The sequence below is a fragment of the Protomyctophum bolini genome (genome assembly GCF_963924005.1).
Source record: "Protomyctophum bolini genome assembly, contig: SCAFFOLD_156, whole genome shotgun sequence".
Taxonomy (NCBI): domain Eukaryota; kingdom Metazoa; phylum Chordata; class Actinopteri; order Myctophiformes; family Myctophidae; genus Protomyctophum; species Protomyctophum bolini.
Genome location: NW_027665802.1, coordinates 80777 through 152865, shown reverse-complemented (window position 1 = coordinate 152865; position 72089 = coordinate 80777). Strand labels below are relative to the sequence as shown.

At 40.9% G+C, this 72089-nt stretch overlaps 1 protein-coding gene across 2 annotated transcripts; it reads left to right on the top strand.

The window, feature by feature from the left end:
• Nucleotides 1-28204: 28204 nt before the first annotated feature.
• Nucleotides 28205-48630, top strand: LOC308312156 (rab11 family-interacting protein 2-like). Of its 2 annotated transcripts, XM_080794552.1 has the most exons (6): nucleotides 28205-28951; nucleotides 38214-38662; nucleotides 39572-39932; nucleotides 42385-42448; nucleotides 48075-48125; nucleotides 48335-48630. In XM_080794552.1, exons 1-6 carry the CDS (start codon nucleotides 28599-28601, stop codon nucleotides 48506-48508), a joined length of 1452 nt encoding a protein of 483 aa, XP_080650678.1. In that variant the 5' UTR covers nucleotides 28205-28598; the 3' UTR covers nucleotides 48509-48630. The 2 variants fall into 2 exon arrangements, with proteins under 2 accessions (XP_080650678.1, XP_080650677.1); XM_080794551.1 differs by lacking the exon at nucleotides 48075-48125 and having other exon boundaries at nucleotides 48284-48630.
• Nucleotides 48631-72089: the final 23459 nt, after the last annotated feature.

Sequence of the window (72089 nt, the reverse complement as noted above, 5' to 3'; positions counted from 1 at the left end):
GTTTCAGAACACCTCTTACAGTAGACTGTAACAAGCTGATCTAGAGTCAGTGTTTCAGAACACCTCCTACAATAGCTGTAACAAGCTGATCTAGAGTCAGTGTTTCAGAACACCTCTTACAGTAGCTGTAACAAGCTGATCTAGAGTCAGTGTTTCAGAACACCTCTTACAGTAGACTGTAACAAGCTGATCTAGAGTCAGTGTTTCAGAACACCTCTTACAGTAGACTGTAACAAGCTGATCTAGAGTCAGTGTTTCAGAACACCTCTTACAGTAGCTGTAACAAGCTGATCTAGAGTCAGTGTTTCAGAACACCTCTTACAGTAGCTGTAACAAGCTGATCTAGAGTCAGTGTTTCAGAACACCTCCTACAGTAGCTGTAACAAGCTGATCTAGAGTCAGTGTTTCAGAACACCTCCTACAATAGCTGTAACAAGCTGATCTAGAGTCAGTGTTTCAGAACACCTCTTACAGTAGCTGTAACAAGCTGATCTAGAGTCAGTGTTTCAGAACACCTCCTACAGTAGCTGTAACAAGCTGATCTAGAGTCAGTGTTTCAGAACACCTCTTACAGTAGCTGTAACAAGCTGATCTAGAGTCAGTGTTTCAGAACACCTCTTACAGTAGACTGTAACAAGCTGATCTAGAGTCAGTGTTTCAGAACACCTCTTACAGTAGCTGTAACAAGCTGATCTAGAGTCAGTGTTTCAGAACACCTCTTACAGTAGACTGTAACAAGCTGATCTAGAGTCAGTGTTTCAGAACACCTCTTACAGTAGACTGTAACAAGCTGATCTAGAGTCAGTGTTTCAGAACACCTCTTACAGTAGCTGTAACAAGCTGATCTAGAGTCAGTGTTTCAGAACACCTCTTACAGTAGCTGTAACAAGCTGATCTAGAGTCAGTGTTTCAGAACACCTCTTACAGTAGCTGTAACAAGCTGATCTAGAGTCAGTGTTTCAGAACACCTCTTACAGTAGCTGTAACAAGCTGATCTAGAGTCAGTGTTTCAGAACACCTCTTACAGTAGCTGTAACAAGCTGATCTAGAGTCAGTGTTTCAGAACACCTCTTACAGTAGCTGTAACAAGCTGATCTAGAGTCAGTGTTTCAGAACACCTCTTACAGTAGCTGTAACAAGCTGATCTAGAGTCAGTGTTTCAGAACACCTCTTACAGTAGCTGTAACAAGCTGATCTAGAGTCAGTGTTTCAGAACACCTCCTACAGTAGCTGTAACAAGCTGATCTAGAGTCAGTGTTTCAGAACACCTCTTACAGTAGCTGTAACAAGCTGATCTAGAGTCAGTGTTTCAGAACACCTCTTACAGTAGCTGTAACAAGCTGATCTAGAGTCAGTGTTTCAGAACACCTCTTACAGTAGCTGTAACAAGCTGATCTAGAGTCAGTGTTTCAGAACACCTCTTACAGTAGCTGTAACAAGCTGATCTAGAGTCAGTGTTTCAGAACACCTCTTACAGTAGCTGTAACAAGCTGATCTAGAGTCAGTGTTTCAGAACACCTCTTACAGTAGCTGTAACAAGCTGATCTAGAGTCAGTGTTTCAGAACACCTCTTACAGTAGACTGTAACAAGCTGATCTAGAGTCAGTGTTTCAGAACACCTCTTACAGTAGCTGTAACAAGCTGATCTAGAGTCAGTGTTTCAGAACACCTCCTACAGTAGACTGTAACAAGCTGATCTAGAGTCAGTGTTTCAGAACACCTCTTACAGTAGCTGTAACAAGCTGATCTAGAGTCAGTGTTTCAGAACACCTCTTACAGTAGCTGTAACAAGCTGATCTAGAGTCAGTGTTTCAGAACACCTCTTACAGTAGCTGTAACAAGCTGATCTAGAGTCAGTGTTTCAGAACACCTCTTACAGTAGACTGTAACAAGCTGATCTAGAGTCAGTGTTTCAGAACACCTCTTACAGTAGCTGTAACAAGCTGATCTAGAGTCAGTGTTTCAGAACACCTCTTACAGTAGACTGTAACAAGCTGATCTAGAGTCAGTGTTTCAGAACACCTCTTACAGTAGACTGTAACAAGCTGATCTAGAGTCAGTGTTTCATAACACCTCTTACAGTAGCTGTAACAAGCTGATCTAGAGTCAGTGTTTCAGAACACCTCTTACAGTAGCTGTAACAAGCTGATCTAGAGTCAGTGTTTCAGAACACCTCCTACAGTAGCTGTAACAAGCTGATCTAGAGTCAGTGTTTCAGAACACCTCTTACAGTAGCTGTAACAAGCTGATCTAGAGTCAGTGTTTCAGAACACCTCTTACAGTAGACTGTAACAAGCTGATCTAGAGTCAGTGTTTCAGAACACCTCTTACAGTAGCTGTAACAAGCTGATCTAGAGTCAGTGTTTCAGAACACCTCTTACAGTAGCTGTAACAAGCTGATCTAGAGTCAGTGTTTCAGAACACCTCTTACAGTAGCTGTAACAAGCTGATCTAGAGTCAGTGTTTCAGAACACCTCTTACGGTAGCTGTATAACAAGCTGATCTAGAGTCAGTGTTTCAGAACACCTCTTACAGTAGCTGTAACAAGCTGATCTGGAATCAGTGTTTCAGAACACCTCTTACGGTAGCTGTAACAAGCTGATCTAGAGTCAGTGTTTCAGAACACCACAGTAGCTGGATGTAACAAGCGCTGCCGCCCCATGGGAGAGCCAGAGGGAGCAACCAGAGCCCAGGGGGGGAGGAGCCTTCACAATCACTCTGGCGACATTAAAAAGCTAATTATCCCAGGGAACAAAACTGCACTTTATTTTCACTTAACCCATTTTGACCTGCAGTTCGATTCTACAAAATAATGCCTTCTATAAATGCTGACAGTTTTATGAAAGTTCTATTATGTCAAAGAGATGTTTTCATGTCAAGGACCCCCACAAATATATGTTAATTGGCCGCGTACTGCTATCTGAAAATATGTTGTTCCAGCCATGGGACCCCCCAGAAGCAAAGATTTGACTTAAAACGTTGCACCAAATTTTCACGATTTTTCTAAAAATAGCAGACTTACAAGCTCGTAGCACGGGACTCGCGCTATGACCTTGTAGATCTGCTATTTTCCAATCGCTAAAGCATAAGCCCACAATGCTTTAAAACACCAAAAGGGGTTTCCCGTTCAGTATGCGTTAACACAATTAGTCATAAACTGCATTTCTGAGTTCCTTAGTTAAATCTATGCATAGGGCTCTCCGCATTCTCATGCCAATTATTCATAGTTTTGTGTTCCGTGTCGCATTCAGAGTTTCAAAGCAAACATATTTCCAGTGTGCCGGAGCCGGTGTTAATCATCCCACCCACACACTTCATGGATTAGACTTTTTCACATTGCGTGAAATATGAACCCGAGAGCAGGCTCTGCCAACTGTACACGCATATGTATTATCCTCCGTATTTCTATTGGGTAGTTTTGAAAGGGTTACAGTATATGGCACTATACACACACACACACACACACACACACACACACACACACACACACACACACACACACTGGAGGAAGAGAGAGAATCAATGATCCCCATAATCCAGTCAACAAGCGGGTGAGATAATTATGCATTTCATATAAATGATTAGCAAAATACAGGAATATTTAATCCTCCTTTTGCATTGATGTTCTGTAAACTGCACTTAGGTACACCATGAGGGCACGATTTGATGAGCATCAAATTGGCCTTTCTGCTGGGAAAATAGCATATTTCTGGCAAAAGATCAATGTTTGAATGTGACTTCTTAACGGCATCAGAATACGATTCTTTAACCGATTTAGACCTGAGTGACAGTTTACTGAAAGACCCATGTTTCTGTGTGTCAGTGGTTCTCTAACATTTTCATGTCAAGGACCCCCAAAAATATATGTATTTGGCCGTGGACCCCCATCTGAAAATATGTTGTTCTAGGGACCCCTCAGAAGCAAAGATTTGAGTTAAAAAGTTCACTCTGAAAGAATATATTCAAACATTTGGGCCACTTTTTCACGATTCAAGCTCGTAGCGCGGCACCTATGAGCTTGTAGATCTGCTATTTTTCAAAAGCTAAAGTATGACATAATCCTTAAAACACCAAAAGGGGTTCCCGTTCAGAATGGATTAAATATATTGTAATTGAAAATGGGTTATAGCTATTTACAAACGGGACTGAAAAAGCGTGGCATTTTTTGCAACCCACGTGCCGTCATAATGAATTTTAACGTAAAGGATTAATTGTCAGGTGTACACCACAACAACATGTTATCATATTATCATCATAATACTCCAACATGTTATCATGTTATCATCATGGTCACAGTGTGAACTAGAATATGATCAAAAAAACAATGTTTGTGTCACAAAGCCTGCTTCCTATAGTTCACATACAGTACTATACACATCACACGTATACAAGGACATTATTTAGATAAAGGTGAATAAGAGAGACGTGTATTGTATTGCTATCTGTTCCTGGGTTATAGGGTTAGCATGATGCCACGTCAAGCTAGATGTATTTGCCACTGTTGTCCTGCACTTTTTTTGCCATGAGAAAATAATTGTGTAAGTGTTGTTGCTGTTGTTGTAACTTTGTTTTTTAGACCGAAGACAAATTTCCACACGCGGACAATAAATGAAACTAACTAACTAACTAACTAACTAATTGGTGCAGGGACACGTAGACATCAAAGGGGGCTTCAGGCCCTGCCCGTTTACCCGTCTGTAAAACTGCCCTTTCCAGACCACGAATGCAGCAATTACTACATGGTGGAAGAAATGCGAATGTCACTCCTCTCCATACCATATACATATATATATATATATATATATATATATATATATATATATATATATATATGGAAGGCAGCATTCAGGAGAATTGCTCAGTCTCCTGAACTTGAACACAGCATTTTGGCGTTGAACAAATTTGTCGTATATGCCACATCTCTATAGCTAAAGAGTGCTGGGTTTCGCTATATTCTTTTGTCCAAAAGTGCCCCCTCTTACGGGATTTTTAGCCCCTGCCCCTCTAACACTCTCTGCACGTCTCTGCATCAGTGTGTATGTGCATGGTGCATTAGAAGAAGGTGGGTCTGGTGGTGGAAAGAACAGGAGATGCATTAGAAGGTGGGTCTGGTGGTGGAAGGGACAGGAGATGTAAAGTGAATGGTATACTTATAGTATACTTAGTTGTGCGCCGGGGGCCGGTCCACAACAACAAAAAAGTATCTGATCTACAAGCTCACAACGCAAGCTTGTTCCACCGAACAAGCTTGTGTTGTGAGCTTGTAGATCAGCTATACACTGGCGCTCGACCAAGTGCACTAGTATACATCACTGGGGTTGGTCTTTGTACTCCGTGACAAGAAAAGATCACTGAATCAAATCATTAAGAATTCATAATGATTACATTGATTTCACTCTGAGAGTGTAATAATGGACCAATATAGTGTTGAGAATGACAAAAAGGAGCGGTTTACAAAATGAACAAACCAACTAATGTGGACAGAGACGTGAGTGAGCAGGACGGAACCCAACCTGCACCTCACAGAAGGTCACGAGTCTCAACCTGTCAATCACAGATGGCAGCATCCCTTAATGTCATCTGGGTAACCTTTTGTGTTTGATATAGCTTGAAAATCAGACAATAATATTTCAACAATATGCCCCCCCCCCATCAGAGCACCATGCTGATATAACCTGACCTTTGTTGATAACTTAAGTTATGTGGAAAAACGTTCCCTTTATAGTCGTCTCCGCCAGGCCGAAGGCATGATGGGGAGAGAGTATGTTTTACACCCTGGACTGTCCGTCCGTGTGTCCGACTGTCCGTCCGTCTACAGGTAATCTCCAGCACCGCTGGCCCGGTCAATGCACACACACACACACACACACACACACACACACACACACACACACCCCCTAGATGCCAATGCCAAACCTCTGCCCCAAGTTTCCCAGAACACCTGTTCTAGTGCCACCATGAGGCCGATTATTGCCAAACGCATTCTTTCATATTACCCGATTGGCCTTTGAAAGTTTGCAGGATTGGTCTGTTTTGAACAAAATGCCTCAAATCATTCAACAACACAGCGTGCAATTTCTGTAGAATTATGCACACACATTCCCACTGGGCCGAGGGAGACATGCCACAGACATTCCCACTGAGGAAGACATGCCACAGACATTCCCACTGAGGAAGACATGCCACAGACATTCCCACTGAGGAAGACATGCCACAGACATTCCCACTGAGGAAGACATGCCACATGACATTTTTCAAATCAACCTCATGGTGGGCCTACTGTATGTACAGTAAGAGGCCCAGTCGCATCTTTACCTATTTACGAAAACTAAATGGGAACTATTCAAGAGACTATGACTAAAACTAAAATAGAAATTTGCTGCCAAAAACAACACTGCACGCGTGCATATTTCCACTACGTTGAGGAACAATAATGAATGACACCCTTTTAACATTTCTCCACTATGTTGTTGTGGTGGTCTGACATGTTCGGGAGTAGTCAGTATACCGGTAGACGGTACACTTCACATCACTGCTTGCCATTTTCCAAAAGCATACCTCAATTTGTTTGATCAACTGAGGAAGTCATTAGATTCTGTTCATTTCAGTAAAGTATGAAAATCAACTTGAGATAATCTGGGAAAAATAGTCTGGGCGAAAATACAGTCCCTGCAGAAAAGGTCGGTATACAAATGACATTCAAAGTCCATGACCTTGAAAGTCCATGAAGAAAATGTCAACAAACCTATCCTATCCCCAACCCTAAATAAAAATGTATGTCTTTGACAGGAAAATGGTCTAGTGTTTATATAATATGGTCAAAGCCTTCAATAGACAATGGCACGTATTGACACTGGTACTCCTTTAACCCATTCTGACCTGAGATCAGATTCATGCGAGGTTTCCACTGGACACTACACTGGTCTGATTAACCCATTCTGACCTGAGATCAGATTCTAAAAATGTCAGTCGTTCTGTCAATTTAAAAAAATAGCAGACCTACAAGCTTGTAGATCTGCTATTTTTCAATAGCTAAAGCATGACATGATGCTAACACCAAAATGGGTTCCCGTTCAGAATGGGTTAAATACACAGTAAAAATCCTCAGTCATCCATTCATTCGTATCATTGGATATCCATTTAACTCTGAGTTAAATGGAACTCCCAGGACTTTGTGATTGAATGGTTAAATTAGTGGCTGAATATGATACGCCTGGTATGGGGGGGGGGGGGGGGGGTGAATATAAGAAAGCCGTACATTGACATGATCACAACATCTGGAAGACACATTACTTCCACGAGGAGAAATGGTACATGTTGCGGAGATTAGCCCATTCTGAACGGGAACCCATTTTGGTGTTATAGCATCATGTTATGCTTTAGCTATTGAAAAATAGCAGATCTAAAAGCTCGTAGCGCGCCACCGAGTGGCGCGCTACGAGCTTGTAGGTCTGCTATTTTTGAAAAATCGAAGGAACGACTGACATTTTTAGAATCTGATCTCAGGTCGGAATGGGTTAATCAGAGCAGTGTGTGTCCAGTGGAAAACCTCGTATGAATCTGATCTCAGGTCAGAATGGGTTAGAAAGGCCCACTGATGGGTCCCGGAGATGGGGAACAAGAGTAATGGTGACAGGGCGGGGCGGTACCGACCCGTCAGACCCGGCGTTCTCTGACCTGCACAAGGAACGGCTCCAGGGACCGCTGACCAGATATAGCACTGTTGATTTCCTCGACTAAAACTAAGACGAAAAATGTTTCCGTCGCGTCAACTACCTTTTTTTTCCACTGAGGAAAACTAAATGGAAACTAAATGAAAACTATGAGCTACACTGTAAATCCCTGGAACATGTGACGCGTTTAAACCTATAAACACCATGTGTGTAATAATAAAATGCCAAGTGTTTATTAATATTCATACAATACAGTAGAACACGAGTTCACTCAAACACCTCACGAGAACACCTAGTGTTCAAATTCTAAACACCTACATATGACTGACTTTGATTGTAAAAACTAAACACGTTTATGTGTTTAAAAAGTGTTACAGGGATTAAACATGTTCTTCTGTTTATAATCTAAACACTGACACGTTTAAAAAGTGTTACAAATTATGTGTTTAAAACAGTTTATAACCTAAACGCTTGGGTTTAGTGTGTACGATGACTAAAACTAGAAGGCTAAATATACTGACAATTTTGTCAACAAATAAAAACTAGACTAAAATGTGGACAAGAGATCCAGTACAAGTCATTTTACACTTGGTTGCATGCTGAAAATAGCAGATCTATACAAGCTCGCTGCAACACGTTGCGAGCTTGTAGATCGGCTATTTTCAGCAAGTGTAAAAACAGCCATTACGACGACATCAAAGCCCGCCAAAATACATTTCAGTCGACTAAATCAACTGTAGATTTAGTCGACTAAAATCTTACATTTAGTCGACTAAAACTAAGACCATTCAAACTAATTGAAAACTATTCAAGAGATAAAAACTAAAATCAGAATATGCGGTCAAAACCAACACTGCCAGATAGATACCTTGTGTAGATATTGTCTTGAGGCATGTCAGGTCTCTCTTCCTCCTCCCTAAGTGGATTGGTGATTGTGCTGCAACAAAATAAAATTTAAAAACTTAATTGATCAAGCAAAACATTATATTAGAATGATAGTTTTTGTGAGTATCTCACACAAACACAGTGATGCATAATCTATATAAGACTTATCACGGTGGTTGTGTTTCACATCCTATCATGTTGCACTCTGTTAACAGGATCCCTGGCTATAAGACAAATATGCCTTAAAACATTATACTTTTAAGAAAATAAAAATGTAACGTTTGATCTGTGTTGTGAAATAATGAAGTTCCAAACGACTTCTTTGTTGACAGTTTAATCTGGTAAAATACACAAACGTATCTGGTCAGTTTCTGTCTGTGTAACACACCCAATATTGAGCAATGTGACCAAGAGCATGTTTTTATAAACAGTTTAGTATGACAAGATCATTAATTAATGTGCAAAACATCACCACTTCATGTTGGTACATTTAGCATGTTTAGAACAACTATGGTATTCATCACGGTATCACAGTAAACATACAGACTCTTACTGAAAATGTTGTGTGTTGTGTGCACAAAAACACCTTAAATATTTTATTTCTTCCATAAATAAACAACCTTTCTGTAACAGTTGCTGAGCGGTCAAGGCACCAAGAACAGACAAAGTCCAAGAAATGTAGATCTTTTGTTGCATTTATTTACCTCCAAAACTGATGAACCAAACAGGAGGAGTAGGCAGTAATCAAACGTCCAGGTACAGGCAAAGGTCAAAATACTGGTGAATCAGTGGCCAGTCACTCAGAACACAAGGAGAACAAAGGGAACAACACACTAGGCCTACACTGGGAAAACTAGGGGGATCTGAAGACTAGGCAAACCAGGAGTCAGGAACAAAGTACTCACAGTGACAAAATACCAACCAGTCCTGAAAACACAAGGGCATGTAAATAGACTAAGGACTAACTGGACACAGGTGAATACAACTGACAAATCAACACAGGGATTGGCTGGGAGACTATAACAGGACACAGCTGATTGGCTGGAAGAGACTAACAGGACACAGGTGGAGAAAACTACACTAATCACAAGGTTAGACAAGGCAGGTAAACATGAGCAACACAGGAAACCAAGAGACACTCATTACTACAAAATAAAAGGAACTATGGGGATGCACCGAAAGGGAAATTCTTGGCCGAATACCGAATATCCGAATATGATTCATATTATATATATATTTTCCTACCATTGCTGTCATGGCCGTACCTTAAAGCTACCTGATTTATGGCAAACTCTAATCACTATTATGGGTCCACAAAACATTTATTCAGCTCTTTTGAACCCATTCATTGCATACACTATTCGGTGATATATTTTCTGCCTATTCGGGCAGAAATCGAATAGGCCAAAAATGCATTTTTAGACATTTTCTGCCGAATATTTTCTGCAGCCGAATATTGGGTGCATCACTAAAAGGAACAGAACAGTAAAACACTAACTAAAACCAGGAACAAATGAAAACACAGAACAGGGTGACAGAATGTGTGGTCCAGCCCTATGGAATGTATGGAATGCACATGCTAATAAAAGTATTTAAAATGTTGCTTTGATGCTCATATTATCCTTAGGAAGTGTGAAGTTGTTTTTTTTATTAGCATGTATGCATTCCATACATTCCATAGGGCTATCATCCACTGACATCATCAACGTGCGACAGCTAGGAGCAGTTCCTACTGAGTGAAAGATTCTTTATTTGTGAAAGAAATATAATATTTAGGGTGTTTTTATTTTTTTATTTTTAGTTGTAGAGGGCAAGTATAATGTTTTAAGGCACATTTGTCTTATTAGCCAGGGATCCTAACCACATCAAACAATTCTGTACTGGCCATATAAGGAGCATGTCTTGAGTGTATACAGGGTTTGATGAGGTCAACATGGAATGTCAGAACAGGTCAGCTCCATACAGTATATGGAGATCTAAGGGTACATTCTCTTGAGTGTACAGGGTTTGATGAGGGCCCAGGTTGAGTGTACAGGGTTTGATGAGGGCCACGGTTGAGTGTACAGGGTTTGATGAGGGCCCAGGTTGAGTGTACAGGGTTTGATGAGGGCCCAGGTTGAGTGTACAGGGTTTGATGAGGGCCCAGGTTGAGTGTACAGGGTTTGATGAGGGCCCAGGTTGAGTGTACAGGGTTTGATGAGGGCCCAGGAAGGGCCGGACCTTAATTTCCGGGCCTGTTGAGAACTCTAGTTTTCACCAGCTGCCGGGTAACGGCTGCACTTATAACTTTGGGGCGGGCCCGTCTAGAGTTTGAATGGACAGGTATCAGTCAAAAGGGAGACGTCGAAGAGGAAGGATGGATGGGGAAGGAACAACATATGGAATGTCAGTACAGGTTCTGACATATACTGTATATCCATATAATATGGAGATTTAAGGGTTTGAGGTCTGATGTAGAGTTGCTGGCCAATATTGACAAGGACCTCCATGAATGGGCTTAATTGCGACAGCAGGTCGCACCATGGGGGCTCACCTGAGGTGACCAATGAACCAACCAACCAACCAACACTCTGACGGGAAATGCACGATTCCATAGTAGACCTGAAATAGGGACGCCATGTTGAAAGTGGTCATCAATTTGTTGGACATACCAAGACGTTGATGAATGGTGTGTGATTACTTTCTAGTCTTATTTAGAAGGAATTCAGACTTGTAAAAATGATGTACTGTAACATCGTATAAGCCATCATATATTAAAATGTGTTGTACTGTACATCGTAAGCCATCACATATATTCTAGAGAGAGCTCATGGACATGTTTTATCTCTCCTGACTCCTGACAACGCATCCAGTCATTCACAGCCTTATCTGTGAAACGTATCCTACGAGGGGGGGAGACACCGACCGACACCCCCACGGCATTTAGCAAAGGTAACAGAAAGGTCATCTCTTCGGTTATGCATGGAGGAACTTTATCATATCATGCTTGACCTTACTGACATTGTTCAACGATTTAGGGAAACATATCAGCCCCATGTCACCAACCGTCAATTGTCACCAATTCCGTCTATTATGTTATTGTAATAATAATAATTGGTTGATAACACCCTCCTCCACCCAATATACGCGCAAATACACATGCTCGCATGGACGCACTGTTTCCACCGCAACATTATTCTCTCAGAGAATTATTCCTAATTCCCACAACGGAATCGCATCCGCTTGTAGACAACGTATAAATCAAGCTGGAGACTGGATAGACAGGGCACTTCCTGGAGTGTCATGGTAATCTCTGGTACGGCTGCCATATAAACATCGTCTAATGTTGTCATGGAAATGAGCAGCATTGAATGTGTGGGCAGTGCATATAAGCGTACGTCTCTGAATATTGGAACGTGTCAATGCAAACTGTAGCACAACATGTGTGCTTTTTCTGGGTCTCATCATCTGCATGCGCGAGGCCTATTATACCCACCATCAACAGCCAGACTGCTGTGATATAAGCACTCAAAGCATAGCCATCCCTTTGGCATAACCTTCACATACAGTACGGTAGCAAAATGACCAGCTCTGATTGTTAACTTACATGTTATCATACACAACAGTAACCTGGTTTGACTTTGGTCAAATGTAAACGTTGTTTGCGTGAAGAGAATGCTAATGTGATGCTTAATATAGTCAAATTGAGATAAACCTATACATGCAGAGAGTGTGTGTGGGACGTTTATCCTTGTAGAAACTGGTAATAAGCAGATTCCTGCATTCTGCCTCCCAGCGTTAAAGGCAGGGGATATGTAATGATGCATCCCACTCCTCGTTTCTGTAATACTACTTTATGTTTGGGTGTGTTTAATTTAAACATTGTTCCTGCAGACACAGTACCTCCTTTGCATCGGGAATGTGCCATTCATTCAAAGCAATAATATGTAAATACACTTCCTCCTTCTTAGGAAAAAAAAAAGAATGGTAATCTGCACCACCTAAATTACTCTACTGTTTTACATTTTTGGTTGATTAAAAATGCAGCTGGATTATCCATTTAAATGAAGTGAAATGTATCAGTTTTTTCCTGCACCACTGCTAAAATACAGGATATTACAAACCCAGTAAAACTGTGTCCATTTTTCAAAATGACCAAACAGTATAATGTTGGCATGATGAAATGTGAAGTAGTTTGTGTCTTATACCCTTGACTCTGATGAAGACCGCAAGGTGGAAACGTTGGACATTCTGTATACTTAGCACCTAATAAAAGGCTCTAAATGTCTGCGCTGCTCAGTGCTCCAGTCTCTTCTCCTTATGCATGTGTCCTTGTTCCTGTGAAGCACCAGACCAGCCGTTCCAGGCTTGAGGCGCGCTGGTAGACTCCCTGACCCTTTGTTCCTCTTTACTAATTATTTTGAATAAAGACGTGTCATTTCCTTGTAGATATCCATCCATCCATCTTCAACCGCTTAACTGTAGTCGGGTCGCGGGGCGTTGTGAGCTTGTAGATTGGCTATTTTCAGGATGCAACCAAGTGTAAAATGACTTATACTGGATCTCTATACTGACTCTGTTATCTCCCCTATGTGGTATCCATCAATACAGCATGGTCTCTATATGACTCTGTTATCTCTCCTACTGTATATGGTACCAACATCAATACAGCATGGAATTGTGGAGAAGAATCGCATCCAACGACAACAAAATGTTCTTTAGTTTTGGATCTGAGAGGCTAAGGGCCGATTCATACTCCTATTTTAGAGCCGAATAAAAGTCGGTTCGGCGCTGTAGAGCCTACAATGTGACGTCATTTGGCTCTGTAGAGCCTACAATGTGACGTCATTTGAGGTTCGGGGGGACGGGTACCGTCCTAAAGTCGCCTCTTCGGTGCTACTTCTGACGAGCTGAAATCATTGGCACTACAGCGCCGAAACAGCAGTAAAATAGGAGTATGAATCGGCCCTTAATCTCGTCAAATGGTGGTCTGTGGCTCAAATGCCGAATAAATAAAGCACCTTGAGACGAATAAGGTTGAAAACCTCCGATATAAGAACAACGTTGGCACCTCAAACACCAGAGAAGTGAGTGCACCGTACCGTATGTGTCTGCCTCCGGTTATATAGAGACACTAAACTTTTGAAATGGCCTAACCTCCGTTATGCCATTCCCAATTCATTCACCGCTGACAGATTTTTCTCTTTTCTTTTGCGAACATGCTCTTGTCATTAGCATGCCTCTGAACTCTGGGTCTCTGCGTGTTTTTTTTGGGGGAACTGCTCTGAAGAATTATTTCATCCTGTAAGAGGCTTGGGAGTGACTTCAGGGCACACACATGGTGGGTGCTTCCTCTAGGCCTGCAACGGGCCTTTTTCCAACTAGCCCATTCAGACCGGAGAACAGATTCTATGAAAGGTCTTCTAAATCACCACAGTTCTCTTAAAATATGTTTATATGTCAAGTAAGTGGTTCTCAAACTGTTTCATGTCAAGAACTCCCAGAATGACATGTCTTTGGCCGCGACCCCCACCTGAAATTTTTTGTTCCAGGGACCCCCCAGAAGCAAAGATATATACACACGTGTACGTCCGATATATTTGCACACGTTCACGATTTAAAAACAATAGCAGATCTACAAGCTCGTATAGTGCGGCACTCGGTGCTTGTAGATCTGCTATTTTTCAACAGCTAAAGTTTAAAATAATGGTACAAGTGGTTCAAAGCCATGTATAATAAGGTCCTCTCCCGTCTTAAAGGGGCTAGTGCAGAGTGGACACCTGTTCCCCTCGGCATGCATGTGACCTCAGAGCAGGCTACTGATGTCGGCGTGCGTGCACAGTAACATATGAAGTGTTAACGGTAACTTGCGGAGTGTAAAAATAAATGGAAGGCAGTCTGGGTCACATTAACGCTGTGGAAATTACTGTGTATTTGCAAGACAAGAATGCAGACTATTTGATGCATAGACTATTTGTATTATGTCCCTATATGGTGGTCTATACTAGGCCAGTGGTTGTTCCAAAACTTTTTCATGTCAAGTACACCCAAACTGACATCAATTATCCCAGGCATATATATTCAGAACGGGTATAAGGACTAGTTTTACCAATGACTCAAGTTCTAGACCACATAGGATCTTGATTCTGGTAACTAATGCTATAGGGTTTATTTCAGGTGCAGGTTGAGTGGCTACTGACAGGACATGACAGGAGGTGGTCTTTAATTAAACTGACCTTTGACCCGTCCCTTTCAGGCACAGTGAGACTTACCTCTCATCTCATGGTTGCTGCAGCAGTTCATCTCCTTACGGTGAGCGGTGGCACACTCTGCAGGTCTCTGGGGCGTTTGTGTCTCGGTGGCCTCCTGCCAGTGTTTCTCCACTTATCATGAGCTCTGCATGTGTTCTGGGGTTATAGTAAACAAACATGGTTGGCTGACGGACGGACGGACACACAGACGGACGGAGTGCAAAACATACTCTCTCCCCATGCCTTCGGCCTGGTGGAGACAATAAAACATACTCTCTCCCCATGCCTTCGGCCTGGTGGAGACAATAAAACATACTCTCTCCCCATGCCTTCGGCCTGGTGGAGACAATAAAACATCCTCTCTCCCCATGCCTTCGGCCTGGTGGAGACAATAAAACATACTCTCTCCCCATGCCTTCGGCCTGGTGGAGACAATAAAACATACTCTCTCCCCATGCCTTCGGCCTGGTGGAGACAATAAAACATCCTCTCTCCCCGTGCCTTCGGCCTGGTGGAGACAATAAAACATACTCTCTCCCCATGCCTTCGGCCTGGTGGAGACAATAAAACATACTCTCTCCCCATGCCTTCGGCCTGGTGGAGACAGTAAAACATACTCTCTCCCCATGCCTTCGGCCTGGTGGAGACAATAAAACATACTCTCTCCCCATGCCTTCAGCCTGGTGGAGACAATAAAACATACTCTCTCCCCATGCCTTCGGCCTGGTGGAGACAATAAAACATACTCTCTCCCCATGCCTTCGGCCTGGTGGAGACAATAAAACATACTCTCTCCCCATGCCTTCGGCCTGGTGGAGACAATAAAACATACTCTCTCCCCATGCCTTCGGCCTGGTGGAGACAATAAAACATACTCTCTCCCCATGCCTTCGGCCTGGTGGAGACAATAAAACATACTCTCTCCCCATGCCTTCGGCCTGGTGGAGACAATAAAACATACTCTCTCCCCATGCCTTCGGCCTGGTGGAGACAATAAAACATACTCTCTCCCCATGCTCTCTCCACAACATAAATAAAAACGATGTCCTCAAAATTGGGACGCCAGGGTTGAAATGGTTAAAATGTCTGATTCTAGTATAAATACAAAATCATATTGGAGTTCAATAAACTACAATAATATACCATACCAGAACTAATATATAGAGTAATATATTAATGTAATTACTGTATGTGTGGAGAAAACTACAGTAATACTTTTGGGACTTTTACAAGAACAGCTTGTAGAGAGTATTGGGGTAAGCTGTTTTTAGTCGACTTAAACTCTAACACTAAAACATTTCAGATTACTTTATTCAAAAGACTACGACTAATTGTCACTACTACAGTATTGCAATGTATCCTCTTGTATAATTCATTTATTTTATTTATTACTTCAATACTTCTACCTGCTTACACCGTAGTTTTACTCATTACAGTATACTTACTATTACTATTATTGTTAGTAATAGTACTGTGTGTGTGCGTGCGTGTGTGCGGGTGTGTGTGCATTTTCTATTATTGTATTCATCACTTATTAATTCTGTGTACTGTGCTCTATTTCTGCAACTCTTTTGCTCATTTTAATGATTTTCATTAAATTCGACATATTTGTTTTCTGTTGATTACGTATAAAATGCTCTGTAACCGTCGGTGCTTTTGACACAAATAAACATTATTATAATATTGTTATTATTACGTCTAAACGGACCAGACTAATTCCACAAAAAAGCAATATGACATTTTATTGCTTATAATAATCATGAAATGTCATTATTTCTTTATAGACATACGCCAAAAATAGATTATTTTGTCCTCATTGGACATTCATGATTATGCAAAAAACTGTCATTGTTGGAGTTCAATCTAAACCGTTTGCAAAAATATCTCCAACCAAAAACTGATTGTGAAGATAAGATCTGTTAATGCAGATGTATGAGTTTATAGTTAGAAGCAGGCCAGGGACTCTCATAAATACAGCTATATATGCATTAATGTATGTAAAATAAACATGCACATAATCAGACGGTTATATCTGTATTATTAATCACAGAGAACTGTTTTAACGACTGTTTTAAAACCTGGAACTGTGTCATCTTTATAGCTTTTAACCACTTTAACCATTATTTTGAACTTCAGCTGTTAAAAATAATAATAATGTTTTGGGTGATATCCCTTTTTGGACTGAGTGTCTATATCTGTATATCCCAAATTGACACTAACTAGCCCCGTGGACCCCCATTAGAAAACATACGCCATGCAGGGACCCCCATAAGAGAGAAGATTTGTATGTCACTCTCTAGCAGTGATTCTCAACCCGTTTAATTTCAAGGACCCCCAGTTTGACACGCATCAGTCTATGCAATTTACAATTTACAATTTACAATTTAGGCATTTAGCAGACGCTCTTAATCCAGAGCGACTTACATTAAGCAAGAACAAAAGCATGGGAATACATCACATAAAGACATTTATCATGAAACATGCGTAGCTAAGAAAGTAACAGTGGAATATCTATAATGAAACTATACATATAAGCTATACATCTATACTACTATGCTACACATATGTACTATGACGTGCTATGACTACTAGAATTGCTATCTAAGGGGGTGGGGTAAGTGCTATGGGCCATGATGGAGTCTGAAAAGGTGGGTTTTCAGACTACGGCGGAAGATTGGGAGTGATGCTGCAGTTCTGACTGCAATGGGAAGTGCATTCCACAGTTTTGGAGCCAGAAGGGAGAAGAGTTTGGGACGTGTGGAGCGTTGTCCCGGCGTTTTTAGTGAGGGTACTTCCAGCTTCCCTGCGTTGGCTGATCTGAGTGAGCGGGAGGGTTTGTAGGGTTCGATCATACTTGCAAGATATGGGGGAGCCATACCTTTGGTTGCTTTGAATGCCAGCATCAGGGTTTTGTATTCTGTGCGGGCAGCGACCGGGAGCCAGTGGAGGGAACGGAGCAGGGGGGAGACATGTGAGAATTTTGGCTGGTTGAAGACCAAGCGAGCTGCAGCATTTTGGATCAGCTGGAGAGGCTTAAGTGCACATGCTGGTAGGCCAGTAAGGAGGGAGTTACAATAGTCAAGTTTTGACAAGACTGTTGTCTGGATTAGGAGCTGGGCTGATTCCTGGGTGAGGAACGGTCTAATTCGTCGTATGTTATAGAGTGTGAACCTACAGGATCGAGTGACAGCTGTGATGTGAGTTTTGAACGAGAGCTGACTGTCCAGGACAACACCAAGATTCCTGGCTGTTGGGACAGACGTTACCAGGGCGTTGTCTATGGAGATAGTTAGCTCCCGCATAGGGCAGGACTTAGCTGGGAAGAAGAGAAGCTCAGTCTTGTCTGGGTTCAGTTTGAGGTGGTTGGAGGACATCCACTGTGAGATGTCAGCCAGGCATGCGGTGATGCGCTCTTCCACCTGAGTGGCAGAGGGGGGGAAGAGCATTTAATAGCATTTCTATCAGTGGGACCCCCAATTTATATTGTAAAAATCAATGCTAATTTAACTCTGATGGAAAAACCCATGGATTCGGTCCATTTGGTTCCATTTTTGGGGCATATTTGTACGAAAATAGCAAAAAAAGCAGATCTACAAGCTGCGACGCGTTGAGAGAGCTTGTAGATCAGCTATTTTCAGGGCGCAATTACCCAGCACTCTTTAGCTAGTGGAGATGCAGGTGTGTAACAACATGGATTTAGAAACATGTTCTTTCAACGCAAAATACACTGCCTGTGTTTCATGGCCCGCCTCAATGCTTTTCCAATGGAAGTCACATGGTTTGACCAAACACTTCCCTCATCACACACAACTGTTTGGTCAAACCACGTGACTTCCATTGGAAAAGCATTGAGGTGTCCATGAAACATGGACAGAACAGAGCATGTTGGTTGCGAACGCAGTGAGCACTAACTATATGAGACCTAGCAGATCATGTCTGTCTGTCTGTGTGTCTGTCTGTCTGTCTGTGTGTCTGTCCCGCTGTATCCAAATATGGAGTGTGTTGCATCAATCACAAACAAATCACTCAGCTCCATATATGGGCACAAAAGGGGCCAGGTCCACATATACAGTAACATTTTGTGTGTGTGTCAGACTGCCACAATAGCTGCGTTCGCTTCCCGCGTTAACGCGTCTTACTGGTCTGATATGTGTGTACGAAGCCTCAGAACTGAACCAATCACATACAAGCTGCTCGGTCTCCACTTTCATTCATAACTTACAGAAAAGCTCTTCTAAGTGAACCAGCATGATGATAGAGCCACCACACCACTCTAAACTTCATAAGCACATGATACACAAATCTTGCCGTCTGATGCTGACGTTAGTATATTTCGCAGTGGTGGGAAAAGTACTCAATTGTTTTACTTAAGTAAAAGTACCAATACTGCAATTTAGAACTATACAGTACTTGAGTAAAAGTGCAAAAGTATCGGCATCAGAATGTACTTAAAGTACTAAAAGTAAAAGTATACTCATATTGCAGAATGTCCCATTTCACAAGTTCAAAATGTGTACAAAGTCTAGCAGATCTACAAGCTCGGCTATTTTCAAATGGCCAAAATGCATAATGGTTGAAGTGTTTTCCAATCAAAATAAAAATCTCCAAAGTAAATAGTAACTAAAGTTTTCAAATAATTGTAGTGAAGTAAAAACTATACAAATCTTGGCTCTGAGATGTAGTGGAGTAGAAGTAAAAGTACTGGAAGTTGGAAATAGTACAAATACCTCAAAATTGTACAGTACTTAAGTAAATGTACTTAGTTACTTTCCACCACTATATGTATATATCTGGTTGCTACTTTCACTTAGTGGGTTGAGGAGAAGCCTGGTGGTGAGGCTGACACGACGGACAGACGGACGGAGGCCTTCAGGGAGCCACTAGACTGACATGTTCTTTAGCCCATTTAGACCTACTAAAGGTCTTCTAAATCCTCACAGTTCTCTGAAAAAACCCTATGTTTCTGACTTTCTGTATCAGTGGTGCTCACAGGGTTAAACCCTATGTTTCTATGTCAGCGGTGCTCAAACTTGTTCATGTCAATAAAGGACCACCAGAATTGTCTGTATTTGTGCCGCAGACCCCCATCTGAAAATATGTTGTTCCAGTGACCTCCCTGTGTGAAACGGGCAATTATGGACACTAGATTTGCCCCGTAAACCTCAAGTTTAGCGGGAATATACAATAATATACAGTAATATACAGGTGTGATGGTAGGCTACAATTCAGGAGTTTACCAGAGTTTGTTGTTAAGTTTAACGGGAGTTTCCTGTAATATTCTATATCCGTATTCCATGTTTTTTTGCGCAGTGTAGCCAGAAGCAAAGATTTGAGTTAAAAAACGTTCACTCTGAAAGAATATATATTCAAACATTTACGCCACATTTTCACGATTATTCAAAAATAGCAGACCTACAAGCTCGTAGCGCGGCACTCGGTGCCGCGCTACGAGCTTGTAGATCTGCTATTTTTCAATAGCTTAAAACACCAAAAGGGGGTTCCCGCCCAGAATGGGTTAGGCTTAGCAACTCTTTTTAGCCGGGCTCGTCACGCGCCAGTCGCACATCTGCACCTATATATCAAAGCCATGCACAGAAACATTCCTGAGAGTAAAGCAGATGTGATTTGTGTGCCTTTCTCCTTCTTTTTTTATTAAATTTCATCTGCGTTCTAAATGTCCGCCTGGTCTAAAAAAGCGAGGGCCTTTTAAATCAGTCAGCCGTCGTCCCGAGCCTATAGACCTGTACCACATTAATGCATTCTGGCCGGGAACCCCCTTTTGGTGTTTTTCAGCATTATGTGTTGAAAAATAGCAGATCTACAAGCTCATAGCGCAGCACCGAGTGCCACGCTACAAGCTTGTAGGTCTGCTATTTCTGAGAAATCGTGAAAATGTGGCACAAATCTTTGAATATTCTTTCAGTGCAAACATTTTTAACTCAAATCTTTGCTTCTGGGGAGGTCCCTGGAACAACATATTTTCAAATGGGGGTCCTCGGCCAAATACAGATAATTCTGGGGGTCCTTGACATGAAAAAGGTTGAGCACCACTGACACACATAGAAACATGGGGTTTTCAGAAAACTGAAGACATTTAGAATAGAAGACATTTCTTCTTTAACGGACCTCAGTCCAGAATGTCTTAACCCATTCTGAACGGGAACACCATTTTGGTGTTAGCATCATGTTATGCTTTAGCTATTGAAAAATAGCAGATTTACAAGCTCGTAGCGCGCCACCGAGTGGCGCGCTATGAGCTTGTAGGTCTGCTATTTTAGAAAAAACGACTGACATTTTTAGAATCTGATCTCAGGTCAGAATGGGTTGATCAGATCAGTGTGTGTCCAGTGGAAACCTCGTATGAATCTGATCTCAGGTCAGAATGGGTTAAGACCCTGGACTGACATCACCACCGCTCCGTTCCCCCCCCCCACGGTCCCTCCAGCTCCCTTCATATATGTTCTGTTGTCCTGCAAGGCTGCACAGACAGATGGACAATCTTGCAGCCAGAGAGATTTTTTAAAAGTGTTTAATAAATGTAATACAACCAATATAGTGTTGAAGAAAGGGCTCCAAACCAGAACCATCTGCCTGGCCGCGGCAACAGACCCAAAGTGGATGGACGGCCGTTAACCCATTTGGACCCGAGGACAATTCTATACAAATGTCTTCTAAATCCTGACAGTTTTCTTGAAAGACCTAGTGTTTCTATGTGTCAGTCGTTCTCAAACATTTTCATGTCAAGGACCCCCAAAAAATATATGTATTTGGCCGCTGACCCCCATCTGAAAATATGTTGTTCCAGGGACCCCCCAGAAGCAAAGATTTGAGTAAAAAACGTTCTTAAAGCTCTTATCCTTGTTTTATATTATGTTTTTGTGATCATACATAATGTCCATGCATACGTATTCTGTTGTTGCTTGTGTTTGTTTTTTCTGTTTATTTGTAAAAAAAATCCAAATAAAGTAGGCTACTGATCATAAAAATACAAATAAACGTTCGATCTGAAAGAATATATTCAAACATTCGGGCCACATTTTCACGATTTTTCAAAAAGAAATAGCAGACCTACAATCTCATAGCGCGGCACTCGGTGCCACGCTACGAGCTTGTAGATCTGCTATTTTTCAACAGCTAAAGTAGCCTACATAACATAAAGCTTTAAAAAGGGGTTTCCCGCCCACAATGGGTTAAAGCGGACGGCTAATACGGCTGAACATGTGGAGCCTGGGCCGCCATGCAAACGCAGGTTGACTTTCAGCATGCTGGACAGTTTATGGCCGTCAGTGTTGGAAAACAGACGCTCATGCTTACTTATTTACGGCGTGACGTATTTCTTTTTCCCCCCCCTATATATATATATATCCCATTCTGACCTGAGATCAGATTCCATACAAATGTCTTCTACATCCTGACAGTTTACCATTCTGACCTGAGATCAGATTCTATAAATGTCTTCTATACATCCTGACAGTTTTCTGAAAAAGCTGTGTTTCTAAGTCAGTCGTTCTTCGATTTTTCTAAAATAGCAGACCTACAAGCTCGTAGCGCGCCACTGAGCTTGTAGATCTGCTATTTTTCAATAGCTAAAGCACCAAAATGGGTTCCAGCCCAGAATGGGATATATATACACACACACACACACACACACACACACACACACACACACACACACACACACACACACACACACACACACACACACACACACACACACACACACACACACACACACACACACACACACACACACACACGCACACACACACACACACACACACACACACACAATGCATATACTTTGCTGAAGGAGAACAATAAAAGGATACAGGTGATGTTGGAATGTGGCGTCTTTCATGTTTTATCTCACTAAAAGCAGCACAGATAAGGTGGTACTGTTCTTCGGGGGAGGGGGTGTTACTGTCTGGGAGGAAACCTCATAACTCCATTTTTGAGGTTTTTGATTTTTTTTCTTTGCCATAAATCAGTGCTATTGAACACCCTTTACGTCTGTGTGTTGTTTTATAAATCAGTGCTATTGAACACCCTTTACGTCTGTGTGTTGTTTCATAAATCAGTGCTATTGAACACCCTTTACGCCTGTGTGTTGTTCCATAAATCAGTGCTATTGAACACCCTTTACGTCTGTGTGTTGTTTCATAAATCAGTGCTATTGAACACCCTTTACGTCTGTGTGTCGTTTTATAAATCAGTGCTATTGAACACCCTTTACGTCTGTGTGTTGTTTCATAAATCACTGAAAATCAGTGCTATTGAACACCCTTTACGTCTGTGTGTCGTTTTATAAATCAGTGCTATTGAACACCCTTTACGTCTGTGTGTTGTTTCATAAATCAGTGCTATTGAACACCCTTTACGTCTGTGTGTTGTTTCATAAATCAGTGCTATTGAACACCCTTTACGCCTGTGTGTTGTTCCATAAATCAGTGCTATTGAACACCCTTTACGTCTGTGTGTTGTTGCCATAAATCAGTGCTATTGAACACCCTTTACGCCTGTGTGTTGTTCCATAAATCAGTGCTATTGAACACCCTTTACGTCTGTGTGTTGTTTCATAAATCAGTGCTATTGAACACCCTTTACGTCTGTGTGTTGTTTCATAAATCAGTGCTATTGAACACCCTTTACGCCTGTGTGTTGTTTCGAAAATATTGAACCAATGGAAAGTAGTAAAGAGTGCTTTTTGGACAAAACCTCTTAACTCCATTGGACCCTCAAAATATCTGCTAAAGCAGCTAACTCCACCACCTCTCATGGAAGTAATTGACAATATATAAAGTCACAACACCAACTTTGATGAGGCCGTTATTGCTTTGTTTCAAAAAATATATGGTTTTCTTTATTTCCTGAAAAAATTACATTTTTCATGAGATTCTTCATGAGGTTTTTATGAGGTTTTCTGCCGACAGCAGAGATATGACCTTGGTAGTGTGTAACGTTTGCCGCTTGTTATTTTTATTTATATTAGTTTTTTTTAACAAGGTTTAGGCTGACAAGAGTTACTGGTAACCACAACATTTATTAGGCTACAAATATAAACCAATATAATACAACATAAATTATAATCAATTCATATTATTCTGTGTTCTCTATAGTCTCTAGGCCTCTGTTGTTGTAGTGCAACCGTCCGAAAAAAGTCAAAAACCCTATATGCTGCAGTGGCAGACCCCCAATGTGTGTCTGACCGCCAAACCCCCATCTCAAAATGTCCCTCTCAGTCAGTCCATGTTTGTATTGTTTGATGTTTTGATGTCTGGGGACTGCAGATGGAAATTAGCATGTTTGGCTAAATCTGGTATATTTACACTGCATTTTAAATGTAATGTTCATCAATATACATACACTGTCCCGACTAAATAAACGAATAAAGTAAATATATTTGTTCTATTATAATAGGGACCCCTTGAGATTAAAAATGTTCGCTTTAAATATATATTTCATTTGCACAAAGCGTTCACGATTTTTAGAAATAGCAGATATAGCTATGCACATGTAGATCTGTAGATGTGCGATCTGTTAAAAAGCCAACCAATGTGATATATGGGGCCTGACGTCGACATTTTAAAAATGTTTTCAAAATCCTGACAGTTTTCTGAAAAATCTTATGTTTCTGCATATCAGTGGTTCTCAATATTTCATGTCAAGGACCCCAAAAAGTATATGTAATATGCCTGCTTTTATAGTGTATAGATTTGTGTATAGAAGGTGCTATAGTATATAAAATTATAAATAAAGTTATTAACTTTATTTAACTTAAAGTTACTAAATACTAACTTATTATTATTTTTATTACTGAAAATAGGTTAAAAAAACACAATGATAAAATGATTTAGACAAAAAAAACTATCATCCCAATATACTGTGTTGGATTACATACATTTACATGCATTTACTTGCATCTGTGGCAAAACAAACCATGGCATGTTCAGAAAGCGGTTGGCATTATAATAGCAATAGTAAACGGTTGGCAATAGTAAACGGTTGGCAATAGTAAACAGTTTACTATAGTAATACTAAACGGTTGGCATTGGCAGTAATAGCAATAGTAAACAGTTTACTATAGTAATACTAAACGGTTTACTATAGTAATACTAAACGGTTGGTATTGGCAGTAATAGTAATAGTAAACGGTTTACTATAGCAATAGTAAACGGTTTACTATAGTAATACTAAACGGTTGGCATTGGCAGTAATAGCAATAGTAAACAGTTTACTATAGTAATAGTAAACGGTTGGCAATAGTAAACAGTTTACTATAGTAATACTAAACGGTTGGCATTGGCAGTAATAGCAATAGTAAACGGTTTACTATAGTAATACTAAACGGTTGGCATTGGCAGTAATAGCAATAGTAAACAGTTTACTATAGTAATACTAAACGGTTGGCATTGGCAGTAATAGCAATAGTAAACAGTTTACTATAGTAATACTAAACGGTTGGCATTGGCAGTAACAGCAATAGTAAACGGTTTACTATAGTAATACTAAACGGTTGGCAATAGTAAACGGTTTACTATAGTAAACGGTTTACTATAGTAATAGTAAACGGTTGGCATTGGCAGTAATAGCAATAGTAAACAGTTCACTATAGTAATAGTAAACGGTTGGCATTGGCAGTAATAGCAATAGTAAACAGTTCACTATAGTAATAGTAAACGGTTGGCATTGGCAGTAATAGCAATAGTAAACAGTTCACTATAGTAATAGTAAACGGTTGGCATTGGCAGTAATAGCAATAGTAAACAGTTCACTATAGTAATAGTAAACGGTTGGCATTGGCAGTAATAGCAATAGTAAACAGTTCACTATAGTAATACTAAACGGTTGGCATTGGCAGTAATAGCAATAGTAAACAGTTTACTATAGTAATACTAAACGGTTGGCAATAGTAAACGGTTTACTATAGTAATACTAAACGGTTGGCATTGGCAGTAATAGCAATAGTAAACAGTTCACTATAGTAATACTAAACGGTTGGCATTGGCAGTAATAGCAATAGTAAACAGTTTACTATAGTAATACTAAACGGTTGGCATTGGCAGTAATAGCACTAGTAAACAGTTTACTATAGTAATACTAAACAGTTGTCATTGGCAGTAATAGCAATAGTAAACGGTTGGCAATAGTAAAGGGTTTACTAGTCATAGTAAACGGTTGGCATTGGCAGTAACAGCAACTATACTGTCGTCATATTAGATAGTCAATGTGCTAAACATGCCAGATCACCCAGCTGTGCATGTGTCCTTTTTATAAAATGCAATTTGTTCATGATGTTTTTTTGCATTGCACACAAAACGGCCTGGCCGTTTGAGTCAACAGCAATATGGGTGGAAAAGGCAGACATGCATTTGATTCAGTCCTAAATCTCTTTTTTTCTCTCTCTCTCCACAGCCTAATATTTCACTAAGCCCATAGCATTTCATTTACAGATGCACTCTTGATAAGAACAGTAATCCTACTTTGATGGATAGCCCGAGCTGAACCGCAGGCCGTCGGTATGTACACACACACGGCAGGACGATAAAAGCAGCCCCATATAGGCAGGTGTGTTTGGTTAAGATGTACTTGTCAAGTAGGGTGACATGCACGTTTTGTATTCGTTTAAGTGCAGCCCTCTTATCTGCACCTCCACGTCCTCCATGTCCCGTCCCTCTCACGGAGACAAAGGACGTCCACCATGTTTATAATGTTTATATGGCCTCATACCTCCTTCATGTCAAGTGCCACATGCAGCCACCACCCCCCACAACCATGCCCCATCCCATCACATGAACACACACACGCATGCACACGCACACGCACACGCACACACGCACACACACACACACACACACACACACACACACACACACACACACACACACACGCACGCACACACGCACACACACACACACACACACACACACACACACACACACACACTCTCTCTTTCTCTCACTCTCTCACTCTCTCCAAAATAAATATGTAGTATCATAGCGATTAAAGTTATGCTGACTGCAACTGCTGCCCTGCTGCACAGTGCACACTGTAATAATAATAATAATAATAATAATAATAGCTCAAAGTGCTTTACAGAGCAATGGAGAAAAAAAAGAAAAGCAAGGCAAAGACAAGCAGTAATGCAATACAGTGAGGACATGAATAACAAAAAATAAAAGATCAATTAAAAGCAATGTTGTAGAAGTCAGTGTAGACTAGAGGTATACTGTATATCTGACAGTATTTCACACATGAAATACTGAGAGAGAAAAGAAAAGAGAGAAAGAAAGAAAGAACGAAATAGAGAACGAAAGAACGACAGACAGACAGACAGACAGACAGACATAACTCAATCAAATAAGAATATTCGTATTCCTACCATAGTACTGTAAGCCAGGGGTGGAGCTTGAACTCCCGACGTCACACAAGGAAGTGAATCAGCCGGGCTGGAGCCTGGAGCTGTGTGGGAGAGAGAGAGAGAGACAGCAGTATGAGCATAATATTACAGTCAGACATGGATCTGATCTACAGCTGTTAGCTGTCCTTGTTGTGGCTCGGATCACAACGCAGAGATGACAGAGAGTAGCCAGTCCTCGTTGAGGAAATGATTGACTTACTGTCAGTGAAAATGGCATCGAGGTATGTAGAGATCAGATGTACAGTATGTATCTGAGTGAGTGGGAGCTCACTTCACTTGCATGGTGGTGGATGGTGGCATGCTAAGTGCGTTAGCCGTCCTAAGCTAACACTATAGTGCCATTCCTTAACACTAAAGTCCTGTGTTTATTTAATATTGCAATGGACGGACGTGGATTAACATGCCGTTTATAGCATGCTTCTAAGCGATGCAAAGTTGTAAATATCTACTGTATATTATCTAGGCTGTTACTGTATCCATGACAAAACTATACGAGGAGCAGATAGCATGCTGTGTGTTAGCTGTGTGTGTGTGTGTGTGAGAGAGAGAGAGAGAGTGCTACAAACGCTATTTTGATGAATTGAACAAGCTTGGTGGACCCTCTTGTAATCAAGTGTAATTATAATGCTTTATTGGGTCGTCCACTCACAGTTAACAGTCTTTGTATTGAGTTGTGCTGGAAATTGTACTGTAATTCTGCAAACTCTGTTAATACATATTTAAATCAAATCAAAAACGCAAGCTAAAACCATTAGCTCGCAGCAGCAATGTCAGTGTTCTGGTCTGGCATTGTGAGTCATGTTGTGTTAGTTAACTCACTGTGTTGCTGGGAATGGTAACGATGCTCTCATCTCTATCTCTCTCTCTCTCTCTCTCTCTCTCTCTCTCTCTCTCTCTCTGTCGGACACGTTTCAGATGACTCAGCAGTATAGTAGTGGCTTCATGGACATTTTGTGATGCTGCTGAAACATACAAAAGGATGAAGCTAGCAGCAGCTCAGCCTGTCAGATCTGTCACCATCATCCCTCTGGAAGTCTGCTACCACTACTGTTGTTATGCACATATTAATATTAATATTATTAAGACACACTACAGTAACAAACACATGACCAATGAAGCACCATAATGATGCATGATGAGCGGATGGTTCTTGTTTTGTTAGTTTTTTTTGTTTTTGGACAGAGAACGTTATGATTAAATAAGGACACCAACAGATGTCATGTAATTGGAAAATTAATATATTTTTTAGTTTCACATTGACATAGATTTTTGAATGGCTGACGGTTAGCACACACACACACACACACACACACACACACACACACACACACACACACACACCCACGACACGCACACACACACACACACACACCCGACACACACCCACCCACCATGTCACTGGTGGAACAGTCTCAGAAGTGGTTCCCCACCCACGTCCAGGCCACCGTTCTCCAGGCGACCACGCTGCAGCCCAAGGGCAAGAATGGCACCAACGACGCCTACACCATCATCCAGCTGGGCAAGGAGAAGTACTCCACGTCCGTGGCCGAGAAGACCCTGAACCCGGTGTGGAGGGAGGAGGCGTCCTTCGAGCTGCCCGGGCTGCTGCTGGAGGGGAACCCGGAGGTCTACGAGCTCTGCCTCATCGTGATGCACCGCTCCCTGGTGGGCATGGACAAGTTCCTGGGCCAGAGGACCGTCAACCTCAACCACATCTTTGACAACAAGGAGCGGAGGAAGATCGAGTAAGTGTGTCGTGTTGTGTGTGTGTGTGTGTGTGTCCGGCACAAAGTCCAGTTCTTCTGCTGCTCGATGCACACGTACAGTACCAGTGGGTTTTTAACCCATTTCATATCGAGGTCCATTATTTAAGCCACCATTTAGCTTTAGCCTCGACGCAAACGCGAAACTATACAATATTGTGTTTGTCGGATAAGATTTTGTCCACAATTCCTTCCAATGCAGCGGGGCAGCGGTGGCCGAACGGTTTGCGGAGCGGTCTTGATATCGTGAAGGTCGCTATAGTTCGTATCCCCGGACCGGCACGTTAAAATGACCACCGCTGAAGTGCCCTTGGACAAGGCATTGAACCTCTACCATGAAATGTTCTATGAGCAGGGCCTGGCTGTAAACAAGTTCTTGAGCTTAGTCCAGTTACCCTGGGTAAACATAGTACCTTTCCTTTCCTTAGTCCAGTTACCCTGGGTAAACATAGTACCTTTCCTTTCCTTAGTCCAGTTACCCTGGGTAAACATAGTGACTTTCCTTTCCTTTGCTGTATTGATGTTGGTACCATAGGAGATGGTATACCCGGGACGGTCCATTTGGTTTCATTTCATTTTACGCTCTCAAGAGTTAAAGATCGATACTGTATACCATAACCGCCCAACTCTGCCCATCAAACCAGTATTGTACACACAGTATACTGTATTAGGCTAGTAGTATCACTGTTGCTTGTAAGGGAGTCACGGTACAGTAGGGAAGAGTGTACTGTCCCTGATGTCATCGCTATAGGGACACATGCATCAGTAAGCAGGAACTGGGCGTGGCAATGAAGGACCGGGAAGTCTGACGTGGCATTGTTGTGAAATCCATGATCTCGACCGCGGTCGAGAAATAATGATGATGATGATGATGGCATCTCTGTGAGGACTGGAGGCCCATCGGCTTTCAGATGTGTTTGCAAACTTTGCATGTTTGTATAGTAGAGTAGACTTAATTTATTTTGGTCATTAAAACAAATCAATACAGTGCCTGCTTTTTTTTTGGGAAAATAAACATTGACCAAAAAGGTGTAGGCTGAAGCCTAAGCTTATAGTGCCTACCCTTCTAACAGATAAATGGCTTTCATAATCATCACTGAATGTTCACATGCTAGCATGTAAACATTCAGTGATGATTTTGACGAAAAATGTTTGCAGACTACCTTTTTCCACTGATAAACTAAATAAAAACTAAGCTATGATGATTAAAACTAAGACTAAATGTGTTGAGAGTTTCGTCAACAAATAAAAACTAGACTAAAGTGTTAGGAAGGGACTAGTCGTCACTAGTGGACAAGAGATCCAGTATAAGTCATTTTTACAATGCCGTCACATGCTGAAAATAGCCGATCTACAAGCGTTGTGAGCTTGTAGATCGGCTATTTTCAGCATGTGTCATTACGATGGCATCAAGGCCCGCCAAAATGCATTTTAGTCGACTAAATCAACTGTAGATTTAGTCGACTAAACATAAGGTTTGAAAACGATTCAATGACTAAAATGTATGACCAAAACTAAAATGCAGAATTTTCTGCTAAAACAACACTGATTAGATTGTATGTACAGAAGCGTACATGATGTCACTGCACCGGTCGACCAATAGCAGCTCATACTGTAGTATATTACACAAATCACACCCGTGTGAAGTGAGGGGCGCTTTACCGACCCTTATCATCTTACATAATCATCACGATAATCATAACATAACATCATATGCCGATTTGCTCAGTGACGATAACGTTTAATTAGAATGCCACCGATGTGATCCGTTTGTGTTACTTTATAAATACTTTTCCTACTGAATGACATGAGAACATCGTCAGGGCTCGGTACTGTACTGTACTGTACTGTACTGTACTGTACTGTACTGTACTGTACTGTACTGTACTGTACTGTACTGTACTGTACTGTACTGTACTGTACTGTACTGTACTGTACACTGTGGGATTGAAAGTACAGTATAGTGTACAGTAAGGGGTGGCCACACTTTTTTGATTTGAGAGCGACTTTCAAAAATGACCAGTTCAACCAGTTCTACCCTCCAGAAAAGATATGATCCCATTGCTGAAACTAGTTTAAAAATATATGTTTAGGACCATGAAATACTGAGATGTGCCGGCAAAGCCTTTGTGATCTACTGGTAGATCACAATCTACGTTTTGGGCACACCTGGTGTACAGTATAGTGTACAGTAAGGAGTGTGTAGAGCTGTGCTGAGTGACACAGATCTGTTAGTGGGAGGAGGAACAGACACTATAGGAAGGGAGGAGGAAGTGGGACATTATTTGAACAACTGTCGGTCATTCTTTCTTGTGCAGAATTGGAATTTCTGGTTGTATTGTGTTGTATTGTGTCTTTAACTGCTCTGGTAACAATACACACATATTTAACTGCTCTGGTACAATACAGTGAATACACACATATTTCAGAACCGGAGTTGTGGGTTAATTTTAGACCTGAGGACGTATCTACAAAATGTCTTCTAAATCCTGACAGCTTTATGAAAAACCCCTCTGTTTCTATATCAGTGGTTCTCAAACTATTTTCATGTCAAGGGCCCCCAGAATTATATGTAATTGGCCCCCCGGGACCCCCGATCTCAATATATGTTGTTCCAGGTGAACAACATAGCACTCGGTCCTATGAGCTTGTAGATCTGCTATTTTTTCCAAAGCTAAAGTATAGCATAATGCTTAAAAACACCAAAGGGATTCCCGCCCAGAATGGGTTAACCTAGAATAGCCAATCTACAAGCTCACATATAGCCGATCTACAAGCTCACAAAGACATTGTGAGTTGTGACATGTTGAGCTTAGATTATTATTTATTATTTTTATTATTTATTTTTTTAAATACATTTTTATTTCATTTTTAGATGAAAGGCACAGGTACAGGCATACAAAAAAATGCACATAAAACATAATTCAAATTCTTTGCCAACTACAATCAGTGGCTTGCCCCTTAAAATCCTACCCCCAAACCCCAGCACCAACCACCTTTGACCAAAAAAAGAGAAAAATATAGTAATGATTATAACAATTAAATACAACATACAACATAAAGCTAGATATTTTTTTGCATGCCCTGCATTGCCCCAAATAGGGATGAGAGGGTGAAAGTGTGTTTTTTAAGAGTTCTACTACTGCTTCTGATTTGTCATAGTGAGCATTCACACCTTGGCTATTTTATCTTTTACTTCTCTTTTCCCATTCTAATCTATGAGTCTGAGATAGCCTCTTGCCTTTTATGTTTACTCTTTGAATCACTGTTGCATTTTCTTATCACTTTGCTGTTTGATTTGTAGCTCAAACATGTTTTTTTGATGGTAGTGTAGTGGTACAGTACTGTAGGCCTACTGGGATATTATCACATTTATGCCTGACGTCGAAATTTATAAAATCTCTTCTAAATCCTGAATTATCTGTATTTGGCCAAGGACCCCCCCATTTGAAAATATGTTGTTCCAGGGACACCCCCCCCCCAGAAGCAAAGATTTGAGCAAAAAAAATGCTCTGAAATAATATTATATTCAAAGATTTGTGCCACATTTTCACGATTTTTTCAAAAATAGCAGACCTATACAAGCTCGTAGCGCGGCACTCAGTGCCGCGCTATGAGCTTGTAGATCTGCTATTTTTAAATAGCTAAAGTATAACATAATGCTTAAAACACCAAAAAGGGTTCCCGCGCAAATTGTGTTATGGGCGTAGCCTGGTTTGGAACTGGTCTAACAAGGAGGTTTCTTTATGATTCCTTCTATTCAGCCCGCGTACAGTTGGTGGAAAGTAACTAAATACATTTACTTAAGTACTGTACTTATTTGTACTTTACTTGAGTATTTCCAAATTTCCAAATACTTTCACTTCTACTTCACTACGTTTTGGATCCAAATATTGTACTTTTACTCCACACTACATTTAATTGAAAACTTTACTTACTAAGTTACTTTAGTTACTAGTTACTTTGGAGATTGGAGACCAATTCCAGCCCTATAAACATTTTTGGCCATTTGAAAATAGCAGATCTACAAGCTCACAAGACGCATAGTGAGCTTGTAGATCTGCTATTTTCAAAAGATTTTGTACACATGTGTTGAACTTGTGAAATTCTGCAATAGGAATACTTTTGCTGATACTTTTGTACTTGATTACATTTTGAATAATGGGACTTCTACTTGTAACGGAGTAGTTCTACATTGCAGTATTTATACTTTTACTTAAGTAAAACACTTGAGTACTTTTTCCCACCACTGAGCCCATACAGTTCATTCAGTAATGGAGTATTTCCATGTTTAGATACCGCAAATACTTGTCTCTGGTTGTTGCGACGTGCGAGGTCTTTGTTTGTGTGGTTTCTTTATTGGTTAATAACTGAGTCAAGAATAAGCCTAACTATGAAATGTGTTACTGTCTGTCTCTATTGTGTTATGATTTACACGGATGTGGGTTTTGGTGCGATGCTCTGCCATGTTAGACCAACATGTCCTGTTAGTCATTCTTATTAAGTTGAACCCACATGGAAAGTATTTTTAGAGATGTTGAAAGAAACTACACACACCCGTCCCATAACACAGCCTAGGCTTATTGCGAACGCAATGAGCACTAACTATGAGACCTAGCAGATCATGTCTGTCTGTCTGTCTGTCTGTCTGTCCCGCTGTTACACCACCTGCCCGCCACCAGAGGGCACAGCTGTATCACACACAAAAACACACACGCACACACACCTTAACTTAAAAAATCTTAACTTAAAAAAAATTACTTAAAAAAACAACACACACACACCTTAACTTAAAAAAAATTAACTTAAAAAAAATAACTTAAAAAAACCCAAATATGTACGAGCTGCGTTCGCTTCCCGCGTTTGCGCGTCTTACTTGTTGTATGTATGGAGGCGTGTGGTCTGTTAGCTCTAAAAGCACAGGGTCAGACAGTCAGTCACACCCATATGCAGTTGCTTTATTTAAAAGAAAAGAGAATGACCAGTCTGTGTCGTCTGGTGTTAATTAGCTCACGGCCACATTTCAGCTGCATGCGATGCGAGGAGAGGACATTAGCACACTTCCCTTTCTTTCTGTTTTTTTACCCATCAGTTGTGGAGAATCACAATATGTCATAATCAGTGGGGATGGTTGTATTTGTTTTAGGTGCTGGAGCTGATGCACCTCCAGGGCTCTCTCTGTACAGTTTAAAATATGGCACTGTAATGTAATGGATATGATGAGGCCTCGTTCGTAGCTGGTTGGCCTAATCCCACACTGTAGAGAAACACTGACAATGAGGCTTAACTCCTTCTGGCCGGGAACCTCCTTTTGGTGTTTTAAAGTGTCTATGTTATGCTTTAGCTATTGGAAAAATAGCAGATCTACAAGCTCGCTATGAGCTTGTAGGTCTGCTATTTTTGAGAAGTTGTGAAAATGTGGCGCAAATCATTGAAATATATATTCTTTCAGAGCGAACGTTTTTAACTCGAATCTTTGCTTCTGGGGGGAGGGGGGTCCCTGGAACAACATATTTTCAGATGGGGTGGGGGGGGAGGGGGGGGACATACAGATAATTCTGGGGGTCCTTGACGTGAAACAGGTTGACCTGTGACCACTGACATACAGTAGAAACATGAGGGTTTTTTCAGAAAACTGTCATTTTCAAACAGACATTTTTAGAGAATCTGATCTCAGGTCAGAACGGGTTAAATTCCAGATACTGTATCCATGCCGTACAGTGGGTCCCGTGTTGCCACCCCGGACCCCCAGACCCCAGACCCCAGACCCCAGACCCCCAGACCCCGGCCCGGCCCGGCTGCAGCAGTGTGTTTTTGAACTGACATATTGGGGAGGAAAGGAAAGAGTCCGTCGTCTCCATATCCCAGCAACGCAGGGCAGACCCTAATTATCGCACACCTGTGTTTGTTGACTGTGAGGAGGTTCCCAGCGGTCCGGGTAGAGAGTGGGAGTATTGTGGTTCCGAGCCCAGGGAGAGTTTATCTTGGCCTTGACACGCAGCGCAGGCACGTTGAAGTACAGCGAGCGGATCGGGGCGGCCCCAGAGCTGCTGCTGCTGCCGGGCTGGGGCGCGCTGGCTGGCTGCTGTGATCAGGCTCAGGATGGTGTGTGTACGAGGCCACGGCATGGGAATTAGCCCATTCAGGACGGGGGTCGGGAACCCCCTTTTGAAGCATTATGTTACACTTTAGCTATTGAAAAAATAGCAGATCTATAAGCTCATAGTGCCGCTCTACTATGAGCTTGCTTTTTGAAAAATCGTGAAAATGTGGCGCAAATTATATATTCTATCACAGCGAACGTTTTTTAAACTCAAATCTTTGCTTCCGGGGGGGTACCTCACTGGAACAACATATTTTCAGATGTGGGTCGATAGCCAATTACATATATTATGAAATAGTTTGAGCACCGCTGACATAGAAATATTGGTTTTTCAGAAAACTGGCATGATTTAGAAGACATTATTGTAGAATCGAGCTCGAGTCTTAAATGGGTTAGAACCTTTTCATCATGTCATCTGAGACGGTTAGACGGCTCTGACGAACATGTACTGTAGACTTAGGTCTGTAGCCTAGCCCTAGACGGTTCTGACGAACATGTACTGTAGACTCAGGTCTGTCTTCATCAGGCACTGCCGTCACTTATCCCTCCTTTAGAAATATATCTTAGGATAACATTAGCATTTAGGACTTTTTTTAGAATCAGCCTCAACGTTTTCTGAAAAACCCTCTGTTTCTATGTCAGTGGTGCTCAACCTTTTTCATGTCAAGGACCCTCATAATTATCTGTATTTGGCTGCGGACCCCGCCCCCCCCCCCCCATCTGAAAATATGTTGTTCCAGGGACCCCCCCAGAAGCAAAGATTTGAGTTAAAAACGTTCGCTCTGAAAGAATATATAATATATTCAAAGGTTTGCAGCACATTTTCAAGATTTTTCAATAATTCCTATTTTTCAACAGCTAAAGTATAACATAATGCTGAAACACAAAAAGGGGTTCCCGTCCTGAATGGGTTAACCACATCAACCCTGATGTTCTTATTCTGGGGCATTGCGACGTGTTGTGAGCTTGTAGATCAGCTATTTTTTTGCTACCAGTCAATCGACGATGTATTTTCTGTAGTGCTCAAGTGGTTCAGTCACACTGACTAGTATTTTGAACGAGGATTTCTTAAATACGTTGCAAACTAACAACTTGCAAAGCCTGTTAAAAAAATAAAGGCCTTGCCTTGTATGAGATGTGCTTCTCATTAGCATGTATGAACTGCCGGTTTGTCCTATAGCGTGGCTTTAGTGTATGAACTGCCGGTTTGTCCTATAGCGTGGCTTTAGACAATTTCCCAGTCGCTTGTCGTTGCAGATCTGAACAAAGGCCAGATTTGTGCAAATGTCACCTTTTTATTTTTGCTTCACAGTGAAGGCATAAATCCCATTACTTCCAGTGGAAGAAGCACAGAGGGTTAAGCAAATAGACGCCAGGAAGAAAGCAGCTTGAAATGGAGGCCACGTGTTCTTCTTGCAGAACGCCATTTTCTGTGTTCAGTTTGCAAAGGGATAGTGTTTATCCTTTTTGAATAATACATGGATGGTTACTTATTACCTTTTTGTTTTTTTTAACCCATTTAGACCTGAGGACGATTCTACTAAATGTCTTCTAAATCCTGACAGTTTTCTGAAAAACCCTATGTTTCTATACGTCAGTCGTTCTCAAACATTTTCATGTCAAGGACCCCCAAAAATATATGTAATTGGCCGCCGACCCCCATCTGAAAATATGTTGTTCCAGGGACCCCCCAGAAGCAAAGATTTGAGTTAAAAAACGTTCGCTCTGAAAGAATATATATTCAAAGATTATTAGATATAGCAGATCTACAAGTTCATAGCGCGGCACCGAGTGCCACGCTATGAGCTTGTATATCTGCTATTTTGCAATAGCTAAAGTATAACACAGTGCTTAAAACACCAAAAGGGGTTCCCGCCCCAAAATGGGTTTGTGTCAAGAAAGGTTGAAATGATTCAGGCCTGTGTATTTGTGTAGCATTCGGAGAACATGGAACGATCCTTCTCTCAAATATATGCACCACGTAATAATGAAAACATGAACAGCTATGTCCGTGGGCCATTGTCTTTTGTTTCTTTCACATTGTTTGTATTTGGTCCTAATCAGCTAATCAAATTATTCGGATTCTTAAGATTTTCACACTTCATACTTTAAAACCCATTCTGGACTGAAACCGCTCTTGGTGTTTTAAGCATTATGATCTACAAGCTCATAGCACTTGTAGGTCTGCGATTTTTGAAAAATCATGAAAATGTGGTGTAAATCTTTGAATATATATTCTTTCAGAGCGAACGTTTTTAACTCCAAATCCCTGGAACAACATATTTACAGATGGGGGTCGGCGGCCAATTACACAATACCTTTTAGGGTCCTTGACATGAAATATTGAGCACCACTGACATATAGAAACATGAGGTTTTTCAGAAAAATGTTAAGATTTAGAAGAAGACTTATTCTTTTTTTTCCGACATCAGGCCTAAATGTTTTAATATCATTTTACAATATAAAATGTAGAGCATACCTATTTACACGCACCTGGGCAGTGAGTGCAGAGGCCAATAAGGCAATCGTAGAAGGAGGTATAAGGGGCCGCACACCATTATTTTGGTAAAGAATTACTTTATTGAATAACCGACAACGTTTCGATCTTAGTAGATCTTCGGAAACGTTGTCGTTTATTCAATAAAGTAATTCTTTACCAACAGAATGGTGTGCGGCCCCTATACCTCCTTCCATAATAGAAAATGTAACTAGTGATGCGCCGAATATTCGTCTGCAGAAAATATTCGGCAGAAAATGGCTAAAAATGCTTTTTCAGCCTATTCGGTTTCGGCCCGAATAGGCAGAAAATATATCACCGAATAGTGTATGCAATTAATGCATTCAAATGAGCTGAATAAATGTTTTATGGACCCATAATAGTGATTGTTATTTAAGTTAAGTTTTGCCATAACCATTTATTTTGCCATAAATCAGGTAGCTTTAAGGTACGGTATGGCCATGATAGCAATGGTAGGAAAATATATATATAATATGAATCATATCATTCGGATAGTCGGTTTTCGGCCAACTGTTTTCTATATTCGGTATTTGGTTTGGGCCAAGAATTTCCCTTTCGGTACATCCCTAAATGTAACCATGCACCCCTCACCCCCCTACCCTCGCTATCCTCTCCCTGTCCAGCTGGTACTCGCTGGAGTCTCGTCCGGGGAAGAAGAGGAAGGAGCGCGGCCGCATCCAGGTGAGCATCCAGTTCGTGCGGAACAACATGACCGCCTCCATGTTCGACCTCTCCATGAAGGACAAGCCCCGCTCGCCCTTCTCCAAGCTCAAGGACAAGATGAAGGGCCACCGCCGGAGCGACGCCGGCTTCTCCGACACCTCGTCGGCCATCATGCCTCGCTCCTCCGCGCTGCTCTCCGACTCCTCCTCGGAGCCTCGGGAGTACCACCACCTCCCCGTAGACGCCCCAGAGCACCACGGGGGGCAGCCCGGGGAGCAGCCCAAGGCCCCCAAGAGGTCCCTGCTGGCCGGGTCTCACCACAAGCTGTCCGCGGCTCACTCCATGTCGGACCTGATCGGAACCCACTTCCGCCCCAAGCTGGACTCCATGAACTCCATTGAAGAGATGGGTGAGGATTATATTATGAGCATTCTCCGTTTGTTTGTTTGTTTAGCTATCGGAAAATAGAAGATCTACAAGCTACAAGGTACAAGCTACAAGCTCATAGCGCAGCACAGAGTGCCGTGTTATGAGCTTGTATAGGTCGGGGAGGAACTCCTTATATGGTCAGCACACTCTATAGTAGGGAGGATTATCACAACAAAACAAAAAAATAAGTGATATTTGAATTAAGTGAAATCACTGAATATACCTTTTAAGTCCAAAATGTATGGATTTTGTCACATCCAAAAAGTACAGCAATGTGTGGACATAAAAATCTACTTGAGTGATACAAGAGCCTTTCCCTTTGTCACCCCCTACAGTTCCCTCCAGGCACCACATGGGTCCAGTATTACAGTATGACATTATCCTTCCACTGGGAAGTCTTTGATTTTGGACTTTGCACCACTTTGCAACCATAAGATCCTTATTCTGGGAGGAACATTCTACAAGCTCACACCGTATCGTGATGTGTTGTAGAGATTGCAGAGCAGCTACTTTGGGGCTAAGAGCAGAGCTGACCCCCCAGTAACTCAGTTTACTAAGTATAGATGGAGGGTTTACTTTAAAGGGACACTTCACCCTTTTTGCTAAAAAGTATATGTTAATGACGTTTAGAACACTTTCTTGGGGTCTTTTTGTGTGTAATATGTGTTTTTAGATATTTTAGATTGTAGCAGTGAGCCCAGTGTCTCTGATGTCATCATCGAAGAACTACCGACATAGAAACATAGCTTTTTCAGAAAACTGTCAGGATGTAGAAGACATTTTTAGAATCTGATCTCAGGTCAAAATGGGTTAACTCAAGCTGGAGGTTGCGCGATGGCAGGCTTTCAGTCAAAATCTGGTCACACATTATGCGTGTTTCCTCCAACAGGTAAAGACCACACGCGTTCCCAGAGCGAGGTCCCCTTCCAGGACGGAGGAGGAGAGGCGACGCACGGCGACCCGTTCAGCGACATCAGCGACGGCCTGCCGCAGAAGTACGCCACGCTGCCGCGCAACCGCAACCCCTTCGAGGGGGAGACGACGGCGGGCGGGGGGCAGCTGTGGGACCGCAAGGACAAGAAGGAGAAGGTCAGCCTCCTGGAGCGCGTGACGGGGAAGAAGGACGGGCGGGGCAAGGGCCACGCCGGGGGGCGTTCGGGGAGCTCGGGAGACATCCACTCCTCGCCCCAAAACCCCTTCAGCAGCGACGGAGATACCAACCCCTTCATCTCCTCCGGGTACAAAGCCAGGTTAGAACACTTATTTTTTAACCCATTCTGACCTGAGATCAGATTCATACGAGGTTTCCACTGGACACACACACTGGTCTGATTAACCCATTCTGACCTGAGATCAGATTCATACGAGGTTTCCACTGGACACACACTGGTCTGATTAACCCATTCTGACCTGAGATCAGATTCTAAAAATGTCAGTCGTTCTTCGATTTAAAAAAAAATAGCAGACCTACAAGCTCGTAGCGCGCCACTCGGTGGCGCGCTATGAGCTTGTAGATCTGCTATTTTTCAATAGCTAAAGCACGACATGATGCTAAACACCAAAACGGGTTCCCGGCCAAAATGGGTTAATATATTTTTTATCCCACGATTTTGTAACCCATTTTCACCCCTGTGTCAATCATCTAATGTGATCCTGGGCTCTACACACCCTCCACCAACCTAGTCCCCATATATGGGGGGGACAAGGGGAGAGCAACGGACTTGAACTCATGCTTCCTTCATGCCTGAGTGTCCAAGTTGCTCCTTTACAACCTGACAGGGGGGGAGTTTCCCTGGTTGGACGTCGTAGCGTGTGGAAGGAACACGTTATTCCAACCAGTTCCTTTCCCCTCCATCAGGCGCCCCGGCTGGCCAGGGGGAGGCAGTTTAGAGACCAGGATTACTGCATGTTTTTTGTGAGGGTACCTACCCTATATAACTTATATTAGAGATTAAAAGCACCTATTTTATTTATTTTAGAGATGGTTCATCGTGTGTAGACCACACACACCCAGTGGAATGTATGGAATGCATGATTTGCTACTAAAAGACAACTTAATACTCCCTAAGGTTAATATCAGCATCAAAGCAATACTTTAAATACTTATTTATTAGCACATGCATTTTACACATATTTCAAGGTGTTTTTTAATTAAACGGTTTAGTTATTTGAGGACAATAATGATGTAATAAGGCTTATTAGCCATGAGGGATCCTTTTAAATTCTGTTATTTATTCTGACCCACTCCGATGCGTATGTCCGTGGCTGCGTATGACGTAATGATTAATTTGTGCTATGTGATATGGCATTGGTTTCAGATTACATACATGTATACATTAGGGGCATTATACCTTTAATCCACCCTGACACTGAAACATATCATTATTACAGTATGTCACCATTGAGAGCCAGTTATATACCCTGGCATTGGTACATATCTGCATCATGTCATACGCTGCTATGGGACATACGCATCAAACGACCCACAGTATACTGCTAATCAACTTAAAAATGACATATACACATATACATGTATATGTAATCTGAAACTATATCTTTATTACGTCACCATTGCGAGCCAGAGATTTGAAAGTTGGTAGCGGTCGACAGTACTTGCGCCCTCTGCTTGCGAACTAGTAGGTCATTCATGGCCTACTAGTGTGCAAAGCGCAAGTAGGCACTCGACAGAGGGCAGTTCTAGTTTTGTTTAAGTTGTCTTTAAATACAGCTGCTCTGGTACAATACACACATTTCAGTCGTTTCTCCTCCTAACGTACTGTATTGTTGGGAACACTTCAACTATAAGTTCTGTATAATGTACAGTATAATGTACTGTATTGTTGGGAACACGTCAACTATAAGCCATCCGTATATCCATGTCCCTCATTCCACAACACATGTACACTAGCCCATTTAGGCCCGACGTCGAAATTAACAAAAAAAAAAAGTCTTCTAAATTGTTTTCTGAAACACCTCATTTACAGTTTCTGTATCAGTGGTGCTCAATATTTCATGTCAAGGACCCCCAAAAATATGTAATTGGCCACCGACATTATAAAATATGTTGTTCCAGGAACCCCCCTCGCAGAAGGGGGTTCAGAACACTCAGAAGCAAAGATTTGAGTTAAAAAACGTTCGCTCTGAAAGAATATATATTCAAAGGTTTGCGCCACATTTCCACGAATTTTCAAAAATAGCAGACCTACAGTATACAAGCTCTCGGTGCCGTGCTATGAGCTTGTAGATCTGCTATTTTTCAATAGCTAAAGTACAACATAATGCTTTAAAAACACCCAAAAAAGGGTGGTTCCCGTCATGAATGGGCTACAGTTGGTGAGCTGTGTGGCTGAGTTGTGGTTTTATCAGAATGGAAGGTGTCATTAGTGGTTCTTTAGAGAGCCCTGGCCAGATAACAGAGCCCTCAGAGCTACGGTAATGAGATCTTCCGGAGAGATAGACTACCCAATTAACCACTTATCTTTATGAAGGCTCTAGTCTATCATTCTTAATGCAGGAGCTTAGTGGTCATCTGTGTTCAGACGAAGGGGGAGTCGAGATAGAATGTTTGATAGATAGATAGATCTTTATTTGTCATTGCAACGTGTACAACGAAATGATACAAAATTGTGAGTGTGACGGACGCGAGACGCAGGGTTTCATAGTAAATAAATGACAATAACTTATTGTACATTATTTTTGCAGTGATAAAAAACCGCCCATGGGCAAACAGGGACGCAAACCCAGAGAGGACTACAGCAAGAAAAAGGTAAAAAAAAATGTTTATTTTGTTTGTGTAGGTCTTGGTTCTCTTATCCACTACAGGGTGGAATGGTATACACTATACACAGTATACAGTAAGCCTGGCTAAAGTGTGATCGGTGCCAGGTATGCACGTGGGAAAGCTACAGTTTTCTACTGATTACAGTCAGTCTGTTCTGATTTTATCCTTTATCTTTTGGATTTGGATGAGCCCTGGACATTTTATTGTGCCCACGTCTGACTAAAAGTTAGCCTCGGAAACCCAGACGTTTTTATTTCCAGGGAGAAAAAAAAAGGTCTGGGACCGAGTCAACTTCAATTCGGCATACAGTAGCGCAAACGTTGATCACTCTCTGCTGATTTCTGATCGTCTGCACTTTTGTTAAATTGACGCACACACACACACATACATACACATACATAATGTATATAATAATATCATATGTCCCCAATGACACTTTAATTAGGACTGACAAAAGCAATGCTTTAATTGTATCTGCATTGGGAATTGAGCCTCCTTTGACATTTCTTGTTACTTAGGGAGGTTGATCTCCTGTGAAGTGTTCAGAGGTGCCGTTCCACTAATTGGCAGCTGAAAAACATCCTCCATCAACTCCAATCTGATCCTAATTTGAGGCAGTGTGAAATTTCGGTGTCAAAGGTCAGACATAACAGATGTGGATGTGACTATACAGTGATTCAGTAATTGCAGCTTTTGATTTTTTTTTATCGAAGAGCGGGATTCAACTGCTGACATATTTTTTACTTTATATTTACCCCCCCCCCCCCCACACAATAAATAAATTCAGTTTATGTACATGTGAGGGTACCTACCCTAGGGGACACGGGGAGAACATGTGAGGGTACCTACCCTAGGGGAGAACATGTGAGGGTACCTATACCCTAGGGGACACTGGGAGAACATGTGAGGGTACCTACGCTAGGGGACACTGGGAGAACATGTGAGGGTTACCTACCTACCCTAGGGGACACGGGGAGAACATGTGAGGGTTACCTACCTACCCTAGGGGACACGGGGAGAACATGTGAGGGTTACCTACCTACCCTAGGGGACACGGGGAGAACATGTGAGGGTTACCTACCTACCCTAGGGGACACGGGGAGAACATGTGAGGGTACCTATACCCTAGGGGACACGAGGAGAACATGTGAGGGTACCTACCCTAGGGGACACGAGGAGAACATACTTAAACAACATACTATTTTAACATTATTTTTGCCTTTTTATATGTGATGAAGCACTTTATGTATGGAAGGTGCAATACAAATTACAGTTATTAAATAACCAAATGACATTTTCAAGAGCATCAGGAGGATATTGCGGCCTATTATTACAGTGCAAAAATTGGTATTGGCATGGTAGGAGTTTGAACGGTTTGCTTAACCCATTCTGGGCGGGAACCCGTTTTGGTGTTAGCATTACGTTATGCTTTAGCTATTGAAAAATAGCAGATCTACAAGCTCATAGCGCGCCACCGAGTGGCGCGCTATGAGCTTGTAGGTCTGCTATTTTTTTTAAATCGAAGAACGACTGACATTTTTTAGAATCTGATCTCAGGTCAGAATGGAAAACTGTCAGGATGTAGAAGACCTTTTTAGAATCTGATCTCAGGTCAGAATGGCTTAAGTGACGTCTAAATGAGGAGGAGAACGTTGATAATGGCTTTCCTCACCTCGCCTCGGCGGGCGTTGAGGAGGGCTGTCGGTACGGTAGCCACACGTGGCCCCGTGTACGTCTGCACAACGGCGTTCGGCCAGCGAGACAGACATGGCAGTTCCTCCATTTCCTCTCCTTTTCCAGGCCCTAATTAACCACCCAGGGGGGAGGGGGGGGAGGAGGGGGAGGGGGAGGACAGCGAGAGATTTTCAAAGGACGGAGCTTTTAGATTCTCAAAGCTGAGCTCATTAGAAACGGTAATGAGACAACTGGAGAATGCCAAGTGTGTGTGTGTGTGTGTGTGTGCGTGCACGCCTTATCTCCCTCTCCTCACTACCGATCGCACAAAAATGCTCATCATTACTCGGCCAGTTCATGGTCACTTCCAGGCCTGTCACCAGCCACTATACAGGTCTTGATTACCCTGTGTGTGTGTGTGTGTGTGTGTGTGTGTGTGTGTGTGTGTGTGTATGTGTACGCGTGAGCGTGTGTGTGTTGCATTTGTGTGTGAAACCAACATCCACTTCCCTGTGGCTGTCAGCACTCGGGGGTTGATTTACGCTTGGTTGCTGGCCAGCCGAACACGGCCGGTCTCTACAGCTCAGCTCGTGAGTCCAGCAGCTTCTTGCAGATCAGCGCTTTTTTGGCAAGCGTCTAAATGTATAAATCACCCTTTTATTCCCGTCCTCAAATAGGCTAAGACTGATTATCTCATAACTGTGATACTTTGTACTGTTTGCAAAGAACCACTTACTGTACAGTGTGTTTTTTTTTTTACTTTACTCACAGTAGATGTAACGGCAACAAATATTACTTTTTGCTTTGTGGAATTCTTTCAGTCCATAATAGTCCATTATTGTATTGTAATTGAAGCCTCTGTAACTTTATTAATAATTAATAATAATAATTAATAATAATAATTAATTGCATTTTATAGCGCTTTTCCAAGTGCTCAAAGCGCTTTACAAAGGTTCATTCATTCATACGTTGGGAGGTGAAGCGGCGAACAGTCGACGCCAGCGTCCTCACTTCCCACATTCACACACCGACGGTGGCGAGCTCACACCGACCGACTCACTGGAGGCAACGTAGGGTTCAGTGTCTTGCCCAAGGACACTTCGAGCCGGGATTCGAACCGCTGACCCAAGGATCATTGGACGACCAGCTCTACCTCCTGAGCCACAGCCGTGCAAGCTTAAATGGACAAAAATACAGGATTATATCAGCATGCAAAATCTCTATTAATTAAGTGACAAAAAAGAACGTTGAAATATGGAGATCCCAGGGTTCTGCCCGACGACCGCGACTATAAACCAAATCGATTGGACAACATAGTGAGGAGAAAAATGGTTGAGGGTTTAACAGTTTAGGCTTTAGAGTTTTCTTCATTTTATAGTGGGAGTTTTGGGTGGTAGATAGACTGTAATCAATGCTTAGTTTGATTTGAATTCATGAAAAGCTACATTGACGTAGATTAATTATTTGCCTACCCAGGGAACTCTTGACTGTTATTTTAACTCTGAAACTCTTTCAAAGTTATAGAAACACTCAGGATTTTGTCTCTTACAGTGAGTCAGACCATTGCATTTCTATCTACACTTTGCACTATGTCCCAAATGAAGTTTCAAAGAGTAAAATCTCATCCAAACGCTCAGTGATCTTACGGTGTGTCGACTAAAATGTCTTCCTGAAGACACAACTTTTGAGGTGAATTATAAACGACTGCATTAGCTCTCACTGCACATCGCTGCAAAGTCGTTTAGGGTTCAAGGGATATAGGTGAGATTGTGTACATATAATAAATCAACTGTGGCTTTTGGTGAAATGTGTCCTTAATCCATTCAGACCTGACTGACAGTAGATTCTACAAATGTCTTCTAAATTCTGACAGAAAAAAACATATGTTTCTATGTCAGTGGTTCTCAACCTTTTTCATGTCATGGACCCCCAGAATTATCTGTATTTTGGCCGCGGACCCCCATCTGAAAATATGTTGTTTCAGAGACCCCCTCCCCTAAGAGGCAAAGATTTGAGTTAAAAACGTTTGCTCTGAAAGAATATATTTTGAACGATTTGCGGCCAACATTTTCAGGATTTTTCAAAAAATTGCAGACCCGAGTGCCACACTATGAGCTTGTAGATCTGCTATTTTCCCAATGGCTAAAGTACAACACGATGCTTAAAGCACTAAAAGGGGTTCCCGTCCAGAAGGGATTAACGGAGCTGATAAGATACGTCCGTTTTGTCAGTTCCACCGTTTGTTTCTCTCATCGTCTTTACACATCACTAGTAGCCTGACGAGAGCCTGGGAGTGGAAGCGATAAGCTGGGTATTTTAACCCATTCTGACCTGAGATCAGATTCATACGAGGTTTCCACTGGACACACACTGGTCTGATTAACCCATTCTGACCTGAGATCAGATTCTAAAAAAATGTCAGTCGTTATAAATAGCAGACCTACAAGCTCGTAGCGCGCCACTCGGTGGCGCGCTATGAGCTTGTAGATCTGCTATTTTTCAATAGCTAAAGCATGACATGATGCTAACACCAAAACGGGTTCCCGTTCAGAATGGGTTAAACAGGGTGCTCCCTATCCGTTAGGGGAGGATGCACAGTCCTGAAGTGATAGTGTGGTCCCTCATTAAAAAGCCTTCCAGATCTTCTCGTGCACATGTTGTACCATAACACCCTGGTCCCGCAGCAGTGTCCCACAAAACACCAAACCTATTTCCCTAGGGAACATAAAACAAAGGACCGTTTCAGCGTCTGTAATTGTCGTAATCAAAAGTGCTAATACTGTATACAGGCATTAACCCCTGTCTGTCTGTCTGTCTGTCTGTCTGTCTGTCTGTCTGTCTGTCTGCTACCGCTGTTGGGCTATAATATAGATTATATCTTGACAGGCATACTGTAGGTCGTTTAAAATGAAGTAGGCCACAAACCTCTGCCTGTGCCATGAACTCATTTTGGATTAAAAAGTTACAGTTTTTCTCCTGAACAGTCTTGCCGTCTCTGTATCAAAAAGAGACACACACACACACACACACACACACATGAGAGAGAGAACGCAACATGAGGTTTTCAGAAACCTCTTAGGTTTTTCAACAGTGAAAAATCTTGAAAGTGTAACATTTTTGAATAGTTTTTTAAGAACACATGAAATCTTCTCTTCCAGCCCCCCCCCCCCCCCCCCCCCCCCACACCCCACATCGTCAATCCATATCATTTTCAGGTTCCTCCAAGTTTGAGATGGCACTTTGTAGAATGAATAGAACGGGTTAAAGGGAACCTTTCCACTCACTGGTTTTATCCATTTAACTTTTAGTATATTTTTGTGTTTTTTCAGCAGCCTGTTCTTCGAGGTGCAGGAACTCCTGAAGTCCATTTAACTACAGTATGTTGTGTTCTCCAGGAGACGCCCCAGGAGAGCGTAGCGGCCTACAGCGCCCTGTCCTTCGAGGAGGTTTAACTACAGTATGTTGTGTTTTCCAGGAGACGCCCCAGGAGAGCGTGGCTGCGTACAGTAGCCTGTCCTTATCCATTTAACTACAGTATGTTGTGTTCTCCAGGAGACGCCCCAGGAGAGCGTAGCGGCCTACAGTAGCCTGTCCTTATCCATTTAACTACAATATGTTGTGTTCTCCAGGAGACGCCCCAGGAGAGCGTAGCGGCCTACAGTAGCCTGTCCTTATCCATTTAACTACAGTATGTTGTGTTCTCCAGGAGACGCCCCAGGAGAGCGTAGCGGCCTACAGTAGCCTGTCCTTATCCATTTAACTACAGTATGTTGTGTTCTCCAGGAGACGCCCCAGGAGAGCGTAGCGGCCTACAGTAGCCTGTCCTTATCCATTTAACTACAGTATGTTGTGTTCTCCAGGAGACGCCCCAGGAGAGCGTAGCGGCCTACAGTAGCCTGTCCTTATCCATTTAACTACAGTATGTTGTGTTTTCCAGGAGACGCCCCAGGAGAGCGTGGCGGCCTACAGCGCCCTGTCCTTCGAGGAGGTTTAACTACAGTATGTTGTGTTTCCAGGAGACTCCCCAGGAGAGCGTGGCTGCGTACAGTAGCCTGTCCTTACAGTATGTTGTGTTTTCCAGGAGACGCCCCAGGAGACCACAGCGGCCTACAGCGCCCTGTCCTTACAGTATGTTGTGTTTTCCAGGAGACGCCCCAGGAGACCACAGCGGCCTACAGCGCCCTGTCCTTCGAGGAGGTGGTCCAGGAGCTCCTGAAGCAGAAGGAGGTGGTGAAGAGGAAGGACGCCCAGATCCGAGAGCTGGAGGACTACATCGACAACCTGCTGGTGCGCGTCATGGAGGAGACGCCCAGCATCCTACGGACCCCCTATGAGCCCAAGAGAAAGGCGGGTAAAATTTCTAAAAAGTAAAAAAAAAAAAAGGAGTTCTATTATAGGCAACAAAGTCTTCTGCACACCTATTATATGCGCTGAGACGGGTGCGTAGCCCGTAGGGCAGGGCGTGATGTACTCAGAAGACCTGCACATGAGGTGCAAAAAGACCCAGAAAACCTGCACATAAGGTGCACAAAGACCCATAAGGTGCACAAAGATACCGCACACCGTCGGCACCTCCAATACGAACTGTATTTAGACCTCCTTCAGGATGCCTGAAGGAGGTCTTTGACCGAAACCTTTTCCCATTTACCCATTTTGACCTGAGATCAGATTCAGATCAGATCAGTTTTCTGAAAAGGCTATGTTTCTTTATGTCAGTCGTTCTTCGGTTTTTTTTCCAAAATAGCAGACCTACAAGCTCGTAGCGCGCCACTCGGTGGCGTGCTATGAGCTTGTAGATCTGCTATTTTTTAAATAGCTAAAGCATAGCATAATGCCAAAACACCAAAAGGGGTTCCCGCCCAAGATGGGTTAAATAAAGTTCGTATTGCAAAGTGCATGAGTATAAGAAGTTCAAAAGAGTTCAAAAGAAAGATAGAACAAAGTGTTAAAGAATAATAATAATTAAATAAATTAAGGTTTAGCAGTAGAAAGAATTATAGAATAATGCCAAATGTAAGATTAGTTTTTTGTTTTCAACATTTTTATTCAATGATATAGTTTTTATATCTCGATTTTTGTACGTTTTTGGTTACTTGTTAATATTGTGTGCAACTCAAACACAGACTTCATTCCCAGGAGTGGATCATGTTGTTCCACTTAATTATTATTATTATTATTAAGCAAGCCATGTCTTCATCTGATCATCATTAATTTTGGTGCGTATCTTTCTCTTTGACAAGAGAAAGGAGAGGATGTTTATACTAGTCAGAAAGGTGATGGTTCCGTATTGAAGTTGGCAACTCTTTGGTTCATGGAAAACGTACCGTATCTCATTCGCTCAGTGCCATCTTAAAATGATCTGTCTTATTTGTTGCAATACGGTATACAGTATATTCTTACTGTAATTCTGCTTCCAAAGTCAAAGCAGTGCATACTTTTTTTTTGGTTCATGTACAGTATGCGTTCGATAAATCACACGCAGCCAATATTGCAAACACGGCTACCATCTTGTATTCAACGCAGAACACTTTTACAGTGTGAATGTAATGTATAGCCAGAGTCGGGTGCAGTACTTTAGTTTAGACAGTTTTTGGTTTAGACTAGTCATTATTGGTTAGACCAGACATTAGTCCTACAACTACAACCTTGAGGCAGCGGTGGCCGAACGGTTTGCGGAGCGGTCTTGATATCGTGAAGGTCGCTATAGTTCGTATCCCCGGACCGGCACGTTAAAATGACCACCGCTGAAGTGCCCCCCTTGGACAAGGCATTGAACCCCTACCATGAAATGTTCTATGAGCAGGGCCTGGCTGTAAACAAGTTCTTGAGCTTAGTCCAGTTACCCTGGGTAAACATAGTACCTTTTCTTTCCTTACCTATGTCAAACCCTCACCCTAAACCTAACCTCCCACGGGGCAGCACACCTAAACCTTAACCCATGTCTAACCAATGACTAGTCTAAACTAAAGTATGCACCGCGTCAGAGTCCTACATGTTTACCAGATTGCCGTAGTTAGCACTTTGTCTGCTTCTGGCCGGCGTGAAAGAAGTGTCAGTTGGTCAGAGTGGTCGATAAGATGGAGCTGTTAATTAACGACTGCGTTTACTATTGAATACAAAGCTTGAAATTTGCTACCCAGATATACCTACTGTACGGTATACTGTAGGTAAACACTTGGCTATAGTCGGTGTCAGGACTTTATTGAGAGACTGTATCCTATGCTGCAGATGTTCTCTACCCTGTCACACTACATACTTATCAATGAGTTACAGTCCAACGTGTGTGTGTGTGTGTGTGTGTGTGTGTGTGTGTGTGTGTGTGTGTGTGTGTGTGTGTGTGTGTGTGTGTGTGTGTGTGTGTGTGTGTGTGTGTCGTGCACAGAGTGTTAGAGAGGCAAGAGGCTGGAATGGAATCCCATTAGAGGGCACTTTTGGACGAAGATAGCAGATCTACAAGCTCTCAACGCGTCGCGCTGCGACGCGTTGAGAGCTTGTAGATCAGCTATCTTCGGCTCGCAACCCAGCGCTCTTTAGCTAGTGGAGATGCAGGTGTGTAACGAGATGATTTAGAAAAACAAATTAGTTCAACGCAAAATGCCGTGTTCAAGTTCTGGAGACTTAAGGAAGAAAAGCAATTCTCCTGAATGCTGCCTTCCGTTATGGCATGGAAAGAAAAGGATAGGAAAGGATAGGAGTGACATTTTGCATTTCTTTCACCATGTAGTAAAAATGCTACATTCGTGGTCTGGGGAGGGCAGTTATTTTACAGACGGGTAAAAGGGCAGGGTCTGAAGCCCCCTTTGATGTCTATTATGTGCACGTCGTGTGTGTGTGTGTGTGTGTGTGTGTGTGTGTGTGTGTGTGTGTGTGTGTGTGTGTGTGTGTGTGTGTGTGTGTGTGTGTGTGTGTGTGTGTGTGTGTGTGTGTGTGTGTGTCTCTCAGTATTCAATCTTACATTTGAATATTATAGTAATCATGTTGCTACACATTTGGAAAACGATTTTACAATGAAACTCTTGAAGTACAGTACAGTAAAGTACAGTACAGTACAGTTGAAGAATGAATGAATGGATGTTCTGTGATTGAAACAACATGGTGGTCCGCTTGGTTTTTCTACCCAGTGATGTTTTACAACAACAGTTTTGACAACAAAAAAAACAAAACAAAAAAAAAAAGAAATCCAGCGGTATCTATAATAGATATAGATATCTCACATCCAGCACTTATATTAATTATCACATTGTCAGCTTTGTTTATTTTTTTCCTTTCTTGTGACGACTATCATTTTAATGGTTCTAAGACCAGGGTGGGTCTTTTATAGTCACTACTACATATGTCATAGTTTTACATAGAATAAGTGCAATAATCATGATTTTTATTACATTACTACATTATGCTGTTGGTGAAAATTGTTTACATTCTAATAATTTTCTCAAGTTGAGCGCATCTTCCATAATTATTGATAATCTGATTCCATTAGAATGTGATTCGTTTTATTCCAGAGGTTTGTTACACATCCTTAAAGATTGTATTACAGTACCAAGCTGCATTATGTACATATATCTGCTTGACAAACTATTTATAAATGATACACTGACCCATTTATAGATCAATATTATTTTAACTTAATGTATTGTATATATACAAGTAAATTATTGTTTGGCAGTGAGCCCAGCCCCCCTCGCCCCCCTGCGCTGCTGGTAAAAAACAACAACTGTGTTTTATGTTTTAATTAAAAAGGTTGGTTTTAATTTGCAACACTAAATGTGTCAACATTGGCTAAAGTCAAGAAATCAATTTATTCTATGAAGGAACGATTATAGAAACAACTTTATGTCATTGTTTGTTGCAATTCTCGCTGCAATTGAATGAAAACGTTTATTTTCTGCTGTGCCTTGAAGTGATATTTCCATTTGGCAGATGGTCATCGTTTTTAGCACTTAACCCATTTTGACCTGGGAACGAGTCTACAAATGTCGTCTAAATCCTGACAGTTTCTATATGTCAGTAGTTCTCTCAACCTTTTTCATGTCAAGGACTCCCAAAATTATCTGTATTTGGCCGCTGACCCCATCTGATAATAGCAGCCCTAGTACAAGCTCGTAGCGTGGCACTCGGTGTGCATGTAGATCTGCTATTTTTCAACAGCTAAAGCTTAACATAATACTTAAAACACCACCATTGATGCTGATTTCGATTTCGTCGACTAAAACTAAGACAATTATTTTTTTCGCCGACTACCTTTTTCCACTGACGAAAACTAAATGGAAACTAAATAAAAACTAAGCTATGACGACTAAAACTAAGACTAAATATACTGACAATTTCCTCAATTTTACACTTGGTTGCATGCTGAAAATAGCAGATCTACAAGCTCACAACGTGTCGCAGCAAAATGAGACTAAAAGTAAATTAAAACTATCAAAAACAACACTGAATGGCCGTGAGAACTAAGGATTTCCAAGGGCGAGTCTTTGGTGAAGTTTTTGGCAAACATGTTAAAGCTACAATCCGTAAGTTTTATGTCCGTTGTCTCCCTCTTCCCTCGGAAAGAGGACGTTGCAAATGAAAGACGGTGCGTCTAATTTACACTTTTCCAATCGGTTTAATCATCTGCTTCAAATAACTTTATTTGGCATTGTCAAGCAGTTGGTTGTCCTGCCTGACACGACCAGGGTCGTGATGTCCTGTCAATATGAAATATCACTTCTATGCAGTTGACATAATTCTCCTTTTTTTTCCTCCGATGGATGTTCATTCACTAGCATAAACTGTTAATTAATGGAGTATTTGACAGCCTGCTCAGTCTTGGCTTGTATCACAACAAGCTAAACCATCCTCATTTCACCTTTTGTGCAGATCGTTTGCAATGACAAAAGAATATGTTCTTTGCTGTCATTTGAGCTTCATTTTTTTTTTTTTTTACTTTAAGGCCATGTTGTCTATACGGTCCAAGACAATGTTGAACACAAACACTACTTAAGGTTACGACCAGAATCATTGTAATAATACATGTTGAAAGGCTGTTTTATAGAAAGTCGTTTTTTTTCCCTCAAGCAACTAATGGATTTGAAGGTTTACATTAATGTACTTATTGTTTATCCCTGTTGGCTCTTAAAACAGTACCATGTACAGTGTTAAGAAACATCCTTTGTAAGGGGATATATACACACTGTACGGTCATGCCAACTTGTACATGTTGAATTTGCACGTATAATTATGTCAAACATCTCAATCAGACGACACACATCTCATGCTATAGTTTTCTTTTAGGTGTTTTGGGTGTAATTTATAAATCTTTGCTGCCACACTTGGGTTACATTTGACCTTTAACACTGTATTACGCTAAAACCACAAATGATACAAAGTATACAAATTACTGTATCTTTTGGTGTTTTTGGTATAAACGCTGAATATCTGTCGGAAGGTTACATTTTTCCATAGACATAATTTTGTAGTTTTCATTAGCTGTGTTTTAGTTTATTTTCTACAGTATATAAGTGTATATGTTCTGCTGCTGAGAATGGATGGTTTCATGTGAATGGTACCTGATCCAATACTGGACTTTGTATTTATATATATATATTTCAGAGCCAAAATCTTCTCACACAGCTGAATGTATTTTGGTTGGCTTTGAAATGTACCCATTCTTAGAAACACAAACTGCTCTCTCCGCTAATGACGGAGGATGTTGAACCTTGTGGGCCTTTTGTGTGCGTTTTTGGTCTATTCCAAAGAAAGAAACCGTTTCATTTTTGGGGGGTGACCATTTTTTTACAGTCGTACTGTATATAATGTCACTATAGATCATATACAGGTGACTTGGTTATCCCATTCTGACCGGGCACCCATTTTGGTGTTGGCATCATGTTATGCTTTAGCTATTGAAAAACAGCAGATCTACAAGCTCATAGCGCGCCACCGAGTGGCGCGCTACGAGCTTGTAGGTCTGCTATTTTTGAAAAGTCGAAGAGCGACTGACATTTTTAGAATCTGATCTCAGGTCAGAATGGGTTCATCAGACCAGTGTGTGTCCAGTGGAAACCTCGTATGAATCTGATCTCAGGTCAGAATGGGTTATATTATGAAAGCCGATAAGGGGACATGATTTGCTTCCTTTGACCTGCTGTAGCTTTTCAAAAAATTAGCGGATTTAGGGAGAAGTAAAAGATACAAAATAAAAGATACAGAATGGAAAAGGAGACAAATGTCCTTATTGGTCTGTACTGTGTACTTCAACTATTAATTAATTAGCTAATTATGTAAATGTATGCTTTTTTTAATGTACTGTATGTATACAGGGCCAAAGGTTTGTTAATTTTTTTTAATGTTTTTTTTTAAATTTGAGATACTATAACGTGTCTTGGTTGAGGGCCCGGGGTCAATCATTTGATTTAGAAGACTTTCACAAAATACTTCCCACTGTTGGTGGTGAAGTGTAAATTAACTATCTTTTATACATTCTTTGTCACTTATACTTTAACATACAAGCCTGTACGTGTATCTCGCCAAACTGCCCGTGGGTATATATGTGCCAAGCTCTTAAAAATCTATAATGCAGGCCTACAGTACAGTACAGCATACGTACAGTGGGTTTGGAAAGTCCCTTCACCACCCTTGACATTTTTGTTTTCAACAAAACTATTTCAATTTTTTTTTTTTTTTTTTTTTTTTTTTAAGATGACGAGGAAAAACATTGCATACGTTTAGAAGACAGTAAATCTGGAGAGAGAAAAAAATCTGTAAAACGATAATGGTAGTATTCTGCTGTTAATATTCGTTATACTTGGAATTCTTCTTCATGTAGTGGTTATATAGGTTATTAATATCTTCCCCGTTACTGTCCCCCAACTATTTTATTCTGAAGTAAAAGCAGAAAATAGATCCCTGTAGTTACACCCCTACAGTGTAGTATAAGACTTTTTGTAAAGAGTCGAGCTGTAGAGCGGAAGAGACCATGTGCCATTCTGATCAAATTATATTCACGACAGACTCCTGTCATAGATTTATTTGTACTGTAATATTTACACATGAGCATCTGTCTCTTGTCACAAATCATTCGAGTGGAAAAAAAAGATTTTTCTCTGTTATAAATAATTATATCTTTTGACAGAGACTATAATATAATGCTGAAGTAATTAATGAAGTCATTAATGTTATTAATACTCTGGTGGTATGATGGACACGGTGATACTACAAAGTATAAATCAGGACTTGTGTTGAACCTTATTAACTTATTAACCTTATTAACTTATTACAGCTGCCACACACACTACAGCCCCAACACCAGCTAACTGCCCAGATGTTGCTTTATAATGTGACAATTATTTATTTATTTTCGTTTTTGAAGAAATGACGACAGTCTAAGAAAATATCTCAACACTGTAGGAAAGGCAAAACTAGATGGGTTTTTGCGTTTAATACGTTACCTAACATGTTACACTACCACCCATGGTACCTAACATGGCATGTTACACACTACCACCCATGGTACCTAACATGTTACACACTACCACCCATGGTACCTAACATGTTACACACTACCACCCATGGTACCTAACATGTTACACACTACCACCCATGGTACCTAACATGTTACACACTACCACCCATGGTACCTAACATGTTACACACTACCACCCATGGTACCTAACATGTTACACACTACCATCCATAGTACCTAACATGTTACACACTACCACCCATGTACCTAACATGTTACACACTACCACCCATGGTACATAACATGTTACACACTACTACCCATGGTACCTAACATGTTACACACTACTACCCATGTACCTAACATGTTACACACTACTACCCATGGTACCTAACATGTTACACACTACCACCCATGGTACCTAACATGTTACACACTACTACCCATGGTACCTAACATGTTACACACTACCATCCATGGTACATAACATGTTACACACTACCACCCATGGTACCTAACATGTTACACACTACCACCCATGGTACCTAACATGTGACACACTACTACCCATGGTACCTAACATGTTACACACTACCACCCATGGTACATAACATGTTACACACTACTACCCATGGTACCTAACATGTTACACACTACCACCCATGGTACATAACATGTTACACACTACCACCCATGGTACCTAACATGTTACACACTACTACCCACCCATGGTACCTAACATGTTACTTGACATAGTGCACTTTGTTCTCTCTGCTAATTGTACTAAACATCCATGTTTTTTCTTTATTTCTCCGAATCACAGGCTTTGTACAATTACAGGAAAGGAAAGAATGTTCTACAGTCTACACTGTAGGTTTATGGGCGCAAGTGGATTCCCCTAGACATACAGTAATTTCTGCATGTGAATCGTTTCTTGTAAAAAAAACTAATATGCAATTTTTTTAAATAAAATTACAGTGCATTTTCTTGGTGGGGGGATCCAAATGATTGTCTAAATCTGTATTATTACGTCGAACCAATTGATGATGTATTAATTCAAACTCTAAGAATTTGTACAGAATTTACATTTTTTGTCTCATAAAAGTGTACCTTTCCGAAGAAGAAGAGGAAGCAAATGGCTAATTTGTTTTTCCAAACTACTGGGCTACTGTAATTAATACTGTAATTAATTAATAGGTCTAATTAATGTCTTAAAGTCTGATATGAAGAGAGGAGAATGAATGCTTTTGTTGTCATAATGACTGGGTTTCTGGAAATGAACATGTGATCCATAATAACATTGTATGATAGTGGGAACAGATTAAGGTTGGTCAGTGTTGACTGTACTGCATATGTAAAGTGGAATCATAAACATAACTTTATTTACGTTTAGTGGTGTACTGTATATCATAGCTTTTTTTTCTCTCCACACAACAATTATTGTTCTGTTTGGAGTACAGTACAGTTTCATGATGAAATGCCAATGATCCACTACATGCCATTTGAAAGGCACAAGCAAGATTGTATTGTTCTTTTCAATAAACTCACTATTTAAACGTTTTAATCCTTGGCCGTGCCTTGTTTTCATTTTGTTCAGCACCATTTGTGTGTACGTAAATCTTCTTCTTGCTGCGAGAGTGAAGTCTAGCCAACACCAACTCGGGATTCCTGGATCGCTGCCCTCCACAAATTCCTATCCAACATCAGGTTCTTGAGCTCTGCAGTGTTGTCAGCCAAGCTGTCGCGCCGCAGCACGTCTACATAGGTGGTACGCTTCTTTCCCCTCCTTGCTTTGCCCTGGGTTGGCTCCCATAGGGTCAATTTACTTGCCTCAAGTTCTGGGTGCCTGACGCAGTGCCCTGCCAGCCTCATCCTTCTCTCCCTGATTTTGTTCGTGACGCGTGGTAGGTCCCCATAGAGGTCCACATTTCTGATGCGGTCCGTCCATGTGACACCTAGTGCCATTCGTAGCATTCTTGTGTAGACTCCATCCAGGGCTTTTTCCAGTTGTACTGTGAGGGTCCATGTCTCGGCCCCATACAGCAGTACTGACTCCACAGTAGCTATGAACAGCCGCCTCTTGAGGTCTTCTCCCATGCCTGATTTCCACACTCTCCTCATCCCGTGCAAGGCTTTCCAGGCAAGTGCTCTCCGAACCTTCAGATCCTGTTCAGTTGAGGCAGTCCAGGCCCCGAGGTATTTGAAGTCCTGGACTTGCTGGAGCACCGTCCCGTCTGCGGTGGTAATGGTTTTGTCCTTGGTGTTTACTGTCATTACTTTTGTTTTCTTGGCATTGAGCTTGAGGCCGATCTTCATGCACTCCTTTTCTACTGCCAGTAGTAGCTCCGTTCCTTTCTCGACTGTGTCCGATATTAGGGCGATGTCGTCTGCGTAGTCGAGGTCAGTGACCATGATGGGGTGTACTCGCCTAGACTTCCTCGGGACCAGAGTGAACCCCAGCGCCTCCTCTTTGCCATTGATTGCTAGTCTCAGTGCGTTGTCCATCACTAAAACGAACAGGAAAGGGGCAAGAGTGTCACCCTGTAGGACACCTGCAAGAATTTCAAATTCCTTGGTGTCACCGTCGCAGGTTTGGACCTTGGCTCGAGTCCGGCTGTAGCTTGACTCGATCATCTGGACCAACTTTTCTGGTACTCCGTAGGCACGTAGAATACGCATGAGTTTCCCGCGGTGGATGGTGTCGAAAGCCTTTTGGAAGTCGATGAATGTGATCACCGCCGACAAGTTGCGCTCCCTTACCCCTTCCAATATCCTCCTCAGTGCCAGTATCTGCCCGACTGTTGTTCGTTCCGGGCGGAAGCCGTTCTGTGAGTTTCTCAGTAGAGGGTCTAAGATTGGTCTAAGACGATTGAGGATCATCCTGTTGGCAGTCTTGGCAACTTGTGAGCTCAGGCTGATGCCACGGTAGTTGTCCGTCTTAGTGAGGTCACCTGACTTTGGTACTGGAACGATGTTCATTGCGCGCCATAGCTCCGGCTGCTCTCCAGACATGTGTGCTTTGTTGATGAAATCTAGCACCACCTCGTCTATGGGCACGTATTTCAGAACCTCTGGTGTCAATCCATCCTCCCCACAGCTCTTGCCGCACTTGATCGTAGCCTTGGCCTTCTGGTACTCATCCATGGTGAATGGTCTATCTGGAATGGGAAGGTCATGGAAGACAGGGGCTATCAGAACATCCTCATCCTCGGTTGCAGGTGGGTTACCTAGGAGTGTTTTGAAGTGCTGGTACCATGCTTCAACCCGTTCCTCTGCATTTTCTCCCCGGATCTTGGAAGTCTGAGAGTAGTTTCTGCCAGAAATGTCATTGATGAGCTTCCAGCCCATGCCATGCTTCTGGTTAACATGAGCATCCTCGATCTCCTTGATCTTCTGGTTTAGCTCCTGTTGTTCCAGTGTTGCATAGACTTTGTAGAGCTCCTCCTTCCTCCGCCTGTATTCCTCCTTCAGACCCTCTCCTTTTCGATCAGCGACGAAGTCCCAGTGTGCTGCTCTCAGCTCCTCCCTGGCTTTGATGATTCTGGGGTCAAGACATCTGTCTTTCTTCCTTGCTTTGGGGACTTGCTGGAGACATGTCTCAGCTGCTGCATTGTTTGCGTCAACAAAACGTTGGTAGCGCGCTGATATGTTCTCCTCCTCCTGCAGTACTTGGAACCTGTTCTTGATTTCTACTGCGTAGCGTTCCTGTAGCAGAGGGTCCGTTGCCAGTTGACTCCATTCATATTTCACCTTCCTCCTTCCTTCCTTCCTTGGGGCCCTCAGGCTCAGTCTAACTGTTGCTGTTACGTGGTCTGAGTAGAGTGAGCTGAAGGTCCCGTATGCCTCGCTGTTAGTGACACTGCTCCTCCATTTTCTACGAGTGAGGATGTAGTCAATCTGATGTGCCGTGTCGTGTGGTGACATCCATGTCCACAACTTCCCCCTCTTCTTTTGGAACATTGTGTTGGTGGCCAGAAGTTGGTGCTCTTCCATAATCTCTAACAAGCGTTTTCCATTGTCATTTGTCTGTTCGTTGTAGGTGAACAGTGCATCTCCTGGTCCAAGACGTGCATTAAAGTCCCCCAGGATGGCCAGGAAGTTGTGTGGCTTGACTCTTTCAATTGCATGCTTGAGCTTGTTGTAGAACTGTTCCTTACTTTCCATGCTGGCATCTTCAGTCGGGGAGTAAGCTGCAATGACTGTGAGGGCAGGGTTTCCCTGGAATGACGCTGTAAGGATTCTTTCTGATATGCGTTGAACGCCGATCAGTGCCTTCTGTGCCTCCCTTCCTATGAGGATTCCAACACCACCATTCGCTGCCTGGGCTGCATTCCGCCATGCTGACCCTGTGTATAGGGCATACCCCATTCCAATTGTCTGGAGATTAATCTCGTTTGTTCTGTCGTCCTTGTGCACCTGCCTGTGCTCTTGTAGGCCACATATGTCAACGTGCTGCTCACAAAGGTTCAGTGCTAGCTCCTCAGTCTTCAGCCCACGTTCTCCTTCCTTCTTACTGCTCGTGGGTGCTGCAAGAGTCCGGATATTGAATGTGGCGAGTCTAAGGGGCCGCTTGCATCTTAGTATAGCATCAGGTGCCCTGCGCCCGTTAGCTGCGCCCCGCCCAGGTGGGTTTAGGGTCGCGGCATCATCCGGTCTGTCTGGCAGACGCGCTTGGGTACCTGGTGCTGTTGTGTTCCTGGGGACTCCCGCCCCTGGAAGTATAGGATTTGTGTTTCGGGTGTACTGATCCATAGTTTCCTTTCATGGCTGTTTACATTCGAGGGTCGCCGGTCCTCTCGAACGGAACAGTTTAACGTCATGCCCAGGACGATAAATAAAATAGTACATTGGCCCCTGTTGGAGGCAACAAGATAAAGCTACATTGATTTATCATGATCATTTTACCACACATCCTTTGTTGCAGAAAAATGTTAAAGTGTGTTAAAAAAAAAAAACGATTGGTTATAGCCCATCGGTTTTTGATTTTTTTTTTTTTTAAGTTGCGGAAATTGCGAAAATTGAAAATTGCCGAAATTGGAAATTGCGGAAATTGACAATTGCGGAAATTGAAAATAGCAAATTGCGGAAATTGCAAATTGCGGAAATTGCAATGCCATCGACCAATGAACCATGTAAATACAACACATTGAGCAGGGCACTGCAGGGAGTTGCACCCCGTTCCGGTAAACCAGAAGTACGACACCAGTGCCTTAGTTTTTGTGTTGTCATTTACAGGTCCTTTCGTTGAAATGTAAATTTTACATTTCAACAGTGTGTGTGTGTGTGTGTGTGTGTGTGCACGCTTCAATAACCAGTGTTGGACCTGTAAGGGTCCATTTGGTTGATGAGAAACGAGGCTAACTTTTTTTTTCAAAATTTCAAAAAACATGGGCTATAACCCATCGTTTTTTTAAATTTTTTAATTTTTGTCGAATCATCAAAAATGATGAAAAACGGCGCGCTATAGTATGCTGTACGATATAGGCTATAGCCCATGGTCCAAAATGATGAGAAACGAGGATAACTTTTTTTTTCAAAATTTCAAAAAACATGGGCTATAACCCATCGTTTTTTTCATTTTTTCATTTTTTTCAAATCATCAAAAATGATGAAAAACGGCGCGCTATAGTATGCCGTACGATATAGGCTAGCCCATGGTCCAAAATGATGAGAAACGAGGATAACCTTTTTTTTCAATATTTCTAAAAACATGGGCTATAACCCATCGTTTTTTTCATTTTTTCATTTTTTTCAAATCTTCAAAAATGATGAAAAACTGCGCGCTATAGTATGCCGTACGATATGGGCTATAGCCCACGGTCCAAAATGATGAGAAACGAGGCTAACTTTTTTTTTCAAAATTTCAAAAAACATGGGCTATAACCCATCGTTTTTGTCATTTCGTCATTTTTTTCAAATCTTCAAAAAAGATGAAAAACTGCGCGCTATAGTATGCCGTACGATATGGGCTATAGCCCACGGTCAAAAATGATGAGAAACGAGGCTAACTTTTTTTTTCAAAATTTAAAAAAACATGGGCTATAACCCATAGTTTTTGTCATTTTTTTCAAATCTTCAAAAATGATGAAAAACTGCGCGCTATAGTATGCCGTACGATATGGGCTTAACGGTCCAAAATGATGAGAAACGAGGCTAACTTTTTTTTTCAAAATTTCAAAAAACATGGGCTATAACCCATCGTTTTTGTCATTTCGTCATTTTTTTCAAATCTTCAAAAATGATGAAAAACTGCGCGCTATAGTATGCCGTACGATATGGGCTATAGCCCACGGTCCAAAATGATGAGAAACGAGGCTAACTTTTTTTTTCAAAATTTCAAAAAACATGGGCTATAACCCATCGTTTTTGTCATTTCGTCATTTTTTTCAAATCTTCAAAAATGATGAAAAACTGCGCGCTATAGTATGCCGTACGATATGGGCTATAGCCCACGGTCCAAAATGATGAGAAACGAGGCTAACTTTTTTTTTCAAAATTTCTAAAAACATGGGCTATAACCCATCGTTTTTGTCATTTCGTCATTTTTTTCAAATCTTCAAAAATGATGAAAAACTGCGCGCTATAGTATGCCGTACGATATGGGCTATAGCCCACGGTCCAAAATGATGAGAAACGAGGCTAACTTTTTTTTTCAAAATTTCAAAAAACATGGGCTATAACCCATCGTTTTTGTCATTTCGTCATTTTTTTCAAATCTTCAAAAATGATGAAAAACTGCGCGCTATAGTATGCCGTACGATATGGGCTATAGCCCACGGTCCAAAATGATGAGAAACGAGGCTAACTTTTTTTTTCAAAATTTCAAAAAGCATGGGCTATAACCCATCGTTTTTGTCATTTCGTCATTTTTTTCAAATCTTCAAAAATGATGAAAAACTGCGCGCTATAGTATGCCGTACGATATGGGCTATAGCCCACGGTCCAAAATGATGAGAAACGAGGCTAACTTTTTTTTTCAAAATTTCAAAAAACATGGGCTATAACCCATCGTTTTTGTCATTTCGTCATTTTTTTCAAATCTTCAAAAATGATGAAAAACTGCGCGCTATAGTATGCCGTACGATATGGGCTATAGCCCACGGTCCAAAATGATGAGAAACGAGGCTAACTTTTTTTTTCAAAATTTCAAAAAACATGGGCTATAACCCATCGTTTTTGTCATTTCGTCATTTTTTTCAAATCTTCAAAAATGATGAAAAACTGCGCGCTATAGTATGCCGTACGATATGGGCTATAGCCCACGGTCCAAAATGATGAGAAACGAGGCTAACTTTTTTTTTCAAAATTTCAAAAAACATGGGCTATAACCCATCGTTTTTGTCATTTCGTCATTTTTTTCAAATCTTCAAAAATGATGAAAAACTGCGCGCTATAGTATGCCGTACGATATGGGCTATAGCCCACGGTCCAAAATGATGAGAAACGAGGCTAACTTTTTTTTTCAAAATTTCAAAAAACATGGGCTATAACCCATCGTTTTTGTCATTTCGTCATTTTTTTCAAATCTTCAAAAATGATGAAAAACTGCGCGCTATAGTATGCCGTACGATATGGGCTATAGCCCACGGTCCAAAATGATGAGAAACGAGGCTAACTTTTTTTTTCAAAATTTCAAAAAACATGGGCTATAACCCATCGTTTTTGTCATTTCGTCATTTTTTTCAAATCTTCAAAAATGATGAAAAACTGCGCGCTATAGTATGCCGTACGATATGGGCTATAGCCCACGGTCCAAAATGATGAGAAACGAGGCTAACTTTTTTTTTCAAAATTTCAAAAAACATGGGCTATAACCCATCGTTTTTGTCATTTCGTCATTTTTTTCAAATCTTCAAAAATGATGAAAAACTGCGCGCTATAGTATGCCGTACGATATGGGCTATAGCCCACGGTCCAAAATGATGAGAAACGAGGCTAACTTTTTTTTTCAAAATTTCTAAAAACATGGGCTATAACCCATCGTTTTTGTCATTTCGTCATTTTTTTCAAATCTTCAAAAATGATGAAAAACTGCGCGCTATAGTATGCCGTACGATATGGGCTATAGCCCACGGTCCAAAATGATGAGAAACGAGGCTAACTTTTTTTTTCAAAATTTCAAAAAACATGGGCTATAACCCATCGTTTTTGTCATTTCGTCATTTTTTTCAAATCTTCAAAAATGATGAAAAACTGCGCGCTATAGTATGCCGTACGATATGGGCTATAGCCCACGGTCCAAAATGATGAGAAACGAGGCTAACTTTTTTTTTCAAAATTTCAAAAAACATGGGCTATAACCCATCGTTTTTGTCATTTCGTCATTTTTTTTAAATCTTCAAAAATGATGAAAAACTGCGCGCTATAGTATGCCGTACGATATGGGCTATAGCCCACGGTCCAAAATGATGAGAAACGAGGCTAACTTTTTTTTTCAAAAATTCAAAAAACATGGGCTATAACCCATCGTTTTTGTCATTTCGTCATTTTTTTCAAATCTTCAAAAATGATGAAAAACTGCGCGCTATAGTATGCCGTACGATATGGGCTATAGCCCACGGTCCAAAATGATGAGAAACGAGGCTAACTTTTTTTTTCAAAATTTCAAAAAACATGGGCTATAACCCATCGTTTTTGTCATTTCGTCATTTTTTTCAAATCTTCAAAAATGATGAAAAACTGCGCGCTATAGTATGCCGTACGATATGGGCTATAGCCCACGTTCCAAAATGATGAGAAACAAGGCTAACTTTTTTTTTCAAATTTTCAAAAAACATGGGCTATAACCCATCGTTTTTGTCATTTCGTCATTTTTTTCAAAAATGATGAAAAACTGCGCGCTATAGTATGCTGTGCGATATGGGCTATAGCCCACGGTCCAAAATGATGAGAAACGAGGCTAACTTTTTTTTTCAAAATTTCTAAAAACATGGGCTATAACCCATCGTTTTTGTCATTTCGTCATTTTTTTCAAATCTTCAAAAATGATGAAAAACTGCGCGCTATAGTATGCCGTACGATATGGGCTATAGCCCACGGTCCAAAATGATGAGAAACGAGGCTAACTTTTTTTTTCAAAATTTCAAAAAACATGGGCTATAACCCATCGTTTTTGTCATTTCGTCATTTTTTTCAAATCTTCAAAAATGATGAAAAACTGCGCGCTATAGTATGCCGTACGATATGGGCTATAGCCCACGGTCCAAAATGATGAGAAACGAGGCTAACTTTTTTTTTCAAAATTAAAAAAAACATGGGCTATAACCCATAGTTTTTGTCATTTTGTCATTTTTTTCAAATCTTCAAAAATGATGAAAAACTGCGCGCTATAGTATGCCGTACGATATGGGCTAACGGTCCAAAATGATGAGAAACGAGGCTAACTTTTTTTTTCAAAATTTCAAAAAACATGGGCTATAACCCATCGTTTTTGTCATTTCGTCATTTTTTTCAAATCTTCAAAAATGATGAAAAACTGCGCGCTATAGTATGCCGTACGATATGGGCTATAGCCCACGGTCCAAAATGATGAGAAACGAGGCTAACTTTTTTTTTCAAAATTTCAAAAAACATGGGCTATAACCCATCGTTTTTGTCATTTCGTCATTTTTTTCAAATCTTCAAAAATGATGAAAAACTGCGCGCTATAGTATGCCGTACGATATGGGCTATAGCCCACGGTCCAAAATGATGAGAAACGAGGCTAACTTTATTTTTCAAAATTTCAAAAAACATGGGCTATAACCCATCGTTTTTGTCATTTCGTCATTTTTTTCAAATCTTCAAAAATGATGAAAAACTGCGCGCTATAGTATGCCGTACGATATGGGCTATAGCCCACGGTCCAAAATGATGAGAAACGAGGCTAACTTTTTTTTTCAAATTTTCAAAAAACATGGGCTATAACCCATCGTTTTTGTCATTTCGTCATTTTTTTCAAATCTTCAAAAATGATGAAAAACTGCGCGCTATAGTATGCCGTACGATATGGGCTATAGCCCACGGTCCAAAATGATGAGAAACGAGGCTAACTTTTTTTTTCAAAATTTCAAAAAACATGGGCTATAACCCATCGTTTTTGTCATTTCGTATTTTTTTTTAAATCTTCAAAAATGATGAAAAACTGCGCGCTATAGTATGCCGTACGATATGGGCTATAGCCCACGGTCCAAAATGATGAGAAACGAGGCTAACTTTTTTTTTCAAAATTTCATAAAACATGGGCTATAACCCATCGTTTTTGTCATTTCGTCATTTTTTTCAAATCTTCAAAAATGATGAAAAACTGCGCGCTATAGTATGCCGTACGATATGGGCTATAGCCCACGGTCCAAAATGATGAGAAACGAGGCTAACTTTTTTTTTTCAAAATTTCAAAAAACATGGGCTATAACCCATCGTTTTTGTCATTTCGTCATTTTTTTCAAATCTTCAAAAATGATGAAAAACTGCGCGCTATAGTATGCCGTACGATATGGGCTATAGCCCACGGTCCAAAATGATGAGAAACGAGGCTAACTTTATTTTTCAAAATTTCAAAAAACATGGGCTATAACCCATCGTTTTTGTCATTTCGTCATTTTTTTCAAATCTTCAAAAATGATGAAAAACTGCGCGCTATAGTATGCCGTACGATATGGGCTATAGCCCACGGTCCAAAATGATGAGAAACGAGGCTAACTTTTTTTTTCAATATTTCAAAAAACATGGGCTATAACCCATCGTTTTTGTCATTTCGTCATTTTTTTCAAATCTTCAAAAATGATGAAAAACTGCGCGCTATAGTATGCCGTACGATATGGGCTATAGCCCACGGTCCAAAATGATGAGAAACGAGGCTAACTTTTTTTTTCAAAATTTCAAAAAACATGGGCTATAACCCATCGTTTTTGTCATTTCGTCATTTTTTTTAAATCTTCAAAAATGATGAAAAACTGCGCGCTATAGTATGCCGTACGATATGGGCTATAGCCCACGGTCCAAAATGATGAGAAACGAGGCTAACTTTTTTTTTCAAAATTTCAAAAAACATGGGCTATAACCCATCGTTTTTGTCATTTCGTCATTTTTTTCAAATCTTCAAAAATGATGAAAAACTGCGCGCTATAGTATGCCGTACGATATGGGCTATAGCCCACGGTCCAAAATGATGAGAAACGAGGCTAACTTTTTTTTCCAAAATTTCAAAAAACATGGGCTATAACCCATCGTTTTTGTCATTTCGTCATTTTTTTCAAATCTTCAAAAATGATGAAAAACTGCGCGCTATAGTATGCCGTACGATATGGGCTATAGCCCACGGTCCAAAATGATGAGAAACGAGGCTAACTTTTTTTTTCAAAATTTCAAAAAACATGGGCTATAACCCATCGTTTTTGTCATTTCGTCATTTTTTTCAAATCTTCAAAAATGATGAAAAACTGCGCGCTATAGTATGCCGTACGATATGGGCTATAGCCCACGGTCCAAAATGATGAGAAACGAGGCTAACTTTTTTTTTCAAAATTTCAAAAAACATGGGCTATAACCCATCGTTTTTGTCATTTCGTCATTTTTTTCAAATCTTCAAAAATGATGAAAAACTGCGCGCTATAGTATGCCGTACGATATGGGCTATAGCCCACGGTCCAAAATGATGAGAAACGAGGCTAACTTTTTTTTTCAAAATTTCAAAAAACATGGGCTATAACCCATCGTTTTTGTCATTTCGTCATTTTTTTCAAATCTTCAAAAATGATGAAAAACTGCGCGCTATAGTATGCCGTACGATATGGGCTATAGCCCACGGTCCAAAATGATGAGAAACGAGGCTAACTTTTTTTTTCAAAATTTCAAAAAACATGGGCTATAACCCATCGTTTTTGTCATTTCGTCATTTTTTTCAAATCTTCAAAAATGATGAAAAACTGCGCGCTATAGTATGCCGTACGATATGGGCTATAGCCCACGGTCCAAAATGATGAGAAACGAGGCTAACTTTTTTTTTCAAAATTTCAAAAAACATGGGCTATAACCCATCGTTTTTGTCATTTCGTCATTTTTTTCAAATCTTCAAAAATGATGAAAAACTGCGCGCTATAGTATGCCGTACGATATGGGCTATAGCCCACGGTCCAAAATGATGAGAAACGAGGCTAACTTTTTTTTTCAAATTTTCAAAAAACATGGGCTATAACCCATCGTTTTTGTCATTTCGTCATTTTTTCAAATCTTCAAAAATGATGAAAAACTGCGCGCTATAGTATGCCGTACGATATGGGCTATAGCCCACGGTCCAAAATGATGAGAAACGAGGCTAACTTTTTTTTTCAAAATTTCTAAAAACATGGGCTATAACCCATCGTTTTTGTCATTTCGTCATTTATTTCAAATCTTCAAAAATGATAAAAAACTGCGCGCTATAGTATGCCGTACGATATGGGCTATAGCCCACAGTGCAAAATGATGAGAAACGAGGCTAACTTTTTATTTCAAAATTTCAAAAAACATGGGCTATAACCCATCGTTTTTGTCATTTCGTAATTTTTTTCAAATCTTCAAAAATGATGAAAAACTGCGTGCTATAGTATGCCGTACGATATGGGCTATAGCCCATGGTCCAAAATGATGAGAAACGAGGCTAACTTTTTTTTTCAACATTTCAAAAAACATGGGCTATAACCCATCGTTTTTGTCATTTCGTCATTTTTTTAAAATCTTCAAAAATGATGAAAAACTGCGCGCTATAGTATGCCGTACGATATGGGCTATAGCCCACGGTCCAAAATGATGAGAAACGAGGCTAACTTTTTTTTTCAAAATTTCAAAAAACATGGGCTATAACCCATCGTTTTTGTCATTTCGTCATTTTTTCAAATCTTCAAAAATGATGAAAAACTGCGCGCTATAGTATGCCGTACGATATGGGCTATAGCCCACGGTCCAAAATGATGAGAAACGAGGCTAACTTTTTTTTCCAAAATTTAAAAAAAACATAGGCTATAACCCATCGTTTTTGTCATTTCGTCATTTTTTTCAAATCTTAAAAAATGATGAAAAACTGCGCGCTATAGTATGCCGTACGATATGGGCTATAGCCCACGGTCCAAAATGATGAGAAACGAGGCTAACTTTTTTTTTCAAAATTTAAAAAAACATGGGCTGTAACCCATCGTTTTTGTCATTTCGTCATTTTTTTCAAATCTTCAAAAATGATGAAAAACTGCGCGCTATAGTATGCCGTACGATATGGGCTATAGCCCACAGTCCAAAATGATGAGAAACGAGGCTAACTTTTTTTTTCAAAATTTCAAAAAACATGGGCTATAACCCATCGTTTTTGTCATTTCGTCATTTTTTTCAAATCTTCAAAAATGATGAAAAACTGCGCGCTATAGTATGCCGTACGATATGGGCTATAGCCCACGGTCCAAAATGATGAGAAACGAGGCTAACCTTTTTTTTCAAAATTTCAAAAAACATGGGCTATAACCCATCGTTTTTGTCATTTCGTCATTTTTTTCAAATCTTCAAAAATGATGAAAAACTGCGCGCTATAGTATGCCGTACGATATGGGCTATAGCCCACGGTCCAAAATGATGAGAAACGAGGCTAACTTTTTTTTTCAAAATTTAAAAAAACATGGGCTATAACCCATCGTTTTTGTCATTTCGTCATTTTTTTCAAATCTTCAAAAATGATGAAAAACTGCGCGCTATAGTATGCCGTACGATATGGGCTATAGCCCACGGTCCAAAATGATGAGAAACGAGGCTAACTTTTTTTTTCAAAATTTCAAAAAACATGGGCTATAACCCATCGTTTTTGTCATTTCGTCATTTTTTTCAAATCTTCAAAAATGATGAAAAACTGCGAGCTATAGTATGCCGTACGATATGGGCTATAGCCCACGGTCCAAAATGATGAGAAACGAGGCTAACTTTTTTTTTCAAAATTTCAAAAAACATGGGCTATAACCCATCGTTTTTGTCATTTCGTCATTTTTTTCAAATCTTCAAAAATGATGAAAAACTGCGCGCTATAGTATGCCGTACGATATGGGCTATAGCCCACGGTCCAAAATGATGAGAAACGAGGCTAACTTTTTTTTTCAAAATTTCAAAAAACATGGGCTATAACCCATCGTTTTTGTCATTTCGTCATTTTTTTCAAATCTTCAAAAATGATGAAAAACTGCGAGCTATAGTATGCCGTACGATATGGGCTATAGCCCACGGTCCAAAATGATGAGAAACGAGGCTAACTTTTTTTTCCAAAATTTAAAAAAAACATAGGCTATAACCCATCGTTTTTGTCATTTCGTCATTTTTTTCAAATCTTAAAAAATGATGAAAAACTGCGCGCTATAGTATGCCGTACGATATGGGCTATAGCCCACGGTCCAAAATGATGAGAAACGAGGCTAACTTTTTTTTTCAAAATTTAAAAAAACATGGGCTATAACCCATCGTTTTTGTCATTTCGTCATTTTTTTCAAATCTTCAAAAATGATGAAAAACTGCGCGCTATAGTATGCCGTACGATATGGGCTATAGCCCACAGTCCAAAATGATGAGAAACGAGGCTAACTTTTTTTTTCAAAATTTCAAAAAACATGGGCTATAACCCATCGTTTTTGTCATTTCGTCATTTTTTTCAAATCTTCAAAAATGATGAAAAACTGCGCGCTATAGTATGCCGTACGATATGGGCTATAGCCCACGGTCCAAAATGATGAGAAACGAGGCTAACTTTTTTTTTCAAAATTTCAAAAAACATGGGCTATAACCCATCGTTTTTGTCATTTCGTCATTTTTTTCAAATCTTCAAAAATGATGAAAAACTGCGCGCTATAGTATGCCGTACGATATGGGCTATAGCCCACGGTCCAAAATGATGAGAAACGAGGCTAACTTTTTTTTTCAAAATTTAAAAAAACATGGGCTATAACCCATCGTTTTTGTCATTTCGTCATTTTTTTCAAATCTTCAAAAATGATGAAAAACTGCGCGCTATAGTATGCCGTACGATATGGGCTATAGCCCACGGTCCAAAATGATGAGAAACGAGGCTAACTTTTTTTTTCAAAATTTCAAAAAACATGGGCTATAACCCATCGTTTTTGTCATTTCGTCATTTTTTTCAAATCTTCAAAAATGATGAAAAACTGCGAGCTATAGTATGCCGTACGATATGGGCTATAGCCCACGGTCCAAAATGATGAGAAACGAGGCTAACTTTTTTTTTCAAAATTTCAAAAAACATGGGCTATAACCCATCGTTTTTGTCATTTCGTCATTTTTTTCAAATCTTCAAAAATGATGAAAAACTGCGCGCTATAGTATGCCGTACGATATGGGCTATAGCCCACGGTCCAAAATGATGAGAAACGAGGCTAACTTTTTTTTTCAAAATTTCAAAAAACATGGGCTATAACCCATCGTTTTTGTCATTTCGTCATTTTTTTCAAATCTTCAAAAATGATGAAAAACTGCGAGCTATAGTATGCCGTACGATATGGGCTATAGCCCACGGTCCAAAATGATGAGAAACGAGGCTAACTTTTTTTTTCAAAATTTCAAAAAACATGGGCTATAACCCATCGTTTTTGTCATTTCGTCATTTTTTTCAAATCTTCAAAAATGATGAAAAACTGCGCGCTATAGTATGCCGTGCGATATGGGCTATAGCCCACGGTCCAAAATGATGAGAAACGAGGCTAACTTTTTTTTTCAAAATTTCAAAAAACATGGGCTATAACCCATCGTTTTTGTCATTTCGTAATTTTTTTAAAATCTTCAAAAATGTAGAAAAACTGCGCGCTATAGTATGCCGTACGATATGGGCTATAGCCCACGGTCCAAAATGATGAGAAACGAGGCTAACTTTTTTTTTCAAAATTTCAAAAAACATGGGCTATAACCCATCGTTTTTGTCATTTCGTCATTTTTTTCAAATCTTCAAAAATGATGAAAAACTGCGCGCTATAGTATGCCGTACGATATGGGCTATAGCCCACAGTGCAAAATGATGAGAAACGAGGCTAACTTTTTTTTTCAAAATTTCAAAAAACATGGGCTATAACCCATCGTTTTTGTCATTTCGTCATTTTTTTCAAATCTTCAAAAATGATGAAAAACTGCGTGCTATAGTATGCCGTACGATATGGGCTATAGCCCACGGTCCAAAATGATGAGAAACGAGGCTAACTTTTTTTTTCAAAATTTCAAAAAACATGGGCTATAACCCATCGTTTTTGTCATTTCGTAATTTTTTTCAAATCTTCAAAAATGTAGAAAAACTGCGCGCTATAGTATGCCGTACGATATGGGCTATAGCCCACGGTCCAAAATGATGAGAAACGAGGCTAACTTTATTTTTCAAAATTTCAAAAAACATGGGCTATAACCCATCGTTTTTGTCATTTCGTCATTTTTTTCAAATCTTCAAAAATGATGAAAAACTGCGCGCTATAGTATGCCGTACGATATGGGCTATAGCCCACGGTCCAAAATGATGAGAAACGAGGC

What these genes read in the sequence shown, in the direction of transcription:
- LOC308312156 (XM_080794551.1), top strand. Translation starts at nt 28,599, where the DNA reads ATGTCACTGGTGGAACAGTCTCAGAAGTGGTTCCCCACCCACGTCCAG. An exon ending in GAACTCCATTGAAGAGATGG is followed by an intron (nt 38,663 to 39,571) that starts GTGAGGATTATA and finishes TTCCTCCAACAG; the next exon opens with GTAAAGACCACACGCGTTCC. An exon ending in AGGACTACAGCAAGAAAAAG is followed by an intron (nt 42,449 to 48,283) that starts GTAAAAAAAAAT and finishes TGTGTTTTCCAG; the next exon opens with GAGACGCCCCAGGAGACCAC.